The 72,089-nt window shown below is 35.9% G+C and overlaps 6 protein-coding genes across 8 annotated transcripts; 4 read left to right on the forward strand and 2 right to left on the reverse strand.

Moving 5' to 3' along the window:
* Positions 1-4,362: 4,362 nt before the first annotated feature.
* On the forward strand, positions 4,363-5,567 carry LOC132622722 (uncharacterized). Its single transcript, XM_060337375.1, has one exon. The coding sequence runs from the start codon at positions 4,625-4,627 to the stop codon at positions 5,438-5,440; it is 816 nt and encodes a 271-aa protein (XP_060193358.1). The 5' UTR covers positions 4,363-4,624; the 3' UTR covers positions 5,441-5,567.
* A 10,791-nt stretch (positions 5,568-16,358) lies between these two features.
* On the forward strand, positions 16,359-18,670 carry LOC132624632 (uncharacterized). The gene is made up of 4 exons (XM_060339380.1): positions 16,359-17,627; positions 17,826-17,960; positions 18,294-18,552; positions 18,663-18,670. The coding sequence occupies exons 1-4, from the start codon at positions 16,359-16,361 to the stop codon at positions 18,668-18,670; spliced, it is 1,671 nt and encodes a 556-aa protein (XP_060195363.1).
* Positions 18,671-20,553: 1,883 nt separating this feature from the next.
* LOC132622181 (putative disease resistance RPP13-like protein 1) lies at positions 20,554-23,646 on the reverse strand. Its single transcript, XM_060336731.1, has 2 exons — positions 23,456-23,646; positions 20,554-22,101 (listed from the first exon to the last, which is right to left on the reverse strand). The coding sequence occupies exon 2, from the start codon at positions 22,051-22,053 to the stop codon at positions 20,848-20,850; it is 1,206 nt and encodes a 401-aa protein (XP_060192714.1). The 5' UTR covers positions 22,054-22,101; positions 23,456-23,646; the 3' UTR covers positions 20,554-20,847.
* A 1,439-nt stretch (positions 23,647-25,085) lies between these two features.
* LOC132621499 (uncharacterized) lies at positions 25,086-25,745 on the forward strand. The gene is made up of 2 exons (XM_060335795.1): positions 25,086-25,444; positions 25,549-25,745. The coding sequence occupies exons 1-2, from the start codon at positions 25,148-25,150 to the stop codon at positions 25,735-25,737; spliced, it is 486 nt and encodes a 161-aa protein (XP_060191778.1). The 5' UTR covers positions 25,086-25,147; the 3' UTR covers positions 25,738-25,745.
* Positions 25,746-45,892: 20,147 nt separating this feature from the next.
* On the reverse strand, positions 45,893-46,906 carry LOC132624633 (PKS-NRPS hybrid synthetase cheA-like). The gene has a single exon (XM_060339381.1). The coding sequence runs from the start codon at positions 46,904-46,906 to the stop codon at positions 45,893-45,895; it is 1,014 nt and encodes a 337-aa protein (XP_060195364.1).
* A 15,252-nt stretch (positions 46,907-62,158) lies between these two features.
* On the forward strand, positions 62,159-70,174 carry LOC132624923 (putative disease resistance RPP13-like protein 1). Of its 3 annotated transcripts, none has more exons than XM_060339689.1 (3): positions 62,159-62,302; positions 63,954-66,809; positions 69,417-70,174. In XM_060339689.1, exon 2 carries the CDS (start codon positions 64,727-64,729, stop codon positions 66,518-66,520), a length of 1,794 nt encoding a protein of 597 aa, XP_060195672.1. In that variant the 5' UTR covers positions 62,159-62,302; positions 63,954-64,726; the 3' UTR covers positions 66,521-66,809; positions 69,417-70,174. The 3 variants fall into 3 exon arrangements, with proteins under 3 accessions (XP_060195672.1, XP_060195671.1, XP_060195669.1); XM_060339688.1 differs by having other exon boundaries at positions 63,954-66,805; positions 69,410-70,174; XM_060339686.1 differs by having other exon boundaries at positions 63,954-66,805.
* Positions 70,175-72,089: the final 1,915 nt, after the last annotated feature.

Genomic DNA, 72,089 nt, shown 5'->3' on the forward strand with positions numbered 1-72,089 from the left:
TACCAGTTATGATTTTGTTTCTGCAACTCAGGCTTTACATATTCAGTACATATTTCGTACTGACCCCCTTTCCTCGGGGGCTGCGTTTTCATGCCGTGCAGGTACTGACGACAGGTTTGCCGATCCGTCTGTCTAGGATATCTTTTCCGCCATTTGGAGCGCTCTTTTATTCAGAGCCATCTTTTGGTACAGTCTGTCACTTCTATATGTGTATATTCTCGTTCATGGGTACGGCGGGGCCCTGTCCCGCCATATGATTCTGTTGGTCCATTTAGAGGTCTGTAGACATGTTTGTGGGTTGGGATCTTTCTGTACAGATATGTGTATGTGTTGTGTTTGGGCGATCCCCTTCGTCGCGGCGGCCGGTCCGCATATATCTAGATGTTGCTTTGTTGGCCCTGTGAGGCCTTTGTTGGTATTTTCTGCGTGCAGGGTATTTGGGATAGTCCGTAAAACAAAGGAAACTCTGCCGAAATTTTTCTGGAAATTATCTAAATTTAGAATAAAGCCTTGTTGGCTTCTGCCATATACTAGAATGCGTTTCAGTGCCCAGATCGGGCACTAGTCACGGCCTACGGGGTTGGGTCGTGACACATCTGAACGCGGAGGAATATACAAGGGGGTTTAATGGCAGCATCAGAGGAAAGAGTGACAGTGTAATGCCATGAAGAGTAGGAAAAGAGCACTGTATACTAATACAGATCCAATGCATTACTAGACAGACCGAATCAAGTTACAAACTGATGCCTTAACCTCATACTCAGGTCACGGTATCAAACTAATACTTCGATGGGCATTTAAACATAACAGACAGGACTGAGTCAATCTTTCAGTGTTTTAATGCAATCTCAGGACCTGATTGGTACAAAACATATGCAGTAGCAACCTCTAAATCACAGAAGAACAAATAATCCATGCTATTTCATTTTAGCATTAATCAAAACAGAAAATTTGAACCTACAGACGAAAGATAATTATAGAGATGATTCAGTGTCAGTCTGTTTTAATCATATGAACGATATACCTAAGATATACACACCATGGTGTGTATATCAGATGTATATCGAATGTATATCTTCTTCTTGCCTTGATATCCCACTGTATATCCTATGTATATTCAACTTAAAATAGATTCTGAATCCTGGAAATTCAGTCTAGCACCCAAACTACAGCATACATCTTCCAAGTTCATTTAGCAACTAATGTTCTATCCTACAGCTCCAAACACCAAACAAGCAACACGACGACAGCGCAATTACATAACCACTGAACATACAGCAGAGTAAACTAAAAATCTTAAACAAGCAGAAATTAAAGATCACGAGTGACAATTATATCGAAGTTTACCTGTTTTGCGCGCAATGAACTGGGATGTCGAAGCCTCAAATCTACGCTCGAACTCGAACGAACCCAAAACAGAATGGAATTTAAACAAGAATCCCAGATTTAGAGTAGGTAAAGTAGAAAATGTTGAAGGTAGTAAAGTATCCCTTCTTTTATGAATCAAGCCAGATATATTAAAAAAAGGAGTAGGGATTCCTTTTCTTCGAAAACGTTCAGTCCTCAAAAATCTAAAAAATCCCCTTTATACTCGAACTCGAAATAAAAGAAACCAAACAGAAATAATGTTTTGAGATTACAAACTGAGGTCAAGAAAAACGAAAAATGGTATTCCCCCTTTCCCAAAACTAAAAAAAAAATCAGTAGAGATAGCACAAAGATGAGACTAAAACGTAGTGGAAAGGTGAAGAATCCCCCCTGAAAACCTTCAAGACCAGCCTCCTTATAAGGTTTAGATTCGGGTTTAGGAAAGGAGGTATGGAGCGTGTGGGAGCAGATGGTGAGTGGAAGGAGGCAAGGAGCAGAGGACAAGGAAAGGTGGAGGGAGCGTGAGAGAGAAGGGAGAAAGGGGTGTGCAGCTATGAGGGATGGAGAGAAGGAGAAGATGACAAAGAAGAGGGAAAAGAAAGAGAAAGAGGATTCTGTCGTTTGAATTGGGGAGCAATTTAGGGAAAATGAAGTCAAAAAGGAGGAAACATGTGGAGCCCCAAAAAGAAAAGAAGGAAGAAATTAAGATGAAAAGTTACGTGTGGAACTCAAAAAATAGGAAAAAGGAGAAAGAAATCAGATGGAAACTTTGAGAAGGATTTTTAAATTTTTTTATTTTATTTTTTATGGAATAGGGAAAAAAGGTAAATAGAATTATCAAGAATTTGTCCCTTTTAAAATAATATTTTGACGAAATAAAAATTATAGCGCGTCGTTTTAAAATACGAGCTTCAAAATGAGTCCAATATTGATATACTTCCGAGAAATTGTTTATGAGGTGAAAATTGCTGATCCTTTCTCCTCTATTTAATTATTCTTGGGCTTCTAATTTAATGCAACATATACTATGTAAAGACAATTAATAATTAATATGTAGAAAAAATAAAGATTTTATAAAGTATTGTCTTGTAATTAATTTAACAATTCCAAACCCAAAAAATGAAACGATGATGGACATTTAAAATCTGCGATAAAGTAATGCTCGCGATGTTGAAAATAACAGTAGCAATAATAATAAATAAGAAAGAAAAAAAATAGTGAAAATAAAGTATTTAGCTTGTCAGTAAATTTAGAAATCCGAGTAAGCTAAAAATAAAAGAGGGACAAAATTGGGTGTCAACAGTCGCCTCCCTCTTTATTGGTTTTTTCTTAAGGGGTATAGATCCATAATCCTTTTGCATGATAGAAATAAATCATTATCCATCTTTCTTTACCACTAATTATTAGAAACATTAAAGCTATTGGCTAAGAACAATAAATTAAGTTGGAAATAAATAACCTATTATAGTTTATGGTTATTCCCAGAGACGGATTCAGGATTTTAAGATTATGGGCGCAATATCGATTTTTAACGCAAAATTAATGCTTATTATAGTATCAACTGATGTGAGAAAATTTATTATGACTTATCATTAATTTTTAACATTCCAAAGAGATAAATTATGTTCTCCTCGGACCATTCATGTTGCCATCAAATTATAAGACAGAGAGGGAAAGTGCAAATTTTAGTGCAAAAAGAAGCACGATTATGCAGCAGTAACTCAACTGAGGCTGACAAGGTCAAGATCTTGCTGAACAGATTGGAGAGACTGGAGTCTCAACTTGAAGTCATCGAAAATATCTTACATAGCAGTTTTTGATGTTTCATGAGATCAAGAAGCTCTCTTCTTAATGTCCTGTCATGCCAATGACTTCTCGCGGAATTTTTCAATCTCCATAATATCCACTTTACAGGATATGCACATGAATTTCAATTGTACATAAGTAGATGTAATACAAAATATATATATATCTAGCGAAATGTGAAAGTTTATTATACTCAATATTGCAACTCTATCCGTCCATGAGATCTTTCCTTTGCTATTAGCTCACTTCGAATAAACATAAAACTATTTGTCTATTGCAAATTAAAGACGGAGAACCTCAAACAAGGTTAGAGGAACTTATTATTCTTCTAATACAATTATGGCCTCATAATTGCAGAAAGAAATATTAGCAAGGATTAATGAGATACAGCTGACTCACTTTCTCCAGGGGATTAAATCTTGAACTTTATCTCTATCATCTCTTTTGTATGTGCTTATTGGGTTTGAATTAGGAAAGATGTATGTTCTTGTTTCTTTATTATCTGCTAGGTTTAGCTTCAGTGACTTACCCACCCTTTCCAATCTTGCCTATATAGTATGATTTAACTTTCAAACTAACTTTTTCCACTGTCTAATTCTCAAAGTAGTGGTGTCAATTAAAATTTGCCTCTCAGAAGATAATGAACCTGGCATTAGGAAAGAGGATATTTCTAGCATGTCAAGGACTAATTACTTGCCATCTTATTGAAATAGGACACAGGACAAAAGAAAAATCAATTCAATTCAGGTTAAGAGGGAAGGAAATAGAAGCTGCCCGGTACCGACCTCTAGCCTTGAATATCCTCCAGCAGTAACCTCTGAGACTTGTCTATTTCTAACTGATAATTTGGAAACAAAATGTTTGGTGCAAGTCAGATTAAAGTACATTTGGCATTTATAAGAACGTGTTGTATAAGGGTCCACTTCATGTTACCTGTGGATGGCAGGGAACATTAGGAGAACAAGCCACTCGTGCACAGTTATTAAAAAATCATAACCACCTTCTTTCATTAGAAGTTCTTGAGCCGACGCGCCATCCGTGTGCCAAATTGAATATTGGCTGAATGTCCCAATGATATTTGATACCGCGTCAATGGAGACACATGGTAAGCATATTATTGATTGCTATACGGTAGCAACGGCACAACTCTTGGCAGCCAGGAGAGAGCTGACCTGTAACTGATGCCCCATATGAAGGCAAAGTCACACAACCCTTTCAGTTCTGCGACAGTGAAGGCGACAGATATGACAATTAATTAGAGTATTTGTTTGCCAAACGCATATCAGTTCACCACATTAAAAGGCATATCCACATGTCCACATTACAATCACATGCTCAACGTCCCCCTTTTTGTGCCCATCTACCTATATAAGTAACCTTGGTTGATACTAATTGCTCACCAAAATTTAGTCTCTTCTCTCACAAAGGAAAAAGTAAAACACAAAAAGCCATGGCTTCTCTTCCTTGTTCAAAAACCAGGCCCTTTCGATCAATCAGTTTGCCCGTCAGATCACACCCCACAACTCAGAGAGTTGAAGAGGTGCTCAATAAGCTCAATCGATTGGAGACATCTGTTGCACCAACAGCTGAAACAATATGTGACAGTTTGCTGGGTTTGGAGGAACTGCAGAAGTGCATGGATCATCTTCTTAACTCGCCTAAAACTCTTCAGTTACTCTCCCAACACCAACATGGGAAATGGTTTGAGGAGCTTCTGGAAAAATCAGTTAGGATTCTTGACGTTTGTAGCACAACACAAGAACTTATCTCTCAGTATAAGGAAAATGTAAGAGCTCTTGAATCCTCACTCAGAAGAAGAAAAGGAGATTCAACTGCCGAAGCTGGAATTGCTAGATTAACCAATTTCAGCAAGAAAATGAAGAAGGACGCTAAAAGACTAATCTTGGCTTTGAAGCAAATGGATTGCGAGACTCTCACCGCAGCATTCCTTGAAGCAGATCAGGAGACAGTAGCTGTGATTAGAGCACTAAGGGAAGCCAATGCAGTTTGCATGTTGGTTTTCCAAAGGCTCTTGTCCTTCTTGACTGTGCCACTTTTGAAGCCAAAGCAGCCAAAATGGTCATTGGTTTCAAAATTGATACACAACGGAAGAACAGAAAACAAAGGCCTAAAAAACAACATGATAGTGGAAACAAAACTGGAGACTGTTGAGGCTCAACTTAACAGCATCGAAGAGGGATTGGAAGGAACATTTAGGAGCCTGATTAGAGCAAGAAGCTCGCTCTTGAATGTTTTCTCCTGCTAATCTAGCTGTTTCTACTCTATTAACTGTATAGTTCACAATATTCTGTACATGGACAGTTTTGTACTTATGTCATAATAGAAGTACATAATACACAAATTGAAAGATTATACTCCAAACTTCGTGTATCTTTTTCTCTATCTGTTATCGGACTCCCTTCCTTCCCCTAAATAAGAAACATAAACTTAAATGAAAGAATCAGATCTGATATGCATCTTATGGTTTACAACGTTGAAGACAGTTTCAAGTTTTCTGAACACAACTTATTAAAGTTGCTTGAGCTTGGATTTTCCAACAAGATGCCTATAATAGATAATTGTTGATAATTCTTTCTTCAACATTTAGGGTGTGTTCGGTATGGAGGAAAACATTTTCCGGACAATCTTTTCCAATTTTTTCATGTTCAATTGGTCAATATTTTTGGAAAACATTTTTCTTGTAAAAACAAGTTTCTTAAAAATGGGAAAAATAACTTCCCTAATCAAAGTAGGAAAAATAAGTCCACGAGTGACATTTCACCAATCACTCCCGCAACCCATGTACCACCCACCCAACCCAACCCACCCCCACCACCAAACCCCAATAACTCTCGCAACCTATGCACCACCCACCCCCCAACCACCCCCGCAACCCATGCACTACCTCCCCATCCCCGCACCCCACACCCACTCCCCCTAATTTTTATTTTTATTTTTTTAAATTTGTCTTCTGATTTTCTACACCACCACATCCCCCACCCCCACCTCGCACCTCCGCCCCCTCCCCCCTAAAAAAAATTAATTTATCTTTCGAGTTTTCTAAATCACCACATCCCACCCTCACGCCTCCCCCCCCCAACCCCACCCCAAAGAATTTTTTTTTAATTTTCTCTTCTGGATTTTTTACACCACCACATTCCTCCCCCTCACCCCTCCAAAAAAAAATTAATTTTTTTTAAAAAGTTTTGAAAAGTTTTTTTTTTTTAATAGTCTACACCCACCCCTGCACGCACCCCCTACCCCCTCCCGAATTTTTTACTTAATATTTAATTTCACCTTTATAAAAAAAATTATGAAAATTGAAAGTTTGCGTGGTTAAAAATTAAAATTTTTGGAGGGGTGGTGGTGTAAAAATCCAAAAATGGTAACTTAAACTTTTTTTAAGAATTTTTTTTTCGTGTGTGTGTGTGTTGGGTGGGGGGTGGGGGGTGGGGTTGGTGGGGCTTGGGTGGTGGGTATTTTTCGGAAAATGTTTTCTATCAACCAAATGAATATGAGAAAATAAGTAAAAGATTCACTTATTTTTCATTACTCAAACGAGCATAAGAAAATAAGTAAAAATTCACTTATTTTTCAAAAACACATTTTCCTCCATACCGAACACACCTTTAGAGTTTGGCTCCGGGGAAAATGAAGGAAGTTCGGATCATTGAAAGTCTGAAAAAAAAAAAAAATTAATGAGGCCCTCGTGACAACTATGTAATGTTAAAAACTGTCTTTACGCGTTTTAAACTTCATCTGGAGTATCTTCGAAAAAGATCAGTTACAGAAGTTACCTCGTTAGCTGTGGGCCTGTGGTGCAATTATGGAATCTGTAATCTACAGGGCCAACAAGCCAGATGTGCACCAATTTATAAATGGAACAGAAGCTCCTGAGAACGAGACAACAATTAAACAACGCCACATACACATTTAATTCCAATACTTAAAAAAATGATTAGATCCCCTTATCGACAAATGCATTGCAGTTCACAAAAATCATCAAGGCATATGCATGACCACTTTACCAAGGCATGCTCTTCTTGTATCCAATGCCTAGAGTATTAAATGACATTATTGTTCATCACAAGATTTGTCCTTACAAAGCAAGAAAAACAACAAAAACCATGGCCACTTTGTCAAACTCTAACCACATTCTCTCAATCGGTTCAGTTTTCCCTGTGTCACAACTAGTCCTAGTAAATATAGCCCCTGAATTATATACATACCTGACATTCACTTTGCTTTGGGAAACGAATTCTAGAATTCTTCTCAGTAGTCTTTTTTAAGATGTTGACAGTGTAACATCTAGGCGAAAGAGGCGAAAAAATGTTGAAAACTGAAAACTTTACAATTTGAATGGATACCCTACAAAATATTTTGTGTTCTTTTATTGATGTAATATGAGAAAAAATCATATAACTAAAATAGCATTTGTAATTGATTACAAAAGCATATTTCCTTACCCTATTCTACGAATTTCCTTTCTAGTCTTGCCTATATAGTTATGATTTACCTTTGGAACTAATTTTTTACCGCTGTCCAATTCTCAAAGTAGTTGGTGTCAATTAAAATTTCCTTCTTAGAAGATAGGAATGAACTTGGCTTTACAGAATAGGATGTAAAGGAGATTTTTAGCAAGTTATGACTAATTACTTTCCATCTTATTGAAATAGAACAGCAGGATAAACAAAAATAAATGAATTCATAAGATCAATTGGAACAAAGGCAAGCTAAGACGGGAGGAAATAAAAGCTGCCTAGTACCACCCTCTAGCATAGTATGCCCTCCAGAAGTAGCCTCTGAAACCTGTCTATTTCTAACTGATAATTAGGAAACAATATGTTTCCTACAAGTAAGATTTAAGTACATTTGGCAGTAATAAGAAAACGTGTATAAGGGTCCACCTCATGTTACCTGTGGATGGCAGAGAAACATAGGATAAACAAGCCACTCGTGCACAGCTATTTATTAATCTTACCACCTTCTTATGCTGTACTTAAGCACCATATCTATCTACACTTTAACCATTTATGATTGAACGCGAAGTTCTTGAGCCGACGCGACATCCGTGTGCCAATTTGAATATTGGTTGAATCTCCCATTGATACCGCGTCGATGGAGCCACATGGTAAGCATATTATTAATTAATTGCCATCCGGTAGCAATGGCACAACTTTTGGCAGCCAGAAGTGAGCTGACCAGTAACTGATGCCCCATATGAAGGAAAAGTCACACCATTATTTTAGTTTTGCGACAGTGAAGGGCTGAAGGCTACAGATATGACAATTGATTAGAGCCTTCGTTAGCCAAAAGCGTGTCATTTTACCAAATTTTTAGGCATACCATGGCCACATTACAGTCACATGCTCAGTGTTCCACTTTTTGTTCCTATGGACCCTATATACATGTCCTTGGTTGATGCTCATTGCTCACAAAAATTAGTCTCTTCTCACAAAGAAAAAATGTAACGCACAAAAAGCCATGGCTGCTCTTCCTTTTTCAAAAGCCAAGACCCTTCGATCAATCAGTTTGCCTGTCAGCTCACACCCCACAACTCAGAGAGTTGAAAGAGGTGCTGAATAAGCTTAATGGATTGGAGACATCCATTGCACCAACAGCTGAAACAATCGGCAACAGTTTGCTCGGGTTGGAGGAGTCACAGAAGCGCATGGATGATCTTCTTAACTCGCCTCAAACTCTTCAGATACTCTCCCAACACCAACACGGTAAATGGTTTGAAGAGTGCTGGAAAAATCAGTTAGGACTCTTGATGTTGTGGCACTACAAGAGAACTTGTCTCTCAGTATAAGGAAAATGTAAGAGCTCTTGAATCCTCACTCAGAAGAAGAAAAGGAGATTCAACTGCAGAAGCTGGAATCGCAAGATTCACCAATTTCAGCAAGAAAATGAAGAAGGATGCCAAAAGATTAATCTTGGCTTTGAAGCAAGTAGATTGCGAGACTGTCACCACAGCGTTCCTGGAAACATATCAGGAGACAACAGCTGTGATTAAAGCACTAAGGGAAGCCAATGCAGTTTGCGTTTCGCGTTTCGGTTATCCAAATGATCTTTTCCTTCTTGTCTATGCCGCTTTTGAAGCTGAAGCAGTCAAAATGGTCTTTGGTTTCACAACTGATACACAATGGAAGAACAGAACACGAAGGCGTAGAAAACAACACGATCTTGGAGACAAAACTGAAGACTTTTGAGGTTCAACTTGACAGCATCGAAAAGGGATTAGAAGGAACATTTAGGAGCCTCATTAGATCAAGAAGCTCGCTCCTGAATGTTTTCTCCTGCTAATCTAGCTTTTCCTACTCAATTAACTGTATAGTTTACAATATTCTGTACATGGACGATTTTGTACTTATGCCCTTATGCTAGAAATATACAATACACAAATTTAAAGATACACTCCAAGCTTTGTGTATCTTTCTCTATTTGCCTTATATGACTCCCTTCTCCCCCTAACTAAGAAGCATTAATCTGGAAAGGAACAAAAAAGAAAGATAGAATCCAATGTATTATACATCTCATGGGTTATAACTTAGAAGACAGTTTCAAGTTTCCTGAACAAACAATAAAACTTGCTTGAGCTCTGATTTTCCAGCAAGATGCCTATAATAGATACATTTTCTAGTAACAGACTTCAGCGTATCTTGTAAATTGATTCATTAAGTTAATTTAGAAACTAAGTGTTACCCCGTTTCGACACAAAGTAGTAATTTGTAGACAATTCTATCTTAAAACATTTAGAGGATGGCTCTGGGGAAGACGAAGGAAGTTTATGTCATGGGAAGTCGGAAAATATTAATGAGCCACTCGTGAGGTACATGCAAAGTAGGTACATGCAAAAAAAAAAATTAAAAAATAAATAAATTAAAAGACAGTCACAAAAGGGGTGGAGCTAGCATGTCGACTGGGGGTATGGCAAATCCCATTAACTTTAGTGCAAGCCATGTATTTATGTTAAGATATGCACTTAATATGTATAAATAATCAATCAAAAATCTAGTAATTTTATTTTTATAACCGAGAACTCATAGACTATAAATCATAGCTCCGCATCTAGGTCACAAGTTGAGGCAGCTCAAGGGAAAAGCTAGTAATGCCTTTGCTATAGCCTCCAGAATTTTCAGGCCCCAAAAATATTTCATAGTGAAATTTAGATCTCATTTGTGTTATTACACTGGGTATGTTGTCGGTTTTTGGTAAGAAAATATTGAAGTGTATAAAAAAAAAAACTAAATTTGCATTAAAGAAAGCAACCTAATTTTTAACCGTAGAAATATTTTAAGACTTTAAACTAATCTACTCAAATTTTCATGTTAGAAAATAAAATTTTCTACAACAAGATCTAACGTAATACATTGCAAACACATGACAAACATCTTATTAACTTGAAATTGAATCTTATTAATTTAAATAATAATATTACTATCATATGCTTGTTGTGAAATTAGCTCATTTTAGTCCAAGTAATTTTTGGGCGGTTCATTAACCTGCACATTTCGACCTGCTCAAATTCAGCACCATCCATCTGTTTAACACACATAGTTAAAAACGTGGTCAAACCGTATTAACACATATATGATTACTACCTTTGTGATCAAGAAACGAACGTCACAATTAACGTACGTGATTCTCCTCGTCTAGCAAATTTCCATATTTGATTGCACAACTTCAATAGTTTAGGAAACTTTACTTTGTATGTATTTAATTTAGGCAAAGAATTCATTTTTCATAGTGGAGGTGTAGAATAATATTTCCTATTTATTCTTCCTAATGCCCCTAATTTTGTACTCACCGTAATTTTATCTTTTACATGTTTTCATTAGATTTTTAGTTACTATAATACTTTGCTATCAGTCAAAAACTATCTTTACGCGTGTTAAACTTCATCTGCGGTATCTTAGAAAACAATCAGTTCCAGAAATGTGCACAGCAAGTTTCCTCGTTAGCTGTGGGCATGTGGTGCAATTATGGAATCTGTGATCTACAGGGACAACAAGCACGTGGACCAATTTATTAATGGAACAGAAGCTCCTGAAAACGAGACAACAATCACAAAGACACATAATCCTTTAACTCCAAGACTTAAAAAACAAATAATTAGATGCTTCAATCGACAAATGCACGCAGTTCACAAAAGGCATTGGGCCATATGCACGGCCACTTTACTAAACACATGCTATTCTTCTCTCAAATGGCTAAATGACCTGACTTGGTGCTAGTATTCATCCCAAAAGTTGTCTCTTCCAAGCAAGAAAAAGTAAAATCCATTGTCACTTTTTCAAAATCTAACCCAATCAGTTCGGTTTCCCCACTAGATCACAAATAGTCGTAGTAAATTTAGCACCTTGAAGTTGACAGAGACCCTCTGCTAATCAAAATGAATCTCAGATGTGCATAAATGTTAAGAAGTTAAAACAAACAAGATATGCAAAATGAATGTTTAGCCTCCAACTTGGAACTCTATCCATCCATGTCACTGAATGGAGAACTGCTACGACATGAGTGTGTTTGCCTTTGTTGTCTTCATAAGCTGCATTTGAACTGTTAAAAATCTGTTAGAAATGATATTCAACAAAGGTATAGTATAAATGAAGAATCAACTAGGATATATTTGACATTCACTTTGCTTTGGGGAATGAATTCTACAATTTTTCTCAATAGTCTCTTTAAAATGTCCAATGTATCCTAATCTAGGCCAAGAATGTTAAGCTTAATAATATTACAGTTGTGCTTACTGGTATGATTCAGGAAAATATGTTTCAGTGTTGTTTCATTAGTAATGCGTGAAAATATAATACCAACTGCAATGCTTCCTTATAAAAATAAATAAATAAAAAATAAAGTTGTAATGCAGGTTAACTGGATAAGTATTAACCTAAACAAGGTGATGAACTTCTTCCAAGAGCATGTCCCTTTTCAACCTACACCCCAACAGCTGGTTCATTAAACAGAATTATAAGGGCATCAACGAAGCAATAGTGAGTCATACTAGAGGTGAAAATCCCCATACCGCTAATTAAAAGATGGGACAAGCTGAATGAGGACTTCCAAGGGACCAAAAACACATGCAAAACAAACTAGGTTGCCATTGTTTAACAATGCATTTACTCAATAACAATCGCAAAGGTAAAGTTGTGAACTCAATAATTGTGTGAAAAATCATCCAAGGGAGGGACAGCTTAGAAAAAAAGAGATGATAGAATGGATTACCAGAAAGAAAACAAGTAATACCTAACAGAGTAAGAAGCACACATACCAATCTAGCTTTGAGTTGACCCTTAGTCTTCTTCATCCTTCATCGATACCACGTAAGATCAATTATTATAGAAGGCACATGAGCTATCTGAAACCAACCACTAGCTGTTCTTGATAAGGAAAACCAACCACTAACTTTAGGCTTGCAGTATTTTTCTTTTAGTTTTGGGCAATTACTTATACTCAGAAATTCAAGCGAAGATGAAAGCTCTTTGTTGCCCAGGGATGAAATTTCCCCAGAGTCAGTTATTTCCAAATTTTTTAGAGAACACAAATATGAAAGCCGTCGAAGGGAAACAAGATTGGGGCACCTTCTTATTACTAAGACAGAAAGGCAGGGGAAGTCACCATTTACCACTCCAGACCACTCTTTTAGACCATGCAAGCCATCAATTAGCAGCTCGTCTAGCTTTGGGAATGCGTGATACACTTCATTACCATAACTTCTATGGAAGTGACTATCAATAACCCCCACCAACGGAACCTCAATTATGTGAAGTGACTTTAACAATGGCAATCCCCCAAGAGATGGTAGAACAAGACAATTTCTGCAGTCATACAATGTAATATTAACAATGTTGCAGAGATATGAACTGTTAATCCAATCGGGAAACACTGAACCACTGTAGCGAAGGATGCGCAATTCCTGAAGGCATGCATCAGGTTGAAGGCAATCTAGTATCTCCTCAGCCTTTGGCCTACCAATGCCACGATGCCGCCATCTTAGCTCTAGTTTGCGAATGTATTTCTTATTGGTCATGGCCGCTTCCTTTGCCTCATGAGAGGTCAAAACATTTTGAAGCTCTGAAAGGCAAAATGAACCACTGATGGGGAATCAAAGTCCCAGATCAAAAACCAAAACCAATTCCCTCTCAAAACTTCCAACTTATCATCCTAATACAGCCGGTCTCCAACCAACACCCATAACCACCCTATAATCTTAAACCCGCCGGAAACCACCTTTAACCCATCTCGCCCATACCATTAAACCGCCGCCACCCTCAACGAACCACTGTTAAAATACACCAAAAACAGTCAACAATCAACCGTCATCTCTTCATCTCTATTTTTAGCTTGATTTTCCGGTAAGAATTTTTGGGTTGTGTTCGGGACTATCAATGTTGGATTCGACAATAGACTGCTGTTTTGGGTTAGTCGCGGGTTCAAGTTCGAGTTTTCCGTTGGTTCGCGGTTTCCGGTCAGGCATCGTTTCATTCGAAGTTCGAATTTCAGATTCGTTGGTTTAACATTAAGCTTGAAGTTCAAACCCAGATTTGGAAAGCTGGAATTCAGATCCTTAAGGTCTTGGAAAAGAAGTCTGTTCATGAAGTTGAAAATTCAAAGCAAAATGGATTACTAAAAATTCAAACTGTCCGAAAAAGCAGATCTGAAGGTACACCTACCTTCTTTCTTTTAGATTATTTGCAAATTTATCAGAGCTGACTCTTTCTCTGTTTAGTGGTACAATTCTTTAGCTACTTCTCTTGTGCAATCAATTTTTATTTTTAGATTTACTCAAGATCTGAATCAATTTTACCCTTAAAGATTGGTACTTTGCATCACTTTTCCGTCTTCAATTGTGGAATAAGTGATGGCCGGTGGCCAGTCCACAATGGAGGCTGGCCAACCCTCACTAAATACGACTATTCCAAAAACCAATCCTAATCCATTACAATATTCAGATCTGTTCAAACCAAAAACCTTGAATGATACATTACATAGTCAGATCCAATCACTGCCCCAAATTCCAATGAAACCAGTAACTTACCTACATGGGGTGCCATACATTAAATACACTGAAGTAGAAGTTGATCAGATGAATATCATTGAAAATCTTCAGTATGCTGTGGTAGGAAAGTTCTCATATGGCCAACCAGATATTGAACAACTTCGTCTCATAATCCCTACACAATGTGGAATAAAAGGTGAGTGTAGAACAGGTTTTCTAAGAAACCGCCATGTGCTTATCAGATTAAGTCTTTTTGAAGACTTTGTGAATTTCACATCAAAGCCTGTATACTACATTCAAGATAGAGAGGGATACTCGTACCAAATGAGAATACTGATCTATGATTCGAATTTCAAGGTTGATGAAGAAACATCAAAGACAATGGCATGGATTTCCTTCCCAAAGTTATTGCCTACATACTTTGTGAAGGAAACTCTTTTTTCAATTGCATCTGCAGTGGGTATTCCTATACAATTGGATATGGCTACGATTAACAAGACTAGACCTAGTTGTGCTAGGGTCAAGGTTTTAGTAGATCTGGTAGCGGATTTACCCAAAACGGTGAGGATGGATATTGAAAATGAAAAAACAGGAGCAATAAGGACTGTTAATGTTCAGATTCATTATGATTACCTCCCTAAGTATTGCAAGGAATGTAAATTACAGGGACATGATGAATATGATTGTAGAATTATAAATCCAGAGCGTGTTCAGTATGACAATGAAAGGGAGGAAATGCCAAAGGAGAATGACAAGACAAAACCTCATAAAAGCTCTGATGAAGTGCACAATAGTAAGGAAAGCAATAAAGATCTCCAAGAGGATAAAGAAATTGAAGCAAAAAAGGCCAAGAGATTACAAGCAGAGGAACAACATAATAAAAAGCAGACTAGAGATTACAAGCAGAGGAACAACATAATAAAAAACAGACTAATGACAAAGGCAAACAAAAGCAAGAGGATGGAAACCAACAAGGATATGAAGGGAAAAAGAATTATGGAAAATACAATTATAGAGGATACAATAATTTATACAATTATTCTGCTAGAGTGTTGGCAGGTGGAAGAGTGTTAGGAAATTCGGGAAATTGGAATCCCATCAAAGACAACAGAAACTTCAATGCTGAGAAGGGAAGTGCAAATCATAGCAAACAGAAAGAGACAACAGTCACTGCTACATGCAACAAATTTAACACTTTGGTGGACTTGGAGGAGGAACAAGAAAAACAAAATGAAACACAAGAAGGAAGCACACATAGTAGTAATCCTGTTAAAGAGACAGCTAGGCCATGGGTGGATGCTGCCTTTGGGAAACAAACAGAAAATAACAAAGTTATGAAAGAGCAGGGAAAGATAGATAGCAGACAAGAGCAAGATAATAAGAATGAGAAAGGGGTAGGGGATAATCAGTCAGAGGAGATAGCCATACAAGATTCAGAAAGAACAATTACAGATATCGTGGAAAATGATAACAAAAAAGAAGATGATAACAAACAGATTACTGAAGGCCAAGACGTACTTCAACCCATAGAAGTACATGACAGTGTTAATTCAAGCTCATATCAGCAAGTGGAATCAGCTAGACAACAAGTGGATCAAATGAAGGACTTACCGGAAGAGCCTCCTCATACAAACAATATGGGTGAAGGAGATACAGCATCATCTGCAAATAAGGAACAAAATAATGAAAGGGAAACACAAGCAAGGGATCAGAGAGATCAAAACAACAGAGATACAGCCATAGAAATGCAGGCAATTTCAGGAAATCATAAGTATCAACTGGTAGCCAAAGATCATGAAAACACAACACAAGAAGAAGTGAATCAGAATAAAATAGATATTGGAGAGGAGGAAACAGGTGAAACTATTAGTTCTGATTTAATGGAGGGCAACAATAAAGGAGATATTTCCCCTAAACACTTGACAAAAACTAAAAAAGGTCACAAGCCAAGAGATAAAAGTGTTCCTCCCAAGACAGTGGGAGGAGTACAAACAAGGATGGCATGTTCTAAAGGAGTTTCTCAATGAATAGCTCATTAATATGGAATATAAGGTCTGTAAACACTCAACAGGCCTTTGAGAGGGTAGTACTATTGCATAGACAGAAACATTTTAATTATGTTGCCTTACTAGAGCCTTTCCAGCATGTTAGACATATTGACATGTACAAATTGTGGTTAAATATGGGGACATCATGGCATAATGTGAATGGGAAGATTTGGATTTTTGTGGATGCAGAAATTCAAGTAGAAATAATGAGAGATACAGAACAACTGTTATCCTGTAGATTCACTCATTTGGGTGATGGGCAAGAGTTGGTGCTTACAGTTGTTTATGCGAGTACTGATAGAAGTGGGAGAATAGCTCTATGGGAGGATCTATATGACATGTCTTCACACATCACCATCCCATGGCTTGTGGGTGGGGATTTTAATGTCATTACAGATGACATTGAGAAATTTGGGGGTCTTCCTGTACAGTTTGCAGAAACAGAGGATTTTAGACAATGTATAGACATTTGCCAACTGATGGATCTTGGTTTTACTGGAAGTATGTTCACATGGTGGAATGGGAGATCGGATGAGGCTTGTATATTTAAAAGACTAGACAGATGTTTGGGAAATCAGGCTCTGCAGAATTGTTTTCCTAATTTGGAGGTAGAGCATCTCATTAAACAAGGTTCTGACCACTCCCCCTTGCTGGTAAATATGAGAGCAGATAGTAGACCAATTAGGAAATCTTTCAGGTTTCTTAATTTTTGGGTGGAGCATGAATCTTTTCTAGATGTAATCAAAGAAAATTGGGTGGAATCTTATGGCTCAGACCCCTTCTTTAACTTCCATAATAAGTTAAAAAATGTGGGAAGAGCTCTCTCTAAGTGGAGTAGGGACACTTATGGTGATATCTTCAAGCAAATTGCAACTCTGGAGGAAGTGGTGCAGGTGCATGAGCAAGAATTTGAACAGAATCCTACAGGGCTTAACAGGGAAAGGCTACAAAGGGTACAAGCTGATCTGATCAGGTTTTATGCTATTGAAGAAAAATTTTGGAGACAAAAATCAGGGATGCTGTGGTTTCAGGATGGAGATAGGAACACAAAATTCTTTCATGCTCATGTCAATGGAAAGAGAAGAAAGCTACAATTACAGAGAATTCAAGATCATCCAGGTACATGGCTGGACACTGAAGAGGAGATTGCACAGGAAGCAATCAGATTTTTCTCAGACCAATTCAAAGAGGAAAATATCCCTACAGATTTCTCTATGCTTGATAAGATTCCTAAAATGGTTACAGAAGAACAAAATCAACAACTCTATGAAATGCCAGATGAAGCAGAGGTGAAAAGAGCAGTTTTTGGTTTAAATGGAGACAGTGCAGGGGGTCCTGATGGTTTCACAGGAAGATTTTTCCAAGCTTGTTGGGAAATTATTGCAAATGACTTGGTGACCATGGTGAGATCATTCTTCTGTGGGCATGAACTCCCAAGGTATGTAACTTGTACCAATTTGGTTTTGATACCAAAGAAGAAAGAAATTAATACATTTTCTGATATGAGGCCAATCAGCTTGAGTAACATCACTAGCAAAGTTATTTCAAGAATCATTCATGAAAGACTGATATATCTGCTACCTGAGATCATTTCACCTCAGCAATCAGGATTTGTTAAAGGCAGGAGTATTGTAGAAAACATTCTGTTGGCTCAGGAAATTGTACATGATATTAGGATTAGAGGAAAGCCTGCAAATGTTGTCATTAAGCTTGACATGGAAAAGGCTTATGACAGAGTATCATGGTTATTTCTAACTAAAGTCCTGAGGAGAATGGGGTTTGGTGAATTTACTATTGATCTGGTGTTTAGAGTTATCTCAAATAATTGGTATTCCATTCTGATTAATGGGCAACCTCATGGATTCTTCAAATCATCTAGAGGAGTAAAGCAAGGAGATCCACTGTCCCCTACTTTATTCATTTTGGCTGCAGAATGTTTGTTTAGGGCTCTCAATACACTGCATACTGAGGATGAGTACAAGGAATATGGGATGCCAAAATGGAGTCCATATGTCAATCATTTGGCATATGCAGATGATACTATCATTTTCACCTCTGCTAATGAACAGTCTATGAGATTAGTGATGAAGACTTTGAGTAATTATGAGAAGGTGAGTGGTCATAAGATCAACAAGCAGAAAAGTGTTGTTTATATGCATCATTTGACATCTCATAACATTAAGGAGCTGGTATTTTCTGTCACCCAGATTCCTAAAAAGGATTTTCCATTCACATATTTGGGTGTACCAATCTACTATGGGAGAAGAAGGAACATTCACTACAAGGAGATAATAGAAAAGATTCAGAATAGACTGAGCTCATGGACTGGTAAGCTGTTATTTATTGGAGGAAGGACAACACTAATTAAATATGTTTTACAGAGCATGCCTATACACCTACTATCCGCTTGTGACCCTCCTAGTGCTATACTTGCTCAGATTCATAGATTATTTGCTAAGTTCTTTTGGAGCAACTCTGTGGGAAATTCAAGTAAGCACTGGGCAACTTGGACAACCTTATGTCACCCACAAGAAGAAGGTGGCATGGGGTTTAGAAGCCTACAAGATATATCTAAAGCCCTCTTTGCTAAACTGTGGTGGAACATGAGAACCAAACAATCCTTATGGAGAACTTTCATGAGTAATAAGTACTTAAAGAAGTTTCATGTTGTGATAGCCCCTAGCGGATCAGGTACTTATGTGTGGAAGAAGATGATTAAATACCGAGATGAGATGGAACATGAGATATGGTGGAAGCTTCAACAAGGTAATTCTTATTTTTGGTTTGATAATTGGACAGGACTGGGAGCCCTATACCATATTACTCCACCAGATTTTGAGTGTGATCCCACAATCATCCTTGTAAAAGAAACTGCAGAAGTGGGGCAATGGGATGAACAGTTGCTAAGAAGAATCCTTCCTGAGGATCTAGCAGACCATATTGTGCAGCACATTAATCCACCAAATGAAAATGGCCAAGCAGATAAGGCTTTCTGGAAATTAGATTCGAGGGGGAAATTCACAGTTGGGTCTGCATTTCAATTGCTCAGACAAAGAAAAGACCCCAGTAATTTGTATAAGCAGATGTGGATCAAAGGACTACCAATAAAGATATCTTTTTTTATGTGGAGATTTTGGAAGTTCAAGCTACCATTGGATGATAAGTTGAAGAAATGGGGACACCAATTCCCTTCCAGATGCTATTGTTGTCAACATCCAAAAGTGGAAGATACCTCCCATGTCTTGTTACACTCACCAACAGCTCAAGCCATCTGGAAGTATTTTTGTGGACCAGTGGGAATAAATACTGAGAATTTGCAAGTTACCCAAATAATTAACAGATGGTGGGATATGCCTAGTAGACTACATGCCAAATGCATCAACCAAGCTGTCCCTGCTATTATTATTTGGGAACTCTGGAAGAGGAGAAACACTATGAGACATGAAGGGAAGGTGTCAATCACAAAACTCATTTACCAGGTGATGCATACTTTGATTCAATTCATGAAGGTGAGAAGGAGAAATTTTAGGTATGCACCATATAATTGGAGTGTGATTGTTGAGGCATTACAGAGATATTCTCCAAAGATAAGAGTAACACCAGTGACTTGGAGAACTCCAGATATTGGATGGATAAAAGTCAATACTGATGGAGCCTCAAGAGAAAACCCGGGTAGGAGTTCATGGGCCTTTTGTGTAAGGGATGAAAGGGGAGATGTGATACAAGCACAGGCCAGAGAAATAGAGGATCTTCAAAGCACCAACACCGAGGCAGAGGCCCTAGCCATTTTACAAGCTCTCAGGTATTTAAAAGACAGTCAATGGGATCAAATAAGGATAGAGACAGATTCACTTTTGCTGAAGAACTCTATTCAAAGGACATGGGAAATTCCTTGGCAAATCATTACTATGGTGGAAGAAATTTGGAGAATAAGTGAGGAAAAAGTGGTGGTGATAGAGCATATTTATAGGGAAGGAAACAAATTAGCAGATCACTTGGCTAATTTAGCTTTGGACACAGGGGACATACAATTCAATTCCTTTCATGACATGGAGAGCCACTGTAAAAGAATTGTGAACAGTGACAAATTACAGCTGCCCTGTCTAAGAATTAGATCATGTTAAGGAGACTGAATATAGGGGGAAGGTGGGAGAAAAGGAGGTCCTCACACTCAAATCCTTTGGGAGGAGAATGTGAAGGATTTGGTTTACACTAACTGTTTGCTAATGGTTGCAGGTACACAAACTAACATAAATGGAGGATTTTAATTCAACAGGTACCACAGAACAACCATACTGAAGGAATACCAACAAGCAGCGAAACACAGTGTAATCAGGATGTTGAGAAGTTTTACCAGCATAAATTGCAACTGGTTGGAGGCACTTTTGACAAATGACATGAAGTGGAATTACTGCTCCAAATGATTGAGCACATGGAACACAACAGACCTCTTGAGTACACATGGGCATACAGTTTCTATTTAGTGGTTGTTTCTTAGTTGGTGGTATTAGCACCCCGGGATGCTCATCCTACTGAGAACTGGTCATTAGTTAGAAAATGTACTGCCTTGGTGCATATAGAGGGCCAAATATAGAGCATGTGAGATATAGAAACAGAAGTTCTTTATGGAGCAATTATTTCAAATTTCATTCTATTAGTAATTTTTTTAACAATTTGTAATATCAAATTAAGACAAGTTATAAGTCTTAATTTGATCATTAGTTTAAATTTTGTATTTTCATTAGCCTTTTGGCTAGAGTTGTACAAACTTCTGGATTTTTTGATAAAATTTATAAAATTAGCCCTAGGCCAAAAGCCTAGTGGACTTTTATTAAAAAAAAAAAAAAAACCACTGATGTTATTTAGATACTTTAACTCCTCAATACGACAACCATCCTCCCTTCCCACCAGGAATGCTCTCAATGTTTGTAGACTGGTTAGATTCCCCATCTTAACCGGCATTGAACTTAATCGGCCAAGTATGTTAAACTCCAAATGACGGAGTTTAGCTAATTTGCTTACATCAAAAGGTAACCTGACAAGATTCAAGCAACCATCAAGTTTTAGTGTTTGTAAATTATCAAGAAGAGCTATAGATTCTGGCAAATACTTGATTGGTGTTTCTGAGACATCTAAGTAACGCAAATATTTTAGACTCCCTATACAACTTGGTATTTCAGATATGCTACTTCGACGCAAACCCAAACTTCTCAACTGCTTCACACTATAAAAAAGATCTTGAGGTACACGTCCAGTAGAAGAGCCAAGTTGACAAAACAATGTGTGCAAATCCTCAAACCTGCTGAGAATCTTGAAACTTGATGGGTTAATGTTCTTTGAGATCAAAAATAAGTGTTGGATATGTTTCGAGACACTGCACAACTGAGCTTCCTCTACTTTTCGATAACCTAGTAGTGATGCATCTCGTAGAGAATGATGGATCGCGTCTGTGATCTTGTACTTCATTGACCTCCTGACGTAATCAAATTTACAAGGTGACACATATTTCTTTTCTATCAAGTAATCAAAGTAGGAATTGGCCAAAACTTCCATTCTATCCCCTTCTTCAGGTTCAAAAAATCCTTCAGCCACCCATAGCTGGACCACTGTTTCCTTCTCAAATTCATAATTATCAGGAAAGAGGCAGCAGTATAATATGCATTTTAAAATGCCCTTCATGCGAGGTTTTTCAACATTTTGATCCTTCATTTTGGAACTTTCACCTTTGTCTAGCTCCACAGCTATCTTGTTATGATCAAACCTTTCTATTGGCAGCGTACTAGGACACCCCGAATGAGTGAGTGGTAGTTGGCTGATTTGTGCACCCATCTCTTCCTTGTCTTTTCGCTTGGCTTTGAACGAAGCAGAATCCAATCCCTGTCATTAACAAATATGCGTCGTCAGCTTCAACCACACTTTGTAGTAAATATTAGCATTTATTGAAAGAACACCCAGTTGGTGCATGTTTGTTCATGCATTAACCATGGTGTCTAGCCAACTGTTATGCCTACTAAGCTTTTGCAGATGTCATGTGTATGTAGGTGTGTGAGAGAGAAGCATGAAAAAAAATGGACAGAGAGAGAGAGAAACAATTACACAAACAGAAAGGAAATTTTGGAATTTATCTGATTCAGATTATTACCAATTCTACAGCTTAAAACTTTTAAGTGAAAAAGAATTGAGAGGACCTCAGTCCAAGCAGTGCAACCTTCACACACACGCAGACAGAGAGAACTCATAAACACCTAAAATCTTTAAATAACGAAAAGTTTTGCTATGTGCCTCACAGAACTGACATTACTTGTGTGAGACACCTTTTTGTAAGACAAAAAAAGTATCTTACACTTTTGGGTTCACAAATTCTTTATCTCACAAAAAGGAGCCTCACACTATTAATGTCAATTGTGCGAGACACATATTAAATTTTTTCTTTAAATAACAATAGGTGCAATTGTGAAAACAGTTCCAGGGCAATATAACCATTGGACTTGATTCAAAGCCCCATTTCCACAACCACGAGAATTTGAATAATAATTTTAAATTAAGCAAGAGGTATAACAAGTAAAAGAAAAGATAACCAAATATCACAAGAAGCACGATTGTGAAAGAAATTGGGGTTTATTTCCCAAGAACAAGTATTGGCAAAAAACTGCAGGTTACTAAAATAGTCACGGATATCAATTTACAGAACAAATCTCCAATCAAAGACATTGGCGAGATAAAATGACAGATATCAACAGACATATGAAATTTTGGAATTTACCTGATTCAGAATATTATTGTTGAAAGGGAGTTGTTTTAGTACAATGTGATTGCAAATTGAACTATGAAGCTCTTGTTGGAGGTTAGAATCTGAATATTAAGATTACGACGTCTGGATAATTTTTTTATAAATGAATATTTTATATTTGACAAATACTTTGAACGGTCTGAAGTCAATATAAAAAATTATAACAAGGTAGCATAACATTTTAAATGCTGAGAACTAGTTTTGCATTCATCATCCTTCTTAAACTGCATGTGCAGATATGTTGATGATTGTAGGCATACAATGACGAACCATTATATTTTAGGATTTCTATGTAAGGTATTACGTGCCAATCCTATTTAACTAGGTTTAGCCAGTACATAGTATAAATAAACTAAACCCTTTTTTTTCCAGAAATATTCATGTTCTTCTAGTGCTTAATAATAATATATAATCAAGTGGATAAAGATTTTAGAATCTTACCAGTTCAAGCGGAAAATAAACTGGTCGCCGATTGATAGTTGGACGAGTGATTTTTTTGGCAGAGAAGAAGAAAAACGCACCGTGAAAAAAACATCTGTGTCTACAGTTTGATACAGATGAGATTTATTGAGACAAGATTAAAAAGGGGACAAAACAAATAACAGATGTGATTTCTTGAGACCTATTACGACTAAAAAGGCTTTTTTTTGCGCGGAGTGCCCTTCTTTTCGGCTGGTCTTTATATTTTGCCCTTCATTTATGTCTTCTTTAATTTTTGCCCCTGTCGCCTGTTTAATGAATATTTTTTGACGAAATCACCCTTACCCCATTAAAACCCTTTCTATTTCGTCAGTTGTCCTTTTCTTTTCTTTTTTTGCTTCTTCATTCCTCATCTGTTTTGTGTCTGTGTTATGTGTTCTAAAATTTAGGTACGAATTTGGATATTTTGCTCGTTTCAATATTTGTTTTTATGTTGAATTGATATCTTTGTCTTCATCGTTTTTTATATTTAATTGATCCTTTTTTATTTAAAATTATAGTGTTTTTGTTACAGTGTCTATGATTTTTTGAACTTTAGTTTCGTTCCCCATGTATATATTCTGGTTTTTTGAATGTCGTATTATGAATGTCGTAATATGTTTTAGTTAATTTTGATATGCGTTTTGGTTTTCTCTTTGTTGAATCTTTGAAGTTTTGTCTGTGAACAGCTGTTTTATGTTGTTGCTGTTGTTTTTGTTTAATAATCTAGGTTTTGTGAAGAATGTGTTTGTCTGAGCTAACATATGCCGGGTCCGGCAGAGTTGTTGCTTTTTGAAACTGAAGTTATGCCGGTTCCGGCATAAAGTTATGCCTGTTCCGGCATAACTTCATGAATTAAGTTAATTTATGTGTGTCTTGGTTTTTTGGTGTTGTATTGTTAATAATTTTGGTTTTTATGCAATCTTTATGTGTTTTGGTGTTGTTTTGATAATAATGTTGGCCTTTTATGCAATCTTATGTGTTTTGGTTGTTTCTTCTATTATGCAGGTATTTGTGTACCAATCTAGGGGCTGATTTTTTTATCATGGTATATGTTAATTATTTTCATTTTCATTTTTGGTTTATTCTTATGTAAACTCTTGGTTTCTGTTGACATTAATTTTTCTTTTATAGGAGGAACATCCCTTGGTTAAGTTTGAACATTGGGTTGAAGGAGGTGGCATGTGGAGTGGTGATTTTCATTTTCGGAGTTTGATTTTGTCCTTTTTGAGTGTCTCTCAATTGGAGTTGTTGAAAAAGGGTGTGTTTGGACAGTTTATGGATTTGGTTGATATCCGCCTGAGTGATAGTATTTTCCATTGCTTGATCTTATCGCAACTTTCATCTAGTAATGATAGTGCGTTAAAGTTTAAGATTTTTGATCGCGTGTGTGTATTTGATTCCGAGTCTTTCCGTCTTATTACTGGGTTGGATTCTTGTGTTGGCAATTTTAGTGTTGTGTCTAGCAGACCAAATAGATTGTTGAGACTTTATTTTCCAAATCAGGATAGAATAAGGTTGTGTGATCTCAGGAGTTTTTTACAGATCAAGTCAAGTAATCGTACTGGTGGTTTTTGGGAAAGATCTAGTGATGGTGTTAGACTTGCTGAGGTCTATATATTGGAGAGGGTTTTGTTGGGTCGTAACGAGAAATGTGTTGTTAAAGGTCATCTAATGAAGATAATTGACGATGACAGTCTTCGGGTGTCTTATCCTTGGGGTTCTCTTAGTTTTAATTGGTTGGTACGGTCGATTCGTGATTGTGTGAAGACTTTCAAGAGCACGCCATCTACACGTTATATGATTAGTGGTTTCCCTTACGCTTTAAATGTGTGGCTGTTGGAGGTTTTCCCTATCTTTCGAGGGTTTTCAAGTTTTCATGGTCTGAAGTCTCCTCGTATGTTGTCTTGGGGTCCTTCAAAGCAAGTTGATTATAAAGTTATTACTGATAATTTCTTCCATGCTGAAAAAGTATGTGTTCCCTTTTTGTTGATGCTTCTTTTTTCTTGGTTCTTTTTCCCTCTTGTTATTTTTTGTGTTTTTGTCTAAATTGATGTGTTTATATTGTGTTATAGAGATTCAAGAAATTTATTGTCCATGCTGTTGTTGTTGGTACGGAACAAGAGATGTTGGATTATCCAGTTGCACTTAAATTTCCTGATGATTCAGGCCCTTGTTCTTCCCGTGCGGTTTTGCCATCTGAAGTTACTTCTCAGATAGTTGATGTAAGTTGTACTTTGCTTTTTGTGTTTTTGGTTGTTTAACTGAATTCTGAGTTAGAGGCCTTGTGGTATAGTATTTTAGTAGGAGACATTTTTGTAGTCTTTTTTGTTTTGGTTATGGAAATTAAAGTTTATGCCCCTTGAGGCATACTTTTTGGTTTTGCAAACGTAGAATCTGCCCCTTCCGGCATACATTTCTCCTTTCATATTTTCAATTCTGCCCCTACCGGCATACTGTTCTCATTTTGAGACTAATTTTTGTAGGTAACACATTTTGCAGTCTTCTCTGTTTTGGTTTTGGAAATGAAAGTTTATGCCTCTTGAGGCATATTTTTTGGTTTTGCAAACTTAAAATCCGCCCCTTCCGGCATACAGTTCTCCTTTCATATTTGATTTCTGCCCCTACCGGCAAACTGTTTTCATTTTCAGACTTCAGTTCTGCCGGTTCCGGCATACTTGTTCAACATTAATTTAGTGACATCAAAAGTATTGTGTTGTTTTATTGATTTGTTATACAGGGTGTTTTGTCTAGTGTGAAGAAGCAACTTGATGATGAACGATCTACAATTGTCAATCAAGTAAAGGTATGGCCTTTTATTTTTTTATTTTTGAGTTTGTTAATATGATATGTATATTTTGCATGCTGCATTCGTTGTTTTTGTTTATTCTGATTTTCTTTTCTTCTTTGTTTAATTTTTTTTTCGTTTTTTTGTAGTCTTTGGATAGCCGTTTCGAAGAATTGGATAAAAAATTTGTTGGCGCGATTAATGCTGTGGATAGCTTAGTTCGTGTACATGATGAAACAAAGTCAGGTGTAGCAGCTTCTGAAAGTGCTAAAAGAACTTGTTTAGAAAGTAGACTTGACAGTTTAGAAAGTAAATTTGATTATGTGATGCATTGTGTTGAAAGTTTAGTTCGACTGCATAGCGAAAAGAAATCTTGTAAAGCTTGTAAAGCAAGGTCTACAAAAAATGAGACGTCTCTCATGCTCGATATGCTCTGTGATGCTGCTGTTTCTTCATCAAGTCAACTGTCTGATAAAACTCAAACTATTTCTCAGTTTGAAAAGGACTATGTGAAAGAAAATAAAGACCGCGCAAAAAAAGAAGCACTTAAAGAAATTGCTGCAATTAATAATGCTTTTCAACGCGGAGATATTTTGTTTTCTTCTAATGAAGCATCACAAAATGTAAATGAAGTAGCAGCTGCTGTTGAAGATAGTAGAAAACGTCCGAGGTGCGAGGATGGAAACAAAGAAGAAGATGGTAGTAGAAAACGTCCGAGATGCGAAGATGGAAACAAAGAAGATGATGGTTATCCTAATTGGTATTTGCTTACACCAAGCAGTACTCCAGTTGAGAAACGGTTGAGTGCTGAAGATATATACTGTACTGCAGAAGAGTTAGGAAAGTGAATTGATTTTTTTGTTGTTATTTACGGCAAGTGTTATGTTATTGTGTTTCTCCCTTTTTCGAATGATGTATATGTAAATTGGTCTTTCATTTCTGTACATATAATGAAGTTTCACTTTTTCAAACTGTGTTCTGTAGTCTGCCTTAACGGGCATACTTTTGCCATTTTCTCAATAGATGTTCTGCCCCTTCCGGCATAATTCTAAGATGGAAGTAACTGTTTTTCCTAAAAATAAAAAAGATAATTAAGAAGTGACTCTTGTTCCAAAACATCTCCAATAAGTGCGACAATTACTTCCAATTAATGTATTAATTATTTTGTTTTTTTAAAAAAAAGGAAAGAAAAACCGAAAAATTCTTTGTATTTTTGTCAATAGTTGCGACAGTTACTCCAATTTAAATTTTAGTAACTGTTTCTGCTTTAAAAAAAAATCAATAATTTTAATCTTGCCGGCTCCGGCATAAGTTTACCCGTTGGGAACAGAAATTATGCCCCCTCCGGCATACTTCTAAATTCGTAGTAACAGTTTTTTTTTTCGCTAGAAATAAAAAAAGGATAATGAAAAAGTGACTCTTATTCCCAATATCTCTAATAGGTATTTCTACGTTTACTTCCAATTGAAAATGTATTAATTCTTTTCTTTTAAAAAAAATAAAATAAAAAATAAACTGAAAACTCTTTGTATTTTTGTCAATAATTGCAACAGTTACCTCAATTCAAATTTCACTAAATGTTTTTTTTTTTTTTTTTTTTTTTTTAGAAAAAACTGCAAAACTCCCTGTATCCTCATTCAATTGAAATCCAATCGTTTCAACAGTTATTCCAATTTAAAATGCACTAATTTGAACTTCTATATAAAGCCACACAGTTATGCCTACAACGGCAAACTTTTATTCCTAACACACTTATATTATGCCGCTTTCGGCATAAGTTTTGTCATGTGGTTAGCACGTGTGCAGTTTTAATTTTTTTTTTGTTCAATATATATTGCCCGCTCTTCCTGTATTTTACTTTTTATTTTCGTTTGTTCACTTTAAAGTTGAAGAAGGCAGTTGCTTTGTCACGTTTCCTATATCATCTTTATCATTCATTGATTTCTCTTAGTGGGGTTTCAATTTCATCTGTAAGTTATTAGTTACTATTTCATTACTTGTTGATAAGTTATTTCCTTGAATTGTTTGTGTCTGTATTTTATTTGAATAGGGTTTTCTGTTTTTTTTTTTTCCTTTTTACGTTTTTGGTAATGCATTTTGGTAATGTATTTTTGTTGGTAATGTTTTTTATGTGTTTTTTTTTCCTTTTTTTTTCCTAATTGAATTTTATGTTTTGCTCATGTCAGTGTGCTAAATCATGAGACGACAATTTGGACAAGTTGCTGACTATTATATTCCTCCGGAAGAGTGGACGGACACACGCATCAGTGCTGTATGGCGAGGGGATGAAAAGTTTGTTAAATTTGTTGAGAAATTTCTTACAAAAGAACAGTTGGTAATTTTGAAGAATCGTCCTTTTGGGAAATTTATGGAATTACATAATATAAAAATGTCGGGTATCTTGGTGAATTTTATGTTGTTGTCGGAAGTTCAGTGTTCTGAAACCAATGAAATGCATTTTAATATACAAGATAAACTTGTGACATTTACAGAGCAATCATTTAAGAGAGTCACTGGGTTATCAATTACTGAACCTCCTAGATCTTTCTATGCTAAATATAACAAAACCAGTGGCAGTCGTCTTTTGAGAAGATATTTTGGTGTTGGAGATGGTAAAAGGAATTTGGAAATGAGGGATTTGAAGAATGTGATGAGTGCTGAAAATGTAGATTTTGAAGATGACCTTGATGCGGTGATGCTAGCAGAGGTATACATTCTTGGTCGTGTTTTATTGGGCGGTAGAATTGATAAAAAGGTGTTGTGGCAGCATATTGTATACATAGAGGACACTGAATTGTTTCAGCAGTTTAATTGGGGGTCTTTGTGTTTTGCCGAACTCCTGAGGTGTTTCAAATCAATATATAAGCAAGGGACAAACAGACATACCATTGATTATGGTGTTGTTGGTTTTGTTTTTGGCTTTAGTGTTTGGGTTTGGTCTAGGTTCAATGACTATCGCAAACAATATGTTGATATTATTGGCAATTGTCGTGAACCTCTGATGTTGTCGTATGTCAGCAAGAAATCTCCACAATTCAATGAGGTGAAGAAATCGCTTGTATCCGAAGAGTACACGAGTGGAAAGGTAATGGTGTTTATTGCCCTTTACTTTTCGTTTAACTTTTAATGTGGTTTTTCTTTTTCTATTTTGATGTCATTATTTATTATTATTGTTGTATGGATTTTATTTCAATAGCGAGGTAAAGGGGTGGTTGATGAATGTCACGACCCGTCTAGGGGTCGTGACGAGTACCCGATACTTGTACCGAGCACCCCTTGTCTATCGTTTTACCTTTACCTCTTAGCAAGCCATGTAAACAGAGCCATTTTTTTTTTGAACATTAACATTAGCGGCGTCATTCTGAACATAGACTAATAAACTTCGTTATCACTTATACATTAACATTAGCATGCCAAAACACCATATACCTAACTATACTTAACTGACTGTACATATCTGTCTACGAGCCTCTAGACGTAGTACACTTATACATAGAAAGGGCTGAGTACTGCCATGCCCGAATATATATACACAAAATAGTACCAAGGAAGTGAGGCTCCGGAATAACTGGAGCACTGTCAACACTGCTGGTAGAGCTTCTAAGGATCAAATCCGCCTGTCTGCTGACCTGCGCGGCATGAAACGCAGCGTCCACAAGAAGGGACGTCAGTACGAATAGTGTACCGAGTATGTAAGGCATGAATAGTAATATACAGAAAATATGAATCATGTATAATGACATAAGAGAGTTACAACACATGTCCTGCGATAGAAACATAACCTGTATATATATATATATATCCTTGGCAGGTGCTATGCGTACTTAGCTTTCCTTTAAGAATCTTTCCTTGTTCATATACATATACATATACATATAAAATAGGACATCTCATATTGCCGAGGCGTCGGCAGCCGATCCATTTAACCATAAATATACACATCCCGCGTCCGGGCATCCCGCGTCCGGGACGATATCATATCATGTAATGCCAACTGATCAGGTGGATATGCGTTCATAACGCTCTGCCCTTACCTCCATTTTCCCCGTATACACATGCATATATCATGTACATATATCAGCGTCTATAGCGCTCTAGCTCTTTTATCATATACATATACGTGTGTCGTGTAGGTACATCAGCGTCTATAGCGCTCTAGCTCTTTCGTCATGTGCATGTTTTAAAAAAATATATACACATATCTTACATACATTTACATGTCTTATATGCATTTACGTATCCTATATACATATGTCTCATAGGCACGCAGGAAAGCCCAAAGAAGAATCATGTAGTCATCGGAGTGACGTAAGGTCGGTGACCTCCAATTATATTATAGAATACTCGTGATCGCTTTGTCTCACCTTGAAGGAACGAGTATTTTAAGGTGAGACTACCAACGGGGAATAATATTAAAGTAAACGTAGAATGAAATCGGGGCATCATAGATGACAGTTCATAGACTTTGAAATCTTTTAGAAAATAAAGTCATAGCTAGGAAATATAAATAAGATTCAAAAATTAGTTTATCATTTTCATGTTTACATAAGATACTTAGCTTAGTCATCTTAGTCATAGAGTCGTTCCGGTAGTACGTATCATAGGCATATTCTCTTATCTAACATCATTGTTATCATTATCGTCATGGAAGTGCCCTCGTTAGAGGAGTCATAGTATTTATCATTTGGTAACAAAATCGGGATCAAAGGTTCCCTTTGGATTCACTTCAAGTAAGTCAAGCAAGACTGTAAGGAAAAATCCGAGAGTAGCGGGCCCACCTCGGGCCGGATGGGGTGACGTATATTATTTACATATATTACGTGTCATGTCATTACTTGTGAGGGTCCTAGGGTAATCGGGTCCCACTTATGCAAGTTCTAAGGGTTTAAGAGGTCTTTCCATCATTTGCACACTTTCTAGTTCAATTCTATTGAACAAAAAGTGGAAAACTTTAGGTGCGGATTCCGGGGGCTAGGGTTGTCCCCGAGGCTCGTACCCGACTTATTACATCTAAGATATGCCATAGAAAGAAGAGTGAAGCCTTACATACCTCTTTCCGCTTCTTTTGCTATTCCGAATTCAAGCTGCAAATCCGCCAAAATCTGCGATTTGGTCACATTTACCCAAACTTTCATTAGGGTACTTAGAGTTAGAATCTTAAGGCAACACTTGGCTACCGAAATTTCGGCAGCATTTCCTCTGTAAATACACCATCCTCAACATTTACCTAGCAAGTTTTCAATCAACAACAACCCGGGAATTCAAACCCGGCCAAACTATTAACATAACTCAACCACACTAACAATTTCCATATTCAACCCAAGATACATTATAACAACTTAATCAACTTACTACTTCTTTCAAAACCTTCCAACTCCAATGAAAACAATAACAACCTTATAATATATATTCCAACAACACCATACTAATATCATTATCTTCCATACATGTAAGAACATAATATTCAATTTACATAATCTTCCAAGACAAGCCTCCAACTACTAATACTTCACTAAGCTCATTAGGCTTTTGTTTGCAATATAAAATCCACAACACAACAACCAACATACTAAATAAAACTTGCTCACCATGCATTCATGATTCACCAAATATACACGGCTATACATGTGATATACAACTCACCGCCACACAACTATATTCTTGCTATTCATGAATTTCACTCACTTTTGCACACTACAACATGCAAAAATATCCATAACATGTAAAGAATAAGTTCTTACCTTCTTCCTTAATCTTTCACTTAGCTAAGTCTTGCAACTTGCTAGAATATGAATTTTTCTTGCTCCAAAGACCACTCCACCTTGCTAGGAATCCTTTAATTGGTAGAAAATAATTTTTGAAGAACTTTTTGTCAATTTTCTTGTCAATTTTTGCACTTGGCCGAAATGGCCTTGGAGATTTCTCCTTCTTTCCTTTTTCTCAAGTGTTCTTGAAGTTTCTAATGAGATATGACTCATTAATTGATCCTTTATATTAATTATCACATGGATAATTAATAAAATCATGGGCTTGGGCTATGTTGGCCGGCCATCCCTCACAAATATGGGCCTTATTATTATTTTTTGATTTTTTTGGGCCAACCCGGTTGGTCCCGAGTTGGGCCTAGCCCACTGACCTTTCGACCTTAAAACGTCCATATCTCCTTGTACCGACGTCATCTGGGCACCCACGACCTATGGTTGGAAAGCTAATTCAATTATCTACAACTTCTATATCTTGATACTTTTCCAAATTCCAAACTTATAATACCGTGTTTGCCCCTTGAAGTCAGATCACCCGAAAACGTTTTCTTAAAAATATTCGTTTGGAGGACTTCCACTTTGATTTGGCCCAAGGGTCCTTCTTGAGTTGTGTTTAACATCTCATATGTGATTCATATGAATTTTCAGATGTCCCAAAAAAAATCTCGATGTGTGGGTCCCACCTCAGCAATTAATCTGACGTTCAAAAATACGGGATATAACAATGAATCTCCGGGCAATTCAAGCGCTGATGAAAGTGAATCTGAAGATGCCAATATTGCTGGCAAATCCAGTGAAAGCTCTTCTCTAGAGCGTCGTATTGAGGTATTTCTCACGGGTCCTCTCTGTTTTTCCTGTAAAAGTTGTGTTCCTTTTTTTTTTCTCTTGAGTTTAACACTTTGCTGTATTTGTTTATATTTACAGTTCCTGAAAAATGTTTGTGATGTTTAATTGGATAAGATTTTGAATAATCAACAGAAGGAGAAGGCCCGGATGGATCAGCTGATTTCTGTTTTGCAAAAACCAGGGTTAAATTTTGAATCCCAATCTGCTTCTCATGCTGAAAATGTTCGTCGACATGTTGATTCTCCTCGTCATGTTGAAAAGGATAGGCGCAAGAGCACAAGATCTATTCGTAAAAGTGCTGCTGCTAAAAGGAAAACTAAACAAGTCATGCCTCGTAAAAATATTGAGCAATCTTCCGTTGGGCAACGAAGAAGATCGGTGCAGTCTGATGTTGAGGAAGATGTTGCTGATCTTGAATAGGAATCTGAAACTGCCACCGGAGACGAAGGGGGCAATGGTGTTGATTTGTCTAATGTTGAGGGTGAAAGTAATCAAGAAATTCAGATGGAAGATGTGCAAGCCGGTTCTAGTGAAAGAACCGTTGATGAGACAGAGTTGGGAGGCAAAATCCTGTTTTACAAGAGAAGAAAATTACGCAAAACATTACAAGATGCAAATGCTTCTCTAAATGTGGCATTTGAAGATGTTTTTGGAGAAGGCCAAGCAAATGTGACATGCCCCATGGAGACAGATGTTGAACAAGCTGAATCTATAAATGCAACCGAAAATGTTGAGGCTGAATTGCCTTCGGTAATTTTACATTTATACTTTGTTGTTTTCTAAATCTAAGTTGCCTGGCACACTTTTCTGGTAGTTGACACTTTGTGTGCTCTTTTTTGTTTCCCCATTTGCAAATGATAGTTTTGCCCGTCCTGGCATTATCCCCTTTTTTATTGCAACTCATGTTCTGCCTACTCCGGCATACTACCTTTTTCACAAAGTTATATTTCTGCCTACACTGGCATACTTTCACATTTTAGATGCAAACTCATGTTCTGCCTCCTCCAGCATACTCGTCTCTTTTGGAAAGTTATTTTCTGCCGACTCTGGCATACTTTTACTTTTTGAAACTTAAATTTTGCCCCTTCCGGCATACTTTTCCCTTTTTCAAGCATAAGGTTTGCCCCTTCCGGCATATTTTTTCAAAACTTGTTCATAAATCTTTTACCACTTTTAGAATTTGTTAATTTTTTATTTTAATATTTTTGTTTCGATGATGGATGTTGTGTTTCTTAATTTGTTACTTTATGTAGGTTGTTGTGGAGGAACAATTTGCCAGTGAACAGTTTGGTGATGCCAATCGTGAAGAATCCAACGTTTCTCCACCGAAAGAACATATGCTTGAAAATCTTGAGCAAATTCAAGATGAAGATGTGGTGGTTTCTGATCATCTCGAACGAGATTTATCTCCTGCCAGAGATGATAGGATAGAAGAGGGTGATACGTTGGTGTCGCCTCATCATGGTGAATCCATTGTATCTCAAGCTGAAGGAAATGCAACTGGAAATGTTGAGGCTGAATTGGCTTTGGTAAATTTACATTCTATACTTTGTTGCTTTTAACACTTTGTTTGCTCTTTTCTGTTTTGCTTATGCAAATGATAGTGTTGCCTCTCCTGGCATAACCAACCCTTTTATTGCAAACTCATTTTCTCTCTACTCCGTCATACTATCTTTTTTCGCAAAGTTATATTTTCTGCCTACACTGGCATAGTTTTAGTTTTTGAACTTAGCTCTTGCCCCTTCTGGCATACTTTCACATTTTATACGGAAACTCATGTTCTGCCTTCTCCGGCATACTCATCTTTTTTTGAAAGTTATTTTCTGCCGTCTCCGGCATACTTTTACTTTTTGAAACTTAAATCTTGCCCCTTCCGGCATACTTTTTTCTTTTTCAAGCATAAGGTTTGCCCTTTCCGGCATATTTTTTCAAAACTTGTTCATAAATCTTTTACCACTTTCAGAATTTGTTAATTTTTTATTTTAATATTTTTGTTTCGATGATGGATGTTGTGTTTCTTAATTTGTTACTTTATGTAGGTTGTTATGGAGGAACAATTTGCCAGTGAACAGTTTGGTGATGCCAATCGTGAAGAATCCAACGTTTCTCCACCGAAAGAACATATGCTTGAAAATCTTGAGCAAATTCAAGATGAAGATGTGGTGGTTTCTGATCATCTCGAACGAGATTTATCTCCTGCCAGAGATGATAGGATAGAAGAGGGTGATACGTTGGTGTCGCCTCATCATGGTGAATCCATTGTATCTCAAGCTGAAGGAAATGCAACTGGAAATGTTAAGGCTGAATTGGCTTTGGTAAATTTACATTCTATACTTTGTTGCTTTTAACACTTTGTTTGCTCTTTTCTGTTTTGCTTATGCAAATGATAGTGTTGCCTCTCCTGGCATAACCAACCCTTTTATTGCAAACTCATTTTCTCTCTACTCCGTCATACTATCTTTTTTCGCAAAGTTATATTTTCTGCCTACACTGGCATACTTTTAGTTTTTGAACTTAGCTCTTGCCCCTTCTGGCATACTTTCACATTTTATACGGAAACTCATGTTCTGCCTTCTCCGGCATACTCATCTCTTTTTGAAAGTTATTTTCTGCCGTCTCCGGCATACTTTTACTTTTTGAAACTTAAATTTTGCCCCTTCCGGCATACTTTTTTCTTTTTCAAGCATAAGGTTTGCCCCTTCCGGCATATTTTTCGAAATTTGTTCGTAAATTTTCCTTTTTGTGAACCTAATTTCTGCTTGTTTCGGCATAATTTTCAATCTTTTACCACTTGCAGAATTTGTTTATTTTTTATTTTAATATTTTTGCTTTGATGACGGATGTTGTGTTTCTTAATTTGTTACTTTATGTAGGTTGTTGAGGAGGAACAATTGGGCGTTGAACAGTTTGGTGACGCCAATTGCGAAGAATCCATTGTATCTCCACCAAAAGGAGATATGGCTCAAAATCTTGAGCAAACAACACTTGAAAATCTTGAGCATATAAGACGTGAAACACCTGAAGCTCAAGTTTCTAACGAGGGTGATGAACACGATGTTGTTCCTCATATTGGGGTTATGCCCGAGCCTTTTAATGCACTTGAGCCATTGAGGAGCGAACCAGCCAATGCAGACCTGCCCGAGCCTATTAATACGGTTGAGCCATTGAGGAGCGAACCAGCCAATGCAGACCCCGTTCAAGTCAGTACTCCAAGGGAGTCCGCTGTTGTTGATGGAAAGGGTGAGAACTCTCAAGGAATGGAGGACAATTTTCGATATGTGTCCTTTGAAGATATTGTAAATGTCGCTTCTTCTGCTGTCAAAGAGAGTACTGTTAGTCAAACCCCTCCTATTGCTGAAGAAGAACCTGTTGTTGAAGTGGCGGAAGTGCTATCTTCCTTGAAGACAAGGCGCCAGAGGAAAAGGAAAGTAGTGGGTGATACCCCGGCACCCGAATGGATGCTATATTCTGGACGAAACGATCTTCCTTTTGGGTCACGGAAGGACGAAAGTGACTGGGATGAACAGTACAGAAGGATGTGCCCATTCCATTACTTCAAAAGCAAAATTGGCGTGAACTTTTGGAAAAAATTTATCAATCCTCAAAATCTTCCAGCAAGTAGATTTCGACCTACTGGGTAAGTTTTTAGTTATTGTGTGCTTTCTTAAAAGTTATATTCTGCCCACTCCGGCATACTTTTACTTTTTGAAACCCAAATCTTGCCCGTTCCGGCATACTTTTCTCTTTTTCAAGCATAAGGTTTGCCTCTTCCGGCAAACCTTCTATTTGTATTTTTCTAATTGTTGTTCCCTTTTCTTTAATCAGGGAAGAAGATGAGGTAATGTATCCTGGAAAGTTGAACCAACTGAGTGAAGTTTATAAGTTGGGTGATGTTGAACCAAAATATAGGATGTTTTTTTTGGAGCTGTACCATGATGTCTATGCGCTTAATGATGAGGTTCGTGATTGTCTTTTACTTTTTCTTTTCTTATTTTTCTATTAGTTATTGCTTCTTGCTTTTTTTTTTTTCTTTATTGCTGAATCGCTAATTTTTTTTCCTTAACACAGCATATTGATGTGATGCTGTATTATTTGAGGAAGAAAATGATGTATCATCCTCCAGCTGCCAATGCTGTTAAGTACACAACCGTAGATATGATGTTTGATCAGCTTGTGCAATTTGACATCAATAGATACTACCAAGACCCGGTTAATTACCACTGGTATGCTGGTGGCAGTGATGATGCATTTTTGTTGAGTAATATTGTGTATGGGCAAAGAGGAAAATGTGGTATATCGTGGGAGAATGTCGACAGGGTATTAATTCCTATTAGCCCAGGATCTAATGATCCTAAAGCAATTTCTCACTATGTACTTGCTGTTTTTATGATTGATGATCGTAAATTGGTAGTTTATAACTCACTCAATCATAATGATGATCGTTTGGTTCGCATTCTCGAGGCCTAGTGTGGTATGATTCCTAAGTTGTTGGAGGTCAATGATTTTCAATTATTCAGGCCATCATACAATAACTTCAGTAATCTGACATATACCTGGGTTGCCTGTCCAAAGCAAGGATCGTACGTTTCATTCTTATCTTTTTTAGCTTTTTCCATTGTTTTTTGTTGATTTTTATTTTTGTTTATTGTTTTTGGTTTTCTGTTGTTCTAAAACATCTCTCTTTTATGACTTTCAGAGATTATAATTGTGGTCGGTTTTTTATCAAGTTTGCTGATATGCTGATTAGTGGTGAAAATCCTGCTGATTGGGATGGTTCTGGTTTGATGGACTACATGAAAGAGTGGTCAATCAATTTGGTTTGTCATGGGAAAGATAAGCTGAAAAAGGGTTATGACACGCCACCAGATACAGTTGGAAGTGATTATCATGAGCATAACAATATGGTGTGTGATTATGAGATGAAAAAGAGAGCAAGGTCTGTGAAGAAAGCAAAAATATAGTTTGTTTTAGTTGAGCTAGATCTGTGAAGAAAGGAAAAAAAATAGTTTGTTTTAGTTATTTTTGCACCATGTAATTCTTTTTTCGTGCGCCCTTTGTGTTTTTTGTAAATGTTATAAGATTGTATAGTTTGTTTGTGTTATAAATTTCAACTTTAAGCCCCTTTGCAATTTGATGGTGTTCATTTTTAATCTCAACTTCTCTGTTCATAAAAGCTGTTATTTTGTTGAAAATCCAAGTTATGCCCCTCACAACTTCATAGTGGTTGTTTTATAGAATTTTGTCGGGGTCGGCATAGTTTCTCATTTTGTAAATAGAAGTTCTGCCCATTACGGCATAATTTAAGTTCAGAAAAGTTGCCAAAACCAGCAACAAAGACAAAACCTTTGAAGTTATTGACCAGCCAAAATGCATTTATTGGGGATTATTTGTGACGTAATGCTGTTATTTTTTTGAAAACCAAAGTTTATGCCTTTTGCATCACAACTTTATGGTGGTTATGTAATAGGAGTTTGTCGGGGTCGGCATTGTCACACCCCATTTTAACCCGGGTTAAATTTAGGAGTATGACATATTGGTGATTCCTATTTATTTTGTTTTAAGGAGTCGCCACCTAATTAATTTGACGGTGAATTAGGACACCTAGATGTTAACTAAGGCAAAGTTAAAACTAAACCTCCGTTAATAGTCTGCTTAACCAGTGTGATTCTAGGTAAGGGCTCTATATTATCCTAAAGGGAAGGGGTTAGGCATCCTTTAGAATCCGTTAACTTACGGTTATCCGACCAAACTTAGGTTAATTAATTGAGAGTAAATAAAATGCTTAAAATTTAGAAAATGATTTTTAGATATTGCTAAAGTTTTAAAAGAAAATAATGTTAGTTAAAATAAGATTTACAGAAAATATAATAATCAGAGACTTTGAATGCCATTTTAAGAAAAATACGATTTATGAATGTTGTTAAGGTTTTAGACAAAAGTATAATAGTGTTGTTTAAAATAATACTCGTAGAAAAACATAATAACGTGTGTAAAAGAAGATTCTAAAAATTTAAATGGGACTTGAAAATATTGATGAAGCCTTAAATAAAAGATAATATTTAATAAGATTTATAGGAAATGTGATAATTTGCATGAAATAAAACTTAAGCATTGTTAAGAAAAAAATGTCATTTGAAGAAGACTTATAAATGTGGCTAAACTTTAAAATAAAATGTTGTTTAATATAAGATTTGTATAAAATATGATAATTTGCCCATAAATAATAGCTTTTGAGAAAAGATTTAGTAATTTTGAACTTTGAATAAATTATATTATATGAATGTAGCAATGTAGAAAATCTAGGCTTATAAATAGGATTCAAAAGGAAGTGAATTTTCTTTCTCCTTTTTTTATTATTTCTTATTAATTATGCTTAGCTAAAAATATGCATGATTGATTCAAAACTTGAAGAGTTACTTATAAAATATACTTTTACTTGCGTATTAGTGACGTTTTGAAACGTTTATGATAAAAATATGACTCCCTTTACTTGAAATATATAGTCATGCCATTTAGCAAATCAATTGTTCCAGATAAAATAAATATTAGACATTATAAATAGTTTTAACATGAAAAGAAGAGAGTAAAATTTATGGAATTGATTGTTGGTCTTTCTTAAACTAAACTACCCACTACTAAAACTAAACCTACTAATTCATTAGGATTCATCTAGGTTAAGAAAATAAAATAAGATAAGGTTAGTCATACAAAGCAAATCATAATATACAACAATAAAATAAAGGAGAGGGGAAGAAAGTTAAATGGATCTGGCCCATTTTCCAGGCCCAACTGCTGCGAGCAGGAATGGGCTCAGCCCATCTTAGACTGTTGCGATCACTGCTGCTGTTGGGCTTTGGCCCAGAAGATTTCCTGTTTTCCTATAAAGGCTGGACGGAGAGAGAGAAGGCTGTTTCGTTGGACCTTGGCCCAACATCGACTGCGGAAGACGACGAGTCTTAGACTCGTACGCGATAGCCATGCATAAAAAAAAAAAAGGAAGAAAAGGATTAATATAGTGAAGATATGCAAGACACGCTAAAAAAAAAAAGAAAAACAAGTAATCGAAACCAAATAAACCATCACATAACTAATAAACAAGAGTAGGACCTTGACGTGCCAATATAATAGAGCAATCTCAACAGGCGACTGATTTATATGTGTAATATATGTATATATTATGTATATACATATACATAATCAAACAGCCCACACTTGCAAATGCACAAACATGTATGGACTTAAACAAAGATAAACTCATCACAGCATTCATATAGACCTGAAACTATTCTTTTACTATTTAACACATTTTAAGTATCAGCAGCTTACAAATGCACCAGCAATAAGCCAGCAAACCAAACAAAGATAATGGCCCCTTTTTCATTTCAACAACTCATACACTTCAGAGGACACCAAATATCACTGAGGCAAATTTCAGTTCAAATCAATTTCCAGTTTATTAGAACCTACACTGAAGATGACAGTACACAGAGTATGGCATTTTAGGAATTCCTCTTAGTATTCAAAACAACTAGTTAGAATAGAAGGAAGCATAGATTTGAAAGATGTGATCATACAAAGTCAAGGTTAAAGCACTTTTTGTTACTTTTTTTTTTTTGGCAGAATTCATGCTTTAGAGCTTATAGTTAAAATCTCAGAATGGGCATGTACGTATTACAAAGGCTAACAGTTGTAAAGGGATAGGGGAAAGGGCATTGAACTAAATTTTTGAACCAAAGATGAGATACGAAAGAATGACATCATGAAATGTCCTTTTCCTATTACACATGTCCATAATAATATTGCTTTTGCCCTTAAACCATTTACTATTCAGTAAATCCCAAACAAACTATACAAAGATCAACACTTGACATCAATCGACACAAAGTAAGGCTACTAGATACATCAGTACATAACAAAGTAATGAACATTAAAACCTAATGCAGCAACCAATCCACCAGAGGGAAGTCAAACTAAAATGTTTCAACAACTAATTATACTCAACCTAAATGTAGAGTGCAAATGGGAATCAACAACAATAATAACCACAAGGATCATGTTACAAGGCTACATCCTTAATCAGTTGTCCCAAAAGAAAGTTTCGGGTAGAAGAGGTTTTTAAGTTTAAATCATGCTCCACATTAAATCAACTTACACTAATCATAATAGAAGGAAACTGATGCTAACACATCCTAATAATTATACCAAACAGTGTCCACATTAAACATAAACACACACTGATTTGTGAATTAAACCTCACATTTATATTACCTCAAACAATCATAACGAAACTATTACAGTTTCTCATGGTTTACAAGTTAATCTGCACATTTGCAGAGTTGAGCAGTGGTTGATTTGCTGGCTTTCACTATCTCTATATAGGAATTGGGGACTTTGTACAACATCAGGAAATGAAATAAGCTGCTTAGTTTTAATGCAGTTTTGACAGAGAACAGGGACAGCAGGGTCAGGTAACAAAACAAAGCAAAGAGAGCCCCATTACAACTGAATATACTAATCCCAGCCGAACCTATATTTAGACCTTAAAAAAAAATATTTGATAATGTCCTATCTATGATGACAAAGGATACTCAAACAGCAGCAATTTTCAACTTGTTAGCGTACTTAAGATATCATTTTGAGACACTGCAACAAGCACTCGAAAGAGACAACACACAACATACAAACAAACAGATTTGCAGACTGGACTTATATTTAACAGGGCATGAACTAGCTACCTAGAAATAGAGGAAAATAGCAGAGAAGAAGGGGAAGGTATAACATGACAAGAACAAAACAACCAGAGTCTTAAATATTAGGCAGAAGGTCTTAATTAAATATACCACTAAGTTGCAGGTAATTCATCATACGAATTTGGACACAAAGGCCAATTTAGAGTGACATGTGCAAACTGGATTGGACTAGGTAAAATCCTCTACATTATTGAAGTTTAAACTAACCATGTTTTCACAAATTATGAGTCAATAATTCGATACAGAATCCTGATTCAGTTAACAAAACCAAACAGCACCCCAGGCTACTTCAATATCAAACAAGATCTATGGACTATACTAATAGCATGTCTAATCATACTGATTTCATTTCAACAAATCACAGGTGACTGAAAACTAATTAAAACTGAACATAAACAAGTAATCAGTGAATCTCCGAGGATTATGCTAACCTACCTTATTACTATGACATTATTAAAACACATTGAACAAACTTATAGAGGTATTCTTCGTTAATATAATCAGAAGTAAAACAGAAATCAGCCACAGATTCGACTACTAATCATGTCTGACCTAACAACAACCCTTAAACGAGTTCGAATATCCTACTGACCAATTAACCAGATTTGTATAACAATACGCCATTTAAACCAGCTAACATGATTAACCCACACATTTGAATCAATTAAAGCCCAGTTATCGCACCTAATGCATGTAATTACACAAACAGAGCCAAGCTCGATAATCAAACCATCATACCAAACAAATTAAGTCCGAATTACTATCAACATGCAAACAAACTATTTAAACTGAGCTAATCAACTCTACTACTAAACAGCATGTAGAATAGCAACTGAAGGATGCAAAAACAAGTAGAAAAAGGGGAATTACCTTCTCCGGGTGCAGCGAAGTGAGGCGAAGGTTTCGATATCTACCTCAAAGACTATTAAATCCGAGCTTGCGATGCTCGGATTCACGACAACAACAGGGCAAACGAATACGAATTGAAGCTAGTATTTTGACCCGATATTAAAATAAGATTACGACTGCTAAAGAAACTGATTTTTAAGGAATTCTATGCGGCAAAAAAAGGGCTTATATTTTAGAGATTTTTCGAAGATTTCAAAAAAAAAAAACAACAAAAAGGAGCTTGTTTCAGAACATAATTTCAAGGGAATTTTGCGATTCAAAAGCCTTGATTCTTAGGGGATTTCGGGGTTCCAGATCCATTTTTTTTTGCAAGGCAATTTTTTGGGGTTTTAAAACCTGTTTTCGTAAAGGGATTCTCGCCTTCCAAAATCTCGTCCCTTAACACGTTTCCACTCTCAACTATTTATAGGTTTTTTTTTAGGTTTTGTGTAGAAGAAAGGGAGAGGGAGCGGGAAAAGGAGAGAGAAGAGCGGGGGGACAAGACGAAGGTGGGGAACAGAGGGAAGTGGGAGTGGGGTGTAGGCGGCGGTGGTGGTGGGGTTGGGAGATGATGAAGAGGAGCGGCGGCGTGGTGGGGATGAAGATGATGAAGGAGAAAGGGATCGGGGAGGGGGAAGCGGCGTGGATGAGAAAGAGATGAAACCCTTAGGGGTTTCATTTTTGTTATAATGAGAATTGGGCCGGGTCGTGGGTTAATGGACTGGGTATTAAAATGTGGATTGGTCCGAAGTGTTGGTTAATTATTTGGGCTGGGGTGAATTAAGTTGGGCTGGTAAATTACAATGATACCAGGTAAATTAAAATGTGGACTGGTATTGTGAATTGATCCGAAAATAATATGAGTTGATTGGGCTACTACATTTAAATAAAATACCTATTTAAATAACTTGTGTTAAAATATTACTTAATATAAAATATGCAATTATTAGTGCTCAAATAAAAAATGGCGTTGTAATAGCCGTACAATAATATTTCGAAAATCCACAGTAAAATAAATACTATTATTTAATTATGCAAAGATAAATGCGATGTGTGTGCGTAAGCTGGTAAAATGTCGAAATGATAAAAAAAATTGTGAATTATAGTACTAATAATAATAATAATAATAATAATAATAATAATAATAATAATAGTAATAGTAATAATAATAATAATAATAATAACAATAATTAGTAACTGTAATAGAATAATAAAGTGCCGGTATTGATAAGAGGCTAATAATTTAGTAAAAAATAAATATATATATTTTTAATTTTCTAAAAATATTAGAAGCGTAAATAGGTATTTTGGAGGAGAGGCGGGACAAAATTGGGTGTCAACAGGCATACTTTGTCATTTTATGAATAGAAGTTCCGCCCATTCCGGCATAAATTAAGTTTGCATAGTTTGTTTGTGTTATAAATTTCAACTTTAAGCCCCTTTGTAATTTGATGGTGTTCATTTTTAATCTCAACTTATCTGTTCATAAAAGCTGTTATTTTGTTGAAAATCCAAGTTATGTCCTTTCCATCACAACTTTATGGTGGTTGTGTAATAGAATTTTGCCGGGGTCGGCATAGTTTCTCATTTTATAAATAGAAGTTTTGCCCATTACGGCATAATTTAAGTTCAGAAAAGTTGCCAAAACCAGCAACAAAGACAAACCCTTTGAAGTTATTGACCAGACAAAATGCATTTATTGGGGATTATTTGTGACGTAATGCTGTTATTTTGTTGAAAACCAAAGTTATTCCATTTGCATCACAACTTTATGATGGTTATGTTATAAGAGTTTTCCGGGGTCGGCATACTTTGTCATTTTATGAATAGAAGTTCCGCCCTTTCAGGCAGAAATTAAGTTCAGAGAACTTGCCACAATCAGCAACAAAGACAAAAGAAGATAACAACTTAATAAAAGAAAATAATAAAAGAAAGAATGGACAGAAGAATAAATGAGTGATAAGATGCTTGAAGTCTCAGTCTTAGTAATACCAAAGTTTTGCCATTTCTTTCAGGCAGAGTGTGCATTATGCGTCAAAAATCATAAGATAAATTCATATACACCATGTATAAGAGTGTGATGTTAGGATGACAATTTCCTCTTCCTGTATCTTCTTGAATATGGATTGAGAGCTGGACTGTGGTTACAGGTTGCCCTAGTGTGTCCAAAGAACTTGCATCTACCACATCTGTATGTGTACTTTGTTGATTCTCTGCTTGGGCGATATCTTTTTGTTTGTTTTCTTCCAGGTCTTATTTTAACATCAGGCGGCGTTATTTTAATATCCATAATGTTTTGTGGAATAATCCATGAGTCTTGATTTCCAACTGATAGTATTTCACCTTTGTATGTCTCTTGGCAGGCTTGTTTCTTGAACCAGTCCGCACAGTATGTAGATTTTGGCAAACTTCTTTTGTCTATAACTGCCATGGCATGTGTGCACGGTAACTCGTCAGTTTGGAACTCCAAGCACTCACAAGTCATATTCTTCAGGTCTACATTGTTTTGATATCCTTCATCTTTCACAACAAATTTGACGGGAGTTATGTTTTCTACCTGTGGAAATTGACAATATAATTGAGTGATATTTTTTGTGGCAATTTTCAGATTATATGAGAGTTATGCCCTTTCCGGCATACTTCCTGTACATTGAAAATAATATTCTGCCGCTTCCGGCAGAACTAAGTATAAAATAGGGTCATAGTTGTTCCTTTGTCCAGCATAACTTTTGTGTTTGGTTAATTTTAAACTATCCATTGCTCATAAAACTAAGATTGAAGTGTGTGTTGGTAAAATCTACTTACTTTCATTGTGAGCATAAAAACAGTGTAATAGTTATGCCGTCACCGGCATAATTCCATGATAGTTAATATAAGTGTCTGCCCTTTCCGGCAGAACGAAGTATAAAAATAGGGTGATAGTTTTTCCTTTATCCAGCATAACTTTTGTGTTTGGTTAAAATTAAACTATTCATTGCTCACCAATCTAATATTGAAGTGTGTGTTTGTAAAATGTACTTACTTTCATTGTGAAGCCTCTACTTATCTTTTCAAGCAGAATCTTTTTAGCCCAACACGTCAGGTCATGGGACGGTCCTGTTGCGTCCAATTTTCTCTGGTAAAACCAATTTTGGAGCTTGTTCTGGATGTAATCAATACATGCCATTATTGGCAACTCCCTTGCTTTCTTCAATACAGAATTCATTGTCTCGACATTGTTTGTTGTGAGCATGTTGTAACGCCTGTTGGTGTGGAATGAACGTGCCCATCTTTCCGGTGGTTCTTCTTCTATGTATTCTACAGCTTTTGGGTCGATTTGTTGTATCTGTGACATATAGGTACGAAACTCTGCCTGTTTGTAGGTAGTTGCTGCATTGTAGAACAGTTATAGGATCGCTTCGGATGGGAAATATTTCTGCAAGTTCTTCTCTATGTGGTAGATGCATATTCCATGCTGGGTATCTGGATACAGTTCTTTGATTCCAGTTGCAATTGACGAGTGGCGATCGGAAAGAATTGATAGGTCTTTGCGTGTGCCAAACACCTTTTTCACGTGTCTGAAGAACCACCTGTAGGATTCATTATTCTCAGAGTCAGCAATACCAAATGCGAGAGGAAATATGCTGTTGTTTCCATCTTTTGCTACTGCTATCATGAGCACACCGCGGTATTTTGATTTCAAGAAGGTTGCATCCACCATCATTACTGGTCTGCAGTGTTTCCAACCCTCAATTGATGCTCCATACGCGAAAAAAGCATATTTAAACTTATTGTCAGCGGTCCATTTGATGTTAGCAACTGTTCCAGGATTTCTTAATTTCATCATGTGAAGATATTGCGGTAGAAGTGTGTAGTTATTTTCTGGGCTTCCTCTTATGACATTATAAGCGTGTTGGAGGGAACGCCATGCTTTGTGGTAACCAATGTGCAAGCCATATCTGCTTCTCATTTCTTCAATGACAAATTTGGGTGTTATCTCTTGTAGTGTATGGCGTACTAGGTCTGTAATGTATTCCGCTATGACTTTTGAAGTTGCATTCCTCATGTCAGAGGTGATGAAATTTATTGAACAACTATGTCTCTTTTCGAAGTTAACTACTTTGAAAAGTTCTGATCCTCTGAACTTTGAACTGTGGAAACGCCAAATGCAGGTTGGATCAACACATCTGATGTAATACCGTTGCGTGCATGACTTTTCTACCTTGTACTGTTGATGACGAGTAATTGCAATGTTATTCATGCACTTTTTCACTGTATCTTTGTCTTTGAATAAAATGCCAGCTTCTATTTGATCAATCGATGCACTAGGTGTCAAAATTTGTGTATCATTTTGTATCCTCTTCCTTTTTAGTGTCTTTGTTTTGTTGCATGGCTGTGTTTGTGTCTCTTCAACTGTCATGGTCGGAGTAAGTGATACAACATTCATTGAAGTTGGATGCTGAGAAAGGTCATTGTTTACAACTTGCTCAATGTTTGGCGGTTGTCATTGTAGCTGCTGAGGTGTCTGGTTAGGAGTTACTATCTCGCTCTGCTCAAGTGGAATCCCAATGTTATGTCCAATAGGGCTGTGTTGTTCGTCATCCAATCCAACTTCAGACATGTCTTCTTCATAAGCAATGCAGAGTTGTCTGTCAATTTCCTCTATGGTTTGTCCTTATGTCATTAGGATAGATTCATTATGATGTTCTTGTAATGGGTTGTCCTCCGCATCAGCTGAATCGAACTCTAATATGAAACGGGAATTCCTGAAGTTGTCATTGTTGTTGATCAGGTACAAGCAAGTGTGAAGATCAATGTCGTTTTTTACACGCATCCTTTTGGATGTTTTCTCACTGGTGTCAAACCATATGTTGGCCTCCTTTTGCTGAGTATGTTGTGTATGCCCCGCAAATATCTGTTGAGTTAATTGTTGAAAATTTACACCATCATTGACAAGTATTAGCTTGGTTTCATGATTAACATAATTGTAGGCGGCGTCCCATTTGCCGTTGAAGGCTACGTAGATGCATCTTGGTGTCATTTTTTTTGTTAAACTTCCTGCATAAAGAGAGATTCACTTGAGAAAAAATCAAAATGAAATGTATTTAAGTTGTTAGTTTTGAAAATTTAAGTTCTGCCCTTCCCAGCAGGCTTTGTATGTAATGTCATGAAGTATGCCTGAAACGACATACTCTACCATTTTGTAAACAGAAGTTCTGCCGCTACCAACATTCTTCAAAAACGGAGTAACTGTTTCTGCAACAGTTATTCCAATGAAATTGCAACAGTTATTTTCATGAAACTGAAAAACCTCCTCTGTCTTTATCCAATTTAAATCAAATCCATGCAACAGTTATTCCAATTTAAAATGGACTAATTTATACTTCTATATAAACCAACACAACTTTGAAGAGGAAAAAAAAACACTTTACTTCTGAAAACCAGATATAATCACATACAAAATGAACCAAAATCAACATATTGTACATGTTAATGGTGGCCACGGGCAAGCACATGAACATGCCCATCCTCATAACCAAATTCATCCTAATATTGCAAATTTGCAAATTACTCATGAAATTGTTGATATCAAAAGAGATATAGATTTTCTGAGGGCTCTTTACGGTGCTCTAAGTAGAGAAAATGATGATCTGCGAAGAGAATTACGATTTGTAAGGCAGAGGTTATTCCAGCACACTGGCCAAGTTGACGATGGGGCAATTTGGAATGGGTACACGTGAAATTAGAACTGATGATGGTAGTTTGGTACTTATGAAGTTAGGATTTTATGTTTTGTGGATATATATATATATATATATATATATATATATATATATATTGCCTTCTACGACATACTTGTTCAGAAGTTTGTTCAGAACTTTGCCAGTAACGGCATGCTCTACTACTTTGTAAATTGTACTTTTGTCGTCTCCGGCATACTTGTTATTAAGGTGGTTCAGAACATTGCCGTTAACGGCATACTCTACTCCTGTAAATTGAACTTTTGCCTCCTCCGACATAAGCACTTTTTGTTTTGCTGATGATAATGCAGTAATTGTTTTTGGTTAAAAAAAATTAAAAAAAATGAAAACCTCCTCTACCTTCATCCAAATAAAATCAAATGCCTGCAACAGTTATTCCAATTAGAGGATTGACTCAACTGGACTAATTTATACTTCTACATAAACCAGAACTTTTGCCTTCTCCGGCATACTTGTTATGAAATTGGTTCAAAACATTGTCGTTAACGGCATACTCTACTCTTTTGTAAATTGAACTTTTGCCTCCTCCGGCATAATGAATTTTTGTTTTGCTGATGATAATGCAGTAACTGGACTAATTTATACTTCTACATAAACCAGAACTTTTGCCTTCTCCGGCATACTTGTTATGAAATTGGTTCAAAACATTGCCGTTAACGGCATACTCTACTCTTTTGTAAATTGAAATTTTGCCTCCTCCGGCATACTTGTTCTAAATTTGCACACAGTTTACCTTAATTCAAGTTTAAATCGATAAGCATTGCCTGATTTAAATTGAATTTACTATAATTACAATTTCAAGTAAATAAGCATTGTATACTAATTTAATTAAGGTATAAAGTAATTAAAATCAGAACAAAGCATTAAATCCAATCGATTCTATTTTGCTGAATAATTTTATAGTGCGTAATGTTCAATCTGAGCTGTATGTCATCTGTTTCTTAATAATCAGGTCGTAGAAGATGATCTTTTTCAAATATTAACAATCTAAACTCCATAAAATCGTTAAATTGAGTTGAATTAGGATTTGTACCTTTTACTGATGTTGTAGCAGCAAAATCAATGGAGAAATCTGGCTTGAAACAACGATTTGAATAATTGAGAAATCTGGTTTGGGAACGAAGTTGGGCTGGGTTAACGATAGAAGGATTTGAGAATAACGATTTTTGTTGTGTTTTATATGTAACGGTTAGGGGTAGTAATGTCTTTTTACTATGTTAGTTTTGCTCGGAAGGGCAATAATTAAAGACCACCATTTTGAGGGGCAAAATCTAAAGACCAGCCCAAAAGAGGGGCATTCGCGCCAATTGCCCCTAAAAAAGGGACAAAACAGCCGACAAAACAAATAGACTTAGATGGGCTCCATCTCAATGATTAGGGTTATTCACGGTTTAGTACTTAAATTTAACACTATTAGAACAGAAAAAATAATACTTCCTTTATTCCATAATAACTGGCTCTTTTAACTCATACACATTCTCTAAAAAATTACTTATTTTTAAAAATTTATGAGTATTTTTACTAATTTATCTCTAATTAATACTTAGAAAAAGAAAAGTTATTTAATAATTTTTATTATAAATAAAGATAAATTTGAAAGAATAGAATTAATTTCTGCTTGAAATCCTAAAGCATCATTTATTTTAAAATAAAATAAAAGATCCATACTTAATATGGAATGGAGGGAGTACGTTTAGTTTTCAAATTTGACTTTTAATAATCAAAAAGGAACTTGACAAACAAAAAGACATGAGAATAATCCTATTACAACATGTGTGTGATGAGTACGTGAAATTTGAGGGGAAAAACAGATATAAACTTCAAACTGCAGAAATAATAACAGAGGCTTGAGATGCCTACGAAAAATCTAAGACAGAGAATAGAAGAATAAATATTTTCTCCAACTAATGTCTTCACTTTCAATAATTAGCCTAATATCTGAAAAATCACACACAAAATTAAAGAGAAATTAAATAGGAGTCACCTTACTTAATGCGGTGTTTACACCTTTTTGTTATAAATTTACACTGTGTAGAAAAATTATATATGTATACATATATTAATAATACTAGTTTTAGCGTACGTATGTTGCACTGTCAATAAATTATAAATTTTATATATATACACACATATATATATATAAAAAGCTATTGTAAAATAGCAATGAACGTCAAAATATATCCAACATTCATTTAAATGACAAACCAATAACGATTATGAAAACCAAAAGAAATTCTAACCTTTCTTTGCCTTCAACACTACGATACACAGATAGATAATGCCTTGATGTAGCAAGGTAGAAAAAACCCAGCAAGACGTGCAAGAAAAACTATGTCATGAATCAACCAAATCTCTAGAAAAATAAGAAACCATCAAATCATCAACTGCACATCTGGCTAGCTACGATATCCTTAATTAACCTATGTGTAAATCGTAAAATAACTGTATATTTCCAAAAAGAATAAAATCTAAAAAAGAGAAAAATATTGAGTTGTGTAGAATGGGTAATACTCTATGCTACCAAACCTTTTACTAATTCGTAGGGGATGCCAATTAAAATTATGACTATCACGCCAATGGGCTGGTAGCGTATTGGGATCTTCTTCCTCTTCTTCTTTTTTTTTTTTTTGAAATTTTTTTAATTATATAGGGGGTAGGGGAAGGGGAAATGGGGAGAGGATTACAACGTGGGGATTCGAACCCTCACCAACAAGGCGAAAGTTCAGGTAGAACTCCTAAATATGCAATTATTAAATGACTACTTTACATATTATAGAGTCTTTTAATAAAGGGCAAAAAGTTTAATCAATATTTTTAAGGTCTTTCTGTAATGACCAGTTTCGTCATTACCGTGATTTCTGAAATATTCGCAATATTGACCCCTTGAACCACGCTTAGTCTTTCTTGTATCTCTGGAAACCCTTAACTTGATCGGTAAATCGTACGAGTTACGTGAAAAATTGAATCTAGACCACGCAGGCCCAGTGGCACAGCTGCAGCGTCCTCCATGCTGCCCTAGCGGTGGCGCAGCAGCAGTTGGTGTATCGCAGAAGTGGTGTAGTTGATTTCCTTCAAGGACCGCCCCAGCGGTGCCTCGGTCGTAGAAGCTGTACAGTTGGAGCGGTGTCTCAAACCGCAACAGCGGTTACGAGCAGTGATTTCCCCTATTGAAGTGACATTTCGGGATTTGACCTCATTTTTCCAAACCCTAAAGAGTCCAGCCGCCCTTGGAGTATTTATGGAGCCAAAAATGATATTTTCTTGGAAGAGGTAATACTTCTAACTTCTTCCATTCATTCTTCCCATTAGTGATTCCTATTAAAAATCCCTCATCTAGAAATCACAAATGGGTATCACAATCTCCTAAGACTTAAAAAGGTGATTGGTTAGTTTTTCTTAATATGGATTTCATTGAGTTATTCCCTCTTGTTCACCCCCTTAGAATGGTTACTAATTTAACCTCTCATTTCCCTACTAGATTATAAGTGGGTCTCTTCTATGAACCTTGAAATGGATTTCTAAGGATAGATAAAAATGGCAATTTGACCTAGCTAGTGGCTTAAAATAGTTGACATTAGTCATGAATGGAGGTTGATAAATCACCTAGTGTTGTATAAATGAAATCTCGAGGTAGGCTAATTTCCCATATCTACCTTATCAATCTGAAATCTTTCATAAGAATTCTAACGGTGATTCCTATTTTGGGTCTCATGATGGTATCGAGCTCCTTCATGCGGATTACGACGTGGTGAGCGAATTGAAGAATCAACGGATGTTCGTAGCACCTGCTCGGCTTTGAGGTAGGTTACGGCTTTCCTTTTTAGTAAACTCCAGTTAGCTTCCCATATTCATGTACTAGAAGGATCGAAGAATGCATGCGTAGAAATTGGAGATTCGGGATGGACCCATAGGATGGTATTGTTGTGTGATTGTGTGTTCGGGCTTGTGGCCTGTAGATTTCTTAGGATGTTTTGAATCGGTTTCCTTCAATATCGATGGTTTCTTTCTGACTTGGAAGAAGCGGGTGATTCATACTTTTCTATGGTTTGAGTGAGAATTTCTGTGAGGTGTGCCTAGGTTGTGCTATGCTATTATAGTGGGCCTAATCGACATTGGGCTAATAAAGTGTACCAATGCTTGTGTATTAATTCTAGATGGGTAGTAGTATTATCATGTACGTAGAAAGTGAATTTATCATATAGTAATAATGGATAGGCAGAAAAAGGGAAAGTGGTAATATTATGTTGTGACTTGTTTGTCCTATTGTGTTGGCTTGATGCCACGTACTGTTAGTAGACGTTGGAATCTCTTGTTCCTTTTTTATTGTGATATTGTAGTATCTTGCAGGTGACATTGATACGAGGATAGAGATTATATGACTTGTGTAATTTTTCATGATATTATGGGTGTCCTCATGTTGGTACTTGTGACATTAATTATGTTATTAGCGTACCCACGATTGGTACTTGTGACATTGATTATATTGTTGGCGTACCCATATCGGTACTTGTGCTATTGAGCTGATTCTTGTTGTTGACTCATGCATTTCACTCATTCTCATTATTCATGATATATTATTGAGATATTGTTGGTACTTGGTGAAACAATGTGATGAGCTTGGCTCGGTTTTTTAAATAAGAGTGATGCCAGAGTCTAATATCCGATGTTAGTTCTAGAATTGTGAATTGAGTGAGTGCATGGACTCCTTGGGTCCCCCAGGGTGGTACCGATGAGAACCCATCGTGGGCAAAGATCCAGGGTCTCATCTGTTTGATGGGCAAAGATTCGGGACGAGTGGCACTTAGAATTTGCGAGTCACCTTGGGTTGTGCTACCGAGATATCGATATTTTCATTCAGAGTACATGTGTACACAGCATTAGCATGGCATTGGATTGCATTCATACATTATTGCATTGCATTGTATTATGGCTTATTTTGTGATGACTTGATGCTTACTTATGGTATTGATTTCGGAATGGATGCATTAGGACTTGGCCTAATTGGATTTAGACGTACTACCTAGGCGAAGACGTGTATTTGGCCATGATTATGGTTGCCTTATATTTGCTAACTTATTTCTTAGACCGTTCATAAGATCAGATATATGTTTGACTTATAAAAGAATGTAGGAAAGGAATACCTTAATGATGAGTGAACTCTTGTACTGAGATTGTATTATGATAGATGACTAGCCTAAAATAGTTGTGGAATTGAAAGATGGTCATTAGAAGAGAGTTTACATGATTTTTAAGAGGCTTGATATTTATAACGAGTGGTAATATATGCATGGATTTGATTTAGTTGTTTATCCTACTTATTTGTGAATTCTTTTACTGATATGTGTTTCTAACCATTGTCGGCCTATGATGCTTACTCAGTAGGTGTGATTGTACTGATACTACTCTTGCTACATTCCTTTTTGGGGTGTAACGTTTTTAGGTGATTGATTTCAATATGTTGGGAGACGCACGGTGCCTATAATCACACCCCATTTTAACCCGGAGATTAAAGTTAGAGGTATGACGTATTGGAGATTCCTGTTTTTTGTTTTAAGGAGTCGCCACCTAATTATTTATGGTGAATTAGGACACCTAAAGTTTATTAAAGTTATGTTTAAAATTAACTCTGTTTAAGGTCTGCGAAACTTAAGATTCTAGGTAAGGGTTCGATTAGTCTAAAGGGAAGCTATTAGGCATCCTTTAAGACCCATTAACAATGGTTAACCGACCGGACTTATAATTAGTTAGGCTTTGGGAGGTCGTTAAAACACAAGTGCTAATGCATTTCGTGAAAAAATTGTATGTTAAAACTGCATAGCATTTGAACGACTGAACTCTTGATTTAAGACTTGATTTTAAAAGAATGTTTGGGACCAAAACGTACCAAGGTTTGGGAATGTCCTACTGCAAAACAAGGCAAACTTTAGATTAATTCTTTTAATAGATTAGATAAAGGCAAAATTAGTTATTGGGAAAAGTTTGGATTCAAAGTTGGTAAAAAAAATGAGTTTAGAATTGAATAACAATTTTTAATAGTTAGCTTAACTATACTAAACGTAAAGAAGAAAACAACTCTGGTTGTAGTAGAAACATTTGGAAACTAGAGTGTGGTTTTTTTAAAAAAAAAGGTTACTTTTTAAATTTTTGTTTTTTTAGCTTGGAATCAAATTACCACTCAAACCATACGTCTTACTAATGTTCAATATCCTAAAGTTATTGAATTATTAGTCCTAAAAAATGTTATAAGGCAAGGACTTTAAATAATTACTTAAGGTTTAGTCATTAATTAATTTTATAATAATCCTACTTTCAACAGCAAGTACATAACTGAAAGAATAAAATCATTCACCATCATAAGTAAGCAAAGCAAACAGAGAAAGGAGGGATGATTAAGTAGCACGTTTGGCTTTAATGGGAGGACAAAATTCCCTCTGTAAATTGATATTTGAGAGGCAAGAAAGATCCATGCAGATATGTGGACTCCGTAAGCGGAGTCGTTGAGTTTCAACAGGAAAACTCTTCGGCTCCGGTAATCATGCAAAAATAGAAAAGAGAAAAATAGTCAGAGTAGGAATCTGGTTATCAATAACATGTGAAGACGGGATGAGAAATCACATAATTTTAAACGAGCAAAAATTAAATATTCATATAACACTTGGATAGGAGCATGTAATCAAGTACAGTAACTGAGAAATTTAAGCAAATTCTTAAAATACTGACACTATATTAAAACAAACATTTTTTTTTGTACGATCTTGGAAGCACAGTTTTTGCCACTAAAGTTATTTTAACATATGGAATGATTATGAAAGATGGACAAAAAATAAAAAAATAAATAAATATATATATATATATATATATATATATATATATATATATATATATATATATATATATATATATATATATATATATATATATATATATATGACCACAGTTAGATGCACAGAGCACTATCATGTGAATAACACACAATTTCTATATTGTAAGATTTAGCATGGTGATATATACCTTGTATTATCAAGGGAAAAAAAACTAAACAGAGTCTATCTTCTTAATCTTCATATTTCTCCTAGCTCGACTTAACTAGGATACATTAACACGAAGATGTAAGCGTAAGAGGCGAGTTCAGTTTAAAACACAACATCACCATTAACATTTAGAAGTTTAAAACAGTAGCTAATTCCATGACTTAAGCATAAATAAATCTGAATATAATAGTATCTTATAAACTTGATTGTCCTAAGTGAATCATTTGAAGAAAAGGTACGAAGAGGACCGGATTTTACCTCTTGTGTGTACAGTGAATGAGGTGCGGAGGTCTCGAATCTACCCTCGATTTTTAAAGTAACAGTCGAAGAACAAAACGATTTAATCTTTCAAGTGGGTATTCCCAAATATAGTGATTGAAAGAAGTGTAAAATATTTAGAAAGGGTTCAAGTGGCTGAAAAAGAACTTGAAACAGAGTAGAATTAGCACAACCTAAGAATTAGCATAATAGTGGAAAGGTGAAATGTTGAGTATGGTAAAGTATTCTGTCCCCCCCCCCCCCCCCCCCCACATTGTCCCTCTTTGGCTGAACGATTAAGACAATATTTATAGGTGCAAATCAAACCCAGGGTTTCGATTTAGGCGGGAAAATGACATTGATTCAAAGTTGAGTCAAATGGACCGTTCAGATCTGAACGTTGAAATGTTTTTTTCTTTTTTTGAGCAGATGGTCACATAAGAATACAAAAGGCTTGCACGAAATGGGGGTAAACAAATCTGTGAGGGTGAAAGGGAGGCTGAGATTTTCTGAAAATGGAGGGGAAAGAGGGGACCAGAGGAAATGGGGAAGGGAGAGAGATGAAGAAGACGACAGGATTGGGGCGTGAAAAGAGGAAGTATTGCACTAAGTGGGGGTGACAAAACCTGCCATTGTTGTCAATAAAAAATTCTTTGCTCCTTTTTTTTTTTATATTCCCTTGTGTAGGAAAATTAGACTTTTTAAAAGTTTGGTGCCTCCTATGTTGACTATATTCGAACGTTGAATGAAAGTGGACAGGCTGAAAGTTGGCTTTGTTTGGAAGAGGAAATAGGTGAGAGAGAAAGAAAGTGACACATGCCCCCCCTTTTTTTTCTTTTTCATTTTCTTTGATGGGATAGGAAAAAAAAGGGTAGATAGAATTATCAAGAACTTTCCCCTTGTAAAATAATATTTTAATGAAATAAAAATTATAATACATTATTTTAAAATATGAGCTTCAAAATGAGTCCAATATTGATATACTTCCGAGCAATATTAAAAAAAATGCGGTCAAAATGAGTCGTAATTCATACGTCATTTTAATTAATAATTTTTTTGAGTTAGACGGGGTGGGTAATTTTAGATGGGCTGGATTTTTTTTTGGGTTGGTTGGGTTAATAAATTTAAAGTATGGGTTTCTAAATTAATAACTAGTACAATACATAAAAGACAATTAATATGTAAAAATAATAATAAGGATTTAACAAAGTGTTGTTCTGTAATTAATTTAATGAATCCAAACTCAAAAAAATAAAATGATGATAAAATCCTCTAAAATTTGTAGTAAAGTGATACTTGTAATGTCAAAAATAAAAGTAATGATATTAGTAGTAGTGGCAATAAAATATTGCAAAAATAAAGTATTTAGCTCGTCAGTAAATTTAGAAAACCGAGTAAATTAAATAAAGGAGGGACAAAATTGGGTGTCAACACCTATCTTGAAGATCCCCTTCCCCTTCAGTTCGGAAGGAGGAATTAGTGATTATAGTTGTATTCCATTCTGAAAAGTATATTAGTCGCTCTTGTACTAGGATAGACCAAGTCGTGGGAAGTTGGAATGAGTCTGTAACTATTTAACTATTGTAATATGTCACGACCCTAATTACCGATCGTGCGGGCACCTACTATATTATCACTAGTAGGCAAACCCTTACCTGTTGACCCATTAATCATTAGCCAATTTCAACTTCTTTAATCATTTATTGACAGTCAATAGATAAGTGAACAAATAAGAGTCTAACCAAGTTATCATTAATAAATAATGCAAGTGCGAAAATCTTAACTATTATACCCCCAAATTCTGAATGTCATCGTACAAGGACTCTAACCAACAATGTCTAGAGAATGAAATATATATATATATATATATATATATATATATATATATATATATATATATATATATATATATATATATATATATATATATATGTCTGGAATTTGAAGTAGACATTTGGAAAGAGAAATCTTCAGGTGGGATGGCATGGGTAGAAGCTCACCCTTAGATCTGATCAAGCAAACCAGCTTCAAGCTAGAGATGTAGCCTGGATGAAATCTCTGGAACACAATCTGCACTCAAAAAGGGTGCAGCAAGGTAGTATCAGTACAAACACTATGTACCGGTAGGCATCATAGGCCGACTAAGATTAGTTCACGCATATAAGTATAAAATCAGCAAGATAAACAGATAGACACTTAATACTCAAATCCAAGTCAGAGAATATCCCATAACAGAGTCATAACCTAAGATGAAGCTTCTAAACCATAAGTCTGTCGAGTTTCAATAATCTCACCTGATAATCACAAGTCCAAGTTCCATCCCTTGGTAGAGTCACAAATCCACAATTTAATCCAGTCAATGGTCATATTGATATCACAATAGGAATTCAACATCCATATCAAAATCAGAACCAAACGAGCATATAATAATGCAGAATAAAATGTAATGATGTGCAATGCAAAATATGATAAAGTGCAATGCAATGCACTGGCCAATCACTCGAACTGTATATATATGCTAACTGATTGCATTTGCTCAGTAGTCATGACCTGCAGGGGACTGACGAGACCAATGTGCATGGGTATTTTCTGCTCGTACCCTGTCAAATTATAGTAAAGTTTAAGATATCGTTCCACAGAGATTGGAACCACCTAGGCTACTGATTTGTATTATTTTTGTTACTATTTGAGATGATCAAATTGATGAAAAGAGAGTTGTTCAAAAGTCTTGAAAATTATGATAACAAAATAAGAAATATTTTTGAATTTTTCTAATAATAGATAGAGGTTGGGATATTTTGAATCGGCAAGATAAAATTATTATAATAAAATCAAAAGTTTATTAGTTATTTCTCTGTTTAAAGAATGATTACTTATTTCTAATACAATCACTCCACATAACGACAACATGTTAATAGCACAACTCTCGCTTATACTATTAACTTATTGACAAGTAATTAGTGACATTAAACAATAATTAATTAATAACACCGCTTTCGATTAGTGTAGTTAACCAATTAAAGTAATGGCTTCAAACAAGAATTATCTTAGTTGAGTACACTAAGTGAACAAAAGCCTCTTTCGATTAGCTTTTGCTAAATCAATAATTTTATTTGAGTCAATCCCTCTGTGAGAATTAGGACTGAAAGAAATAAGATAAAGATTTCTTAAATCGATAAACTTATTTGAGTCTATTTCACTACAAACAAACAAACAACAACAACAATATCAGGACTGCAACAACAAATCCATCTATTTCACTACAAACAAACAAACAACAACAATAACCTGGATTTAATCCAAACTTTTCCTAAACAAAAATATAAAAAAATCAAAACTTCCTTTCAAGATTTTTTTTGGAGGGGGTGCAAAAAATCAAAAATAAAGACTTTTCAAAACTTTTTATTAAAACAAAAATTTTTTATTTTTTTGGGGTGGGTGGAGGAAGTAAGAAACCAAAAAAAAAAAAAAATTCAAAACTTCTTTTCAAGGAAAAACATTTTTTTAGGGGGGTGGTGGTGCAAAAAAAAAAAATTTCAAAACTTCTTTTTTTTTTTAAAACAAATTTTGTTTTTTTGAAAGTGTGGGGGGTCCATAAAAACAAAAAGGAAAACTTTACAAACCTTTTTAAAAAAAAAAAAATGGGGAGGGGGGAGGAGGGGGGTGAGGGTTGGGAGGAGGAGTGGAGACTGATAAAAAAAAAAATCAAAACTTTTTGTTTAAAAAAAAAATTTGGGGAGGGGGGTGGACTGCTTCGAGGGGAGGGGGAAGGGTGAAAAAACAAATAAAGAAAATTAAAACTTTTTCTAATAAAAAAAAAAATAGGGGAAAGGGTGAAAAAACAAATAAAGAAAATTAAAAAATTTTCTAAAAAAAAAAAATTTAGGGGCAAGGGTGAGAGGGTCCGGAACCAAAATAACCCCCAAAAAAAAGGTATGAACCAAAATACCCCAGAAAAAAAAAGAGGTACAAAAATACCTTTAACGCATGATTTTCATGCCTTAAAGGATGTCTTCCTTTTTTTTTTTCTTTCTTTCTTTATTTCTTTCTTTCTTTTCTTTCTTTCTTTCTTTATTCCTTTCTTTCACACTTTTTTACATACTTTAGCCATAGATTAATTATGCTTTGAGACTCCAAAACTTGAATATTTTATATAGAACCCTATTTATTTTTGTGCGATTAATAAGGTAGGCTCAACACATCAAGGATACACAAAACTTCGGATTGTCATTTTAGTGGTTGAAAAAGTGCTCGAAATCCATTTTTGTTTGAAGACTTGTTGTCATTAGCTTTAAGTTATTTATATTTTAGGGTTTCACGTTATTTTTATATTAATGCGTAACTTTATTTTTAGTGATTATAACTTTATTTTTATAATCAATTAACAAAATATCAATTCATGATCAATTATTTATGTGTAATTTTTTTTTTTTTGGGTGTTATACCCTTCAACCCCCAGCTAATTGGAGTCCGCAACTTAAATAACCCAAAAAGTGGATTTGAATACCAAAATAACCCATTAAAAAATCTTTTGCGCACTAATTTATTTGTAAGTTGGTGAAATTTTAAATGGCCATAACTTTGCGCTCGGATGTCCATTTGATGCAATTTTTTTTTTTTTTTTTGGGTATTTTTTCGAGATCTATGCATCTGGACTGCTACAAGGCTGTTCGCCCACCCCAAATTTTCTAAAAACGTCCGTTATCCCATTCAATTTCAATTTTCCCCCAATTCGTGCGCAATTTTCATTTATTTCTTTTTTAAATATAATGGCGAAAAATATATTTCAATTCCATAATCCCGTGATAATGATGTTTTCAATGTCAATTTCAAGGTTCCAAATTCAATTTAAGAAAACAAGTTAGATAGCATTAGTGAACATACAAAATAATAAAAAGTGTCTACATTGTAACTTTAACCAACTTGGCTTGGTGGTATAGCCTTTGGCTTTTGACTTTTTTTTATCTCATCCACCAGGGATCAAACCTCGGCAGGAGCGTTGAGAAGATATTATTAGTGAAAAAATAAACTAATTTATTTAACGATTAACATGGGATAACGATTAACATGGGATAAACAAGTAATTAACATGGGAAAAACAATTTGAGAAATAAATATATTAATATGACATAATTAACAAATATTAACAATGCCATAATTAACAAATAATTAACGGAGATCCATGGAGGTGTCATATTTGTAAATACTAAATTATTCATTATTCTTGAAATTAACTAAAAAAATTTCTCTAATTAGAACTTACTTAACTAGGATAAGTTATGGAGGATTTAATTAGTTATTTTGAATAATCCATGATATTGTATTGTTGATTATAATTTACTTAACTCATGTAGTTAAAGTAATAACGAACAAAATTTTATATTAACTAACTAATCCTTCGTCAAACAATTATGTTAGCTAACAAATCCTTTTCGGAAATTCTATTAATGATGTTCAATCCAAAACTAAGGATTTAGCTTATCGTTTGTTATTCAGGATTTAGTTTATCGTTCGTTATTCGGGATTTAGTTTATTATTCGTTATTCGGGATTTAGCTTATTGTTCGTTATTCGTTAATGGATTATTTTGGTACCCAAACCCACTTTTGAAGTTATTTAAGTTGCGGACTCCAATTAGTTGGGTGTTGAAGGGTATAACGAAAAAAAAAATTACACAGAAATAATTGATTATGAATTAATATTTTGTTAATTGATTATGGATTATTAATTTGTTAATTTTTTATTTATTGTTAATTTATTTATTTGTGAAATTGTCAAAATAAAGTTACGCATTAATATAAAAATAACACGAAACCCTAAAAACATAAATAACTTAAAGCTAATGACAACAAGTCTTCAAATAAAAATGGACTTCGAGCACTTTCAACCACTAAAACGACAATCCGAAGTTTTGTGTATCCTTGATGTGTTGAGCCTGCCTTATTAATCGCACAAAAATAAATAGAATTCTATATAAAATATTGAGGTTTTGGAGTCTCGAAACATGATTAATCTATGGCTAAAGTATGTAAAAAAGTGTGAAAGAAAGGAAGAAAGAAAGAAAGAAATAAATAAATAAAAAAAAGACATCCTTTAATGCATGAAAATCATGCGTTAAAGGACCTAACGCCCCCCTCTCCGTTAAGTCCTTTAACGCATGATTTTCATGCGTTAAAGGTGCTTTTATATCTTTTTTTTTTTGGGTTATTTTGGTTCCGGAGAGAAGGAGGGAGGTGGTTGGGGAAAAAGCAAATAAAAAAGTTAAATTTCTTTTTTTTTTAAAAAAATTTATGCAGATAGGGGGAGGAGGAGGAGGGAGGGTTGGTAAAAAAAAAAAAAAAAAATATTAAAATTCAATTTTTGTTTTATTTTTTTTAGGGGGAGGTGTGCGCGGGAGGAGGCGTGAGCGGAGGAGAAGGGAGGCTAATAAATTTTTGGATTAAGTTGGGTTTTTTATATTTTATAAAAGATTAAAAAAATTTAAAAAATATTTTTTAACCCCAATCTTTTTAATCTTAAATTTAATTGAATTTTAATTTTAAGTAATCCCACAAGTTACCTGTGATAATTTCACGACTAAGAAGGTCACCACAAGCTAAATTCTTCAGAGTGGATTAATCATTTTGGTATTATTTCTTCTCTCTAATATAAGTATATTACATCTTCACTGCTAGAGCAGAGAACAGAAAAAGATCAAGAAACGCAAAAAGATTCACTAATATTTCTAATCATACAACAGCCTCTGCTCTCTAATTCTTCTAAACTCGTGAGTCCTTTTCTTTTTGTTCGCGCTCTAATTTTCCAGTGTAAATTGTGAAGCTTGTTTATGTGTACTTCTACTCTAGGAAATATGTATTTTGCCTGTGATTGTTTCCTTTTTGTTATTTAATACTGATGCAAGGAGAATGTAGGTGGGTCTAAGATTCTTGGGGGGGTTTCTTTCATTTTTTCTATGTAGCTAGTTCCATGGCTCTTTCTCTTCTTTTTTTTTTTTGAATCTTTATATGTGAGTTTTCTCGAGGGTTCTTTCTTGATATGCAATAGTGTTGCAACTCGTTGTATGTACTTTAGAAGTGAGAATGATGTCATCCGCAAAAAATAGATGTGAAAAATGTAGTGCGGCTGAGTTTAAGCGGGATCCATTTGAAATAGAGGAACATGCATTACGAAGAGAAGTCATAGCTGAGAAGTGAGACCTATAAAGCCCGTTTGGATTAGCTAAAATGTTGAAATTAGTTTTATACATAAATAGTTACAGGAAAAGCGCTGAAATTAATAATAAGTAAATGACTTGTTTGCCAAAAAAGTGCTACTGAGCTGTTCTTTTGGTAAAATGACTAAAATACTCTTATTTTTTTTCCTTACAAAAGATTATAAATTTAAAAGTATGTTTGCAAGGAAAAGAATGAACAGTGGATATGGAATTGAGAGGAAGTTAGAGGTTTTGTTTTTGAAAGAGGCAATTTAAAAAATATTAAGGATAAAATAGTAAAAATCTTGCATTTTGGGTGTTTACCAAATGCATAGATAAGTCAAAAGGTGCTTATAACCCAGTTTGACTTGGCTATAAAGCTTAGCTAAACACTCTCATAGTGTGCGACTAGGGGAATGGCGGGCCAACGGAATAAAGTTGTTTTATTTGAGGCTTGCCCCAACAATCTTGAACATTTCGTGTCCACGCTGTGGTTTGCTGTATTCACTGGAACAAGGAGACAAACATTGTGAGACCTAAGAATTTGCAAGTTTGGGAGAAACAAAGGATTTAACATGTGGAAAGAAACACTTGGAGATGGAGTGGACTGAGAAAGGGCAAATTTAGAGTTAGTTGTGTTACCATATGCTGCTATAGAGGGATAAAATGAAACCTAACTGTAGGGACTTTATAAAGAAAAATGCATAAGTTGGTATCCTATGTGTAAGGATGTGAATCATTTGCTGCTCCATTGCTTGATAACATACTGGTTGTGGTGTACCATAATAGGGTACACGCGCAATGCGCGTACCCAGACACTAGTAAAGTAGAAAATCAGTAACTATGGGCCCAAGTGATGTAAGTGCTCCTAAGCTCCTTTACCTTTGAGACTGTCTATCCTGATAAGTTCTCCAGTGAGCGCAAAAGTTTGGCCTTAAAGCTACTGATTGATGGAATAGAAACTGAGGATCCAGATACAATAAAAGGAGAAATCTGGAATTGTTACAAAATATGTTACAATTACTACCGTGTGAGTAGCAAGGCAAGAACAGGGGTTTATTCCGCAATTATTCTGCCTCTCTGTGTGTGTAAGTGTTGGTTTTGTGTGTTAGTGTTCTGACATACAGAAACATCAGCGCAGTTTATATATGTAAAATACCATCTTTGCTATCTCGCTCATTTATATTTGGGTAATGCATAAATTGGTTTATGTCTTTTTTTGTAGGAGTCGAACCAAAAACTTGACATCCATGGACTGGGATAAAGACTTTCGATCCGGGTTTGCTTCGGTATCTCTCTCAATATTACTAGCTAACTTCACATCTCTTGCCGTGAGAGAGATAGGCAAAGCTATCGGGGTTAATAAAGAGCTCCGAAAGTTAGAACGTACGCTGTACAAAATCCAGGCAATGATCGACGTTATTGAACTTGGTTATCCTACAACATTCAACAAACCATGGGATATTTGGCTAGACGAAGCCAACAGACTTACATATAACGTAGAAGATTTATTTGAAGAGCTCACAATAGACTTAGGTATTGGTAGAGGAGAGAAAATAGTACGTCAAGAGCTGCTGACTCAGTTTAAGCTTACGATGCCAAATGTAATTAGCGCTCTGGTCACAGAATTACAAGAACTTGTCACAGAGATGGATAAGTTTTTCATGGTTGACTTGGTGAAACTACAAGTACCTAATCTGGTCGTAAGGAAGCGATGTTGTCATGGTTATTCCAGTTCTGTAGATGAAGGACTCATGATTGGGAGAGTAAACCAAAAGAGGGAAGTCCTAAAAATGCTGTCTCTGAATGGTGTATCTGTCATTTGCATAACAGGTATGGCTGGCACTGGTAAAACAGCATTTGCAACTACTTTTCAATACCAAAGAAGTGGTGGATACATTCAAATTGAGGATATGGGTTTCTGTATCCCTAGAATTCGATGTGGTCAGAGTGACAAGATCGGTAATTGAGTCTGTCTCAAAAAAAAGCTGCAAGTTGATGGAACTGGAATTGCTGCAGTCCACACTAAAAGAGTTACTTGTGATAAAAAAACTTGAGAAAAGAAAAATTTTAGTGGTATTAGATGATTTTTGGAGTGAAGAGCATGAAGATTGGGAAAAGTTTTATGCTCCTTTTAAGGGGTCTAAGAATAGCAAAGTTATAATCACAACCCGGAGTTCAAAAGTTTCATCAGTTGTTGGTGCAGAAGCATTTCATCTCCCAACTCTTTCTGATGAGGATTGCTGGGAAATAATGAGACAAAGACCATTTCTCAACCACCAATTGCACAATTGGGAAGAAGTGGGTTTTCAGATAGCAAAAAAGTGCAAAGGATTAGCTTTGGTGGCCAAGATGCTTGGAGAGTTAATTCACTGTATACCTGATGAGGAGTGGGACTCAATACTAAAAAGTAAGTTGGGGGACTTGCCACAATATCAAAAAACTGTAGTCCCTGTTTTCTTGCGTAGCTATTATTCTCTCCCACCACACTTAAAAAAATGTTTTGCCTATTGTTCGCTGTTTCCCCCTGGTCATGAATTCGAAATGAATACATTGGTTCTGTTGTGGATGGCTGAAGGGCTGATTCAACCAATAAGTGAAAGAAGGCAAGAAGACATTGGGAGAGAGTACTTCAATGATCTATTATGTAGGTCTTTTTTCAACATTCCAAATGAAGACCCTCATATTGAGAAAAAGATATATAAGATGCATGAGTTTACTCTCCACATGGCACAACTAATTTCTTCGAGTATATGTCATCGTGTGGAAGATCCAAGTTCTTATTCTGTACTTGAAAATGTTCGGCACTTGTCCTTGTGTTATGGCGATGCTCAATCCATGGAGCTACAGAGGTTCCCCAAATGTGAGAAAGTAAGGACATTGATGTGGCTATGTGCTGGTGATATTGGTAAGCAAGTCTCATTTTTACTGAAAAGATTTACAATATTAAGAGTCTTGGATTTGAAATCGGGGGGGATCACCGTATTACCTTACGAGGTTGGCTTCTTAAGGTATCTTAGATATCTTAACGTCTCTAACAATAGCATCTGTTGTCTACCACAATCAATAACTGAGTTGTCTCGCTTACAAACATTAGTCCTAAAAAACTGCCCATTGCTTACTTCTTTGCTAGAAAACTTCAGTAACCTGACCAGTCTACGACATCTGGAGTTTGATATAAAAGAACAGCTTGAGCGCATGCCGATAAGATTCGGAAATTTAGTGAATCTTCAATCACTGGATGCTTTTATTGTTGAAAGTGGTGACGGATACACCATTCAAGAGCTGAAGGACATGACATGCCTTCAAGGGTCAGTTTGTATTACAAAACTTGAAAACATAAGGGATAAAGAGGCAGCTGATAGTGCTTTCTTAAACCTGAAGACGCGGATAAATAAACTTGAGTTGGAATGGATAATTCCTGGGGATGGCAATGTTCATCTGGAAGTGCTAACGGGTCTTCAGGCTCATAGAAATTTAAAGGAACTGATAATTACTTTATATTGTGGTTACAGCTTCCCTTCCTGGGTTTCTGAGAGTTACATGCTTAGGGTTGTACACTTGCGAAGGTGTCTTGGCTGCAAAACTCTCCCATCTTTGGGGAAACTTAAATTCCTTGAGTGTCTTATTTTGGAGAGCATGCCTTCATTGAGAGTAGTCGACCATGGTTTCGTCGGAATTGACGGTTCGGTAGGTTTTCAGTCACTCAAGTCACTAAGTTTTGTTGATATGCCTCAATTGACTAGATGGGTGTGTTTGGGATGTCTTCACATGCCAAAACTTTTGACCTGAAGTTTGATAAATGCCCGGAGCTACTGAATATACCTTCACTGTCCCAATGCAGTTCTCTCAAGAACATAGAAGTTTCAGGATGTGGAATAATTGGAATTTTGCCAGATTTGCCAGGGAATCTGGTTTCTATTAAAAGTCTAATCATCTGTAGTAGTCCAGTTTTGACACGGCGATACCAGGTAGATGGTCCAGACTGGTGGAAGGTGAGAATAGTACCCACAGTACAGATTGATGGAGTGAAAATGCCCACAGTGCCACAGCAAGACTAAAGTTCACGGCATACAAGTAGGTATTTTTTATATCTCCTAATGTCTGCGTTTAAAGAAAAAGACTAGGGACTGGAGTTGTAATTGCTAATTTGATTTGCAAAATGAGAATATGCATAGATGCATCCTTGCTTAAATATACATATCTTAGTGTAGAAATGTACATCATGAGACACACAAAAATTGAAGTTGTTATGAAAACTGTTAATTGGTCAATATTACTTTTTGAATACCTTGTCTCTCTGGATTGGTTAATATTACTTTTTGAATACCTTGTCTCTCTGGATTGGATGGTGTTCAGAGTCTCAAACTGAGAAATAGACGAAATAAGCTGACATATTCTGTGAATTGTTAAAGATATCATACAAACATCACATTGCATGAATGAAGCAGCAAATTTAGGGTTATGTTCAGTTACAATCTAGGCAGCTTTTATTTGCCAAGAATACATCCCATTAACCCCTAATACGCTTCTAGATACTCAACCTAGGAGGAAAGAGAGTAGGATTTTGACCCAATAGTACATGCCAAACTTAGAGACAATAACGTTCCTCCATAAAGCATTTTTCTCACAGTTGAACCTCCAAAGCCATTTGCATAGTAGACTTTTGTTGTGGCTCTTCAAGTCTCGAATTCCCAAACCTCCCTGTTTCTTATTCTTTGTAACAATGTTCCATTTGACTAAATCAAAAGCTCTCTTTGCCTTATTGCCGTGCCATAAGAACTCTCTGCGCAGCTTGTCAATTCTTTTGATTACAGAACCCAACATTGGAAATGGAGACATGGTGTATGTAAGCAATTAGTCCAGAGGGCTGTTAATTAGAGTAAGTCAACCACCTAAAGAGAGATATTGATTTTTCGAGTTGGAGAGTTCCTTTTCATATCTCTCAAGCATACCATCTCAAATGGAAATAGAATTGGACTTGGCCCGAAGAGGCAGCCCCAGGTATTTAGTTGGCAAAGAATCAATGTTGCACCCAAAGTGTTAGCCAAAAGATTTGGTATTATGGACTATATTCACTTGAAAAAGACCGCTTTTGGAGTAGTTAATGTGGAGCCCAGACACAGCTTCAAAAGATAGAAGGATAGCCCTCAGGAAAAAGATATGTTGGACATCAGCATTACAGAGAATTAAAGTGTCGTCCATATAGTCATATATTGAATGTGATAGATGTCCAGGTTATTTGTAGCCCGAAAAGAGGCAGGAAAACCTTGAATCCGATTTTGCTGCATAGCCTTACTCAACATTCTACTTAAGCGCACCATAACTAAATTAAAGAGGAAAGGTGAAATAAGATCACCTTGCCTTAGACCTCTATGCAGTGAAACGAATCCTAGGAGCACCATTGATTAATACAAAGAATCTTACTGGAAATACTGAAAGATATCCAATTAATTCATTTGGAATTGTAATCCGTATATGAGAGAAGATTAAGAAGAAACCTCCAATTTCTGTGATCAAAAGCCTTTGCGATATTCAACTTGCAGAGAATACCCTCGAGTCCCGCGCCTAACCCTAGTATCAACACATTCGGTGGAAATAAGTGTGGTATCCGTAATTTATCTGCCCATGATAAAAGATAATTGGTGGGTTTAGATCAATTTGGCAATAATTCTTTCAAATTTTCCTCAGCCAGAAGCTTAGACAAAATTTTGTAGAAGCTATCCACGAGACAAATAGGCCGAAAGTCTTTTAAGTTCCCTCACACCCTCCTTCTTTGGGGACCAAAGCAATAAAAGAGGCAGTAAGGCATTTCTCAAAGTCTCCTGGTCGTGGAAATTGATTGGAGCATTAAATAGATCAGCCTTCAGTACCTCCTGATATTTCTGATGGAAACCCATAGTAAAACCATCAGGGTCAGGGGCCTTGTTCCCCATTAAACTGAGTCTTATAATATTGTTGTTAAATCATGCAGCTCAAAGTGTTGTATGTCAGTGAGAAAATGATGTACGCTTCTCATGGATAGTGCTGGGACTTCTGGCTGTCTTGTCGCTTTCATAAAGGCAAGCTATCAGAAGTGAATCTTCAACTTTTTTTGTCTTACGGGAGGATGAGATCCTTTAAATTGTAGAAGACAACATGTTTCCAGTTCAAGTTTCTCCAAGTCATTTGCTTAAGTGTAGCTCGCTTTTCTTGTCCGCACCAGGAACTTGAGGCCAGTATTTTCAGCAACAGATATTTTCAGCAACAGACTAATCAATCACAAATTCATTAAGCTTGATTTTGAAAACGGCTTGTGTTTCCCTGCACTTCCTTTTAAGAGAACATTAGCTTGCAGTTAGCTTATAAATATCCATTTTTTCAGAATATTGGTTATAGCTGATTAGCTGTGTCACTTTAAGTTTCCTGTACAATCTATATTTTGCATGGGTCACATAATTTACCAAGTTTCATGTGTGAAACCCCTCCTGAACAACTACAAAATCTAAAACTAGTGTCAGTCTGAGGAGTATTTTGAGAAACCAGACTTTGAACGAACTGCTGGTAGTCTTGTTCGTATACCTCTGTGTTTCCTCTTAAAAGATTTCCTTCCTTTTTATCAGTTATCAACTAATTTTCAAGCAGCCTCTATTTTAAAAGTTTGCTAAACCTGGCTATTTTTGTTTTTGTTTTTTTCTCGAGGTTACAGGAACTTGGCCACCGACAAGAGAGTATTGTCTGATGAGGAGCTGAAGTGGAACTGTTTTCAAACTGAGCAAGTGAAAATTTGCTAGTTTTTGCTTTGCTTCCTTAATTCGCTGAAGCCTGAGTTTTGTTCAAAGGAATTCTGTTCAGAGTAGCTTTTGTTTGATCGATATATTGTCACGACCCAACCCCGTGGGCCGTGACCAGGGCCCGAATTGGGCACCCGAACACAATCACAAATCCGAGTGGCAAACAGATGACTTATACCGACACAAATATCAAACGCTGCCTCAGATTATAACAAACACATCCAGGTATATAACAGAAGCCGACAAGGCGGTGTTTCAAATTTATAAGATTTTCAGAAAAAAAAATTCGGCAAAGTTTCCTTTGTTTTTCGGACTATCCAAAATAACCCTGTACACAGCAAATACCACAAAGGCCACACAGGGCCAACAGAACAACATACATGTGCGAGCCGACAAGGCTGCCATAACGAACAGGGTCATACAAACACATTTGTACAGAAGTAGGCACACACACCCACAAATACGTCTACAGACCTCTAAACAGACCAAACGGATCATATGGCGGGACAGGGCCCCGCCGTACCCCGAATAAACACATACATATACGACAAAAGGGAGTTATACCACAAGCTAGGCTCCGAAACAAAGGAGCAGTCCAAAATAGCTGAATAGGTATCCTATGCTGGCGGATCTCCAAAACGAGCGTCTGTACCTGCGGGCATGAACGCAGCCCCCCCCCCCCCCCCCCGAAGAGAAGGGGGTCAGTATGGAATATGTACTGAGCATGTAAAGCATGAAATGTAGTAATAGACTCATACTGAGATAAGATGTACAGGACTCAATGCAACCTGCAGAATTTCATGAAAACTTGCCTTTGAACATATTTCATCTGTATCGTTCTCATATCAATATTAACATAGTGTTTTGTAATCAATGTTGCATAATCATTCCGTATATAACATGTATAACGTGTTCCGGCCCTTTAGTAAGGGACTCGGTAATTAAAATCATAGCATCATAAACATAAACATATACGTGTCCCGACCCTTTAGTAAGGGACTCGGTAATAAGGAATATATGCCCTCCTGGCCACCATCTCCATATCATCATATCATCATGTCATCATCATACATATATATATATATAACGTGTCCCGGCCCTCTAGTGAGGGACTCGGTGAATAATATAGTAAACATGTGCACGAAAACGTGTCCTGGCCCGGGACTCAGTGAAGGATATAGCGGTAAGCACGAGCAGAATAATGAGCAACCACATATATGCAATTCATCTTTTTAGACTCAATGGATAAGCAACTAACCAGCTCTAAAGTGTCAAAATAATATTCATATTCGGTTCATTTTAAGTCTCATAACAAACTATTACAAGAAACGTTTCAGATTTCATGTACATGTATCACTTTAACATGATGTAGATTTTGAAAGTCAAGTATGTCTCTAGTTGTGCAATTCTTTAAGAATAGGAACTTTCATGCATTATTCATTAGTCACTCATATTGTAGGCACATGACAACAACCTTAATGAAATATAGAATCATAAGTCATACATGGAACTAGAGAATAGAATTTACCCCAAGGTTCATATCGTTTCATACTTACGTCTAGGACATGCCAAAAGAAAGAAGGAATAGGCTTTACATACCTTTAGCGTTTAGTCGTATTATACTTGTACTTGCTGCCCAATAACACTTATCCTATACCAAGATATCAAGAACTACGATTAGTTTACGAGGGAATTCAATACGTACTTTAACGTTAACAATCCCTTTCAAACATTTAGACCACGTTTCGTTCGCATTCAAACCCACTAGCGTTACAAGCTAACATTGCTAATCGTTCTTTTATATATTAATCAAAACTTGTTTAAACATGACTTAGGGAACTTGGGCAGTCCATACACCATTCAAAACTGTTTCATACACATGGCTAAACAACACACATAGCATTTCCATTCTCACTTAGCAATTTTCCAGTTTTAACTTGCAACAACAACAACACGTTTAATGACATTACTTTCATGATTTTTGGAACTGTTTTAGCATCATTTCCATTCTTACAACAGCCCACAATTCATCTTAATTTCAACTTGAATCATTATGCTTCACTTCCACTAAACGTTCATAACAAGAATCAACACTTAACACATACAATTTCACCTCTAGCACTAAAACAGTCCACTGTTTTGGACTGCTTGTATGCTTCAACATAATTCATTTCTTTAGCATCTTAATTCACATATTCAACATGCATTCAATACACCACAATGTCCATAACAACAACAATCAAAATGTGGCACAAAACAGTCCATAATCTCCCCTAAAACAGTCTCTTTACACGGCTTCAACACTAGTCCAACAACTTCATGATTTTCATCCTTTTATCCAAACTACAACACATTCAATTCATTTCCAATACATGTACAAGAAGATTAGACATGATTTCATTAGAGTCTTCAACAAATGGCTCACTTTAATTTTTAGAAAAACAGTCCAATATCCAACATGCCACATCACAAACAAACTTCTACAATCTTTGTTCATTTACCTATGTTGATACATATTCAATTCATCAACAATACAAGCAAAATGAAATCAACCATGACTTCACCAATACTCATGGCTAAATCTCTAC

This window comes from Lycium barbarum, chromosome 12 (assembly GCF_019175385.1).
Source record: "Lycium barbarum isolate Lr01 chromosome 12, ASM1917538v2, whole genome shotgun sequence".
Lineage (NCBI taxonomy): Eukaryota > Viridiplantae > Streptophyta > Magnoliopsida > Solanales > Solanaceae > Lycium > Lycium barbarum.

What these genes read in the sequence shown, in the direction of transcription:
- LOC132622722 (XM_060337375.1), top strand. Translation starts at nt 4,625, where the DNA reads ATGGCTTCTCTTCCTTGTTCAAAAACCAGGCCCTTTCGATCAATCAGT.
- LOC132624632 (XM_060339380.1), top strand. Translation starts at nt 16,359, where the DNA reads ATGGGGACATCATGGCATAATGTGAATGGGAAGATTTGGATTTTTGTG. An exon ending in CAAATGACTTGGTGACCATG is followed by an intron (nt 17,628 to 17,825) that starts GTGAGATCATTC and finishes ATTTCACCTCAG; the next exon opens with CAATCAGGATTTGTTAAAGG. An exon ending in TGGAAAAGGCTTATGACAGA is followed by an intron (nt 17,961 to 18,293) that starts GTATCATGGTTA and finishes GCTAATGAACAG; the next exon opens with TCTATGAGATTAGTGATGAA.
- LOC132622181 (XM_060336731.1), bottom strand. Translation starts at nt 22,053, where the DNA reads ATGGGTGCACAAATCAGCCAACTACCACTCACTCATTCGGGGTGTCCT.
- LOC132621499 (XM_060335795.1), top strand. Translation starts at nt 25,148, where the DNA reads ATGAAGATAATTGACGATGACAGTCTTCGGGTGTCTTATCCTTGGGGT. An exon ending in ATTTCTTCCATGCTGAAAAA is followed by an intron (nt 25,445 to 25,548) that starts GTATGTGTTCCC and finishes ATTGTGTTATAG; the next exon opens with AGATTCAAGAAATTTATTGT.
- LOC132624633 (XM_060339381.1), bottom strand. Translation starts at nt 46,906, where the DNA reads ATGACAGTTGAAGAGACACAAACACAGCCATGCAACAAAACAAAGACA.
- LOC132624923 (XM_060339689.1), top strand. Translation starts at nt 64,727, where the DNA reads ATGGAACTGGAATTGCTGCAGTCCACACTAAAAGAGTTACTTGTGATA.